This window comes from Propithecus coquereli, unplaced genomic scaffold, assembly GCF_000956105.1.
Source record: "Propithecus coquereli isolate 6110/MARCELLA unplaced genomic scaffold, Pcoq_1.0 Scaffold241, whole genome shotgun sequence".
Classification (NCBI taxonomy): domain Eukaryota; kingdom Metazoa; phylum Chordata; class Mammalia; order Primates; family Indriidae; genus Propithecus; species Propithecus coquereli.
Window position 1 is genome coordinate 907,123 of NW_012147964.1, and position 69,028 is coordinate 976,150.

Genomic DNA, 69,028 nt, shown 5'->3' on the forward strand with positions numbered 1-69,028 from the left:
GGCCCTCCCCGGTCCCAGCCTCCCTGCCCCCGCCCTGCGCCCGTCTGCCCCGCTTTGTGCGCGCCCGCAGCTCCCCGGGCCTTTATGTGGGGCGGGGGCGCCCCTCCCCCATCCGCGACCCCCAGCCCGGCCGGGGCGCCTCGGACCTCCTTGAAGACCTTAGCCTGGCCCAGAGTCCCCAGGGACGGCCTCGGGGACCCCAGCCTGGCCCCAACCCCCCTGGGACGCCCCTGGGGAGCCCAGGCTGGCCGAAAGCACCTTGGGGGATCCTTCTCGGAACCCCGGTCCCACCCAGAATCTCCTGAGACACCCCTGGGAACCCCGGCCTGACCTAGAGTCCGCACATCCAGTTCTCGGGATCCCTTCACACTCCCCGGATCTGTCCTGCACCCTTTTCCCCCCTTTGGGTCCAGGGCCAGCCTGTGTGTCCTGTCCTCTCTGGACCCTTCTTTCTGCGTCGCCTCAAACTCCCTGACCCCCTAACCTGCCACCTGTCCTCCCCTAAACCTTAGCTCAGGTGTGAGTCCCCGCAGGACCCCTGGGACCCTGGTCTGCAGCCTTCCCCTTCGTTGAGCCCAGGCCCAGCCTAAACGTCCCTCATGCCCTACCTGGCCTGCCCCTGCCTCAGTTGGAGCGTCCCTTTCCCCTCAAAGCCTGGCCCCGGCTTGAGCTCCCTCTGACTTCCTGGGACCCAGCCTTTCCTCCGTAGCTACAAGGACTCAGTCCAGTTTAGTGTCCCCTTCCTTTGGACTTGGGTTCACTTCTTCAGACTCCTTAGAGGCATCCTCCTGCCTCAGCCCCCTTCTGGTTCCAGGCCCTGCTCACCCTCCCTCGCACCCCAGTGCCTGAGGACTGTCTCTTTCACGTCTTCTCTTAGACCAGGACCAGGGGCAGTTTCTTCTCTGACCTGGAGCCCCTAAACCCTTCAGACCCCAACTGCCTGCCGTTCCTGTCAGCTTGGGCCCTCTTTGCAGCTGGGATCCTGGTTTGTGCTTCCCCACGTTTAACCCCAATCCAGATCTCTCTCCTCCATCTGGTCCCTGGCTTCACAGTCCTGCAGTCTCTGCGGAGCCACACGCCTCTCCTTACGTTCAGGGTCTCCCATTCATCCCAGCACCTCTGCCTGACGCGTGTTTCAGCTACTACCCTCTCCCTCCCTCCGCCTCGTTTCTTGCTCCTTCCCCGAGATCCTAGAGCCTCAGTCTAAACCCAGGGTGGGTTCCCCTCCCTGTACCTCCTGACAGCTCCTTCCCTTCCATCTGTGTAGGTTCCCTTAAACCCGAGGCCTTTCTGGCCTCCGGCACCCCCTGCACCCAACTCTGTTGCCTCTTCTTCGATACCCAGGTCCCTTCCCCTCTCCCTCAAGCGCAGAACTACTGCTGCCCCCAACACAGGATCATTTCTTCCCCCCGTCCCTGCTGCCCCAGCTTTCAGGGGCGCCAGGCCAGGAAAGGTGCTGTGGGGGTGGTGGCTGCAATCTCCGCCGTTAGCGAGGGCAGGTTGGGGCGTCCCTGGCTCTGGCGCCACTGAGGCGGCTCTGTCTGGTGAGGCGCTGTGTGGTTTCAGGGTGGGGGGCAAGGGCGCTCCCTCCTGCCCATCCCGCTGCCTGTGGCACAGGGTCATTGAGGCGGGTGGCATGTGCTTCTGACACCCACTCACCATGGTTTCCCTTTTGTCTTTGGTGTTGCCACCTTTCTCTTAAGAGGTAAGGAAGAGTTTCCAGCAGTTGACTGGTGGATTTCCCCAGCGTGGTGTGAGTTGATTTTCCTTGAAGGGACGGAGCATCTTGCTTCCAATGTGTATTGAGTTAGAAACCCAAGCACAGTGTACCTTCAGTGTCTGCTTTCAATGAAGCCCACCTCTGGGGAAGTCTTGTTAGGTACACAAAGGCGTAGAGTGTGGCCACGACTCTCACCCCTGAGTCCCCAGGGGTGATGTCTTCATTTGAAGTGTGTCCTTTCTCCTTGTGATGTGCTAGGCTGTGGAAGTCTGCGCGGCCGTCACTCAGAAATAGGTGGCATTCTTGGTCTGTGACAGAGGGAAATAAAGGTCTTGGTTCAGGCTGACAACAGGGAGAGCTAGACTTGCACTGCCCAGTGGGACAGCCACGAGCACCTGTGGCTACTTTAAACTACAATGAAAAATTTAGTTCCTCAGTCACACCAGCCGCATTTTAAGTGCTCAGTAACCACCACTACTGAGCTGCCGGCCACTTTGCTGGGCAGCATGGACCCGGCATTTCCATCATTGCAGAAAGTTCCACTGGACAGTGCTGGTCCACATCTTTGCAGAAGTATTTGCAAGGGAAGCTGGTCCCAGAGGGAAGTGTGCGTGGACCCACAGTCTCATTCTCCTTCCCCAGCTGTGTTTGCATGCAAATTTGGGAGAGGCCCAAGAACTCTGTCCCTTCTGAACAGAGCCAGAGGCCCCTGGGGAAACAGCAGAAAATGGTGTCTTTTACCCAAGTAGGTGAGTTGGCGGAGAGCGTCCCAGCGTGACTTTTGGCTCCGGGAAAAAATGCTGGTCTCCTTCCCGCCCCCCCAGATGCCACAAACCTGTAAATGCTTTATAGTGGGAGCAGCGTGACTAGGTGGAAAGTGGCTGGCTTCTGGAAGCTTCGATTCTCTCCTGCGTGTTTTACTTTCCTCTGGGACTTTCAGATTCAGCTAAGAAGTGGGATTTCCCAGTTTGCTCTGGGCTCCCACCTTCTCGGCATTGACATTCCACGGCTGGGAAACAATCTTTCTGGGTCTCTTTGCTCCAACCCTAACCCACATGTTTCATTCCCTGCCCATCCCCCAAACCTGTGCTGGTTTTGTGTTATTTTTTTGGCAGGGGCATGAATGAGTTCTTCGCTCACTTAAGGGTCGTCTCTGGGAGGAGTGTGGTTTATCTCCAAGGTTGGGGCCGGGAGGAACTGGGATGTGACATGATGTGACATGGATAAGGCCAAGCAGATGCTGAAAAGATTGGGGAAGGATCCGGGAGCTGGTCACTGGGACCAGGGTTGCCCGGGGAGCTGGGAGGTGGTGTCTGCGTCTGGGCGGCCGTGTTCTCCAAAGGGACCAGAGAGTGCCCGCGTCACAGAGGACTGGGGTGGGGCAGCCCAGGCAGATCAGATGGTCAGATTGCTGCTTGCCAACTCTTCAGTGTCTCCTGAGTTTGGATTTGAGAGCACCACCTTGTCATGGTCCTCTTTGGAGGGGAAGATTAGTTTCTGATAGTGGTGGCCTCAAGCAGCCGCCAGCCGCCCATTCTACAGACGTGGAAATGCAGGCCCAGGAAGTCTCGAGAGACAAGTCAAGGCCTGGTAGGATTCTTTCTCCAAACCTATCGTAGGAAAGCTCGGAACTACCCAGAGCACTGACTTGGGGGTGACAGATTTCCTCCCCTGCTCCCAGCACTAAAACTGCCTGGAAAGTCAACCTGCCAATTTCCTGTCCTTAAGTTAGTGTAGCGTAAAGTACTCGAGAGCAGGGACCAGAGTCCTGTTTCCCTGCGTGTCCGCTGTAGTGTCTAATGCAAGGTTTTGCGCTCAGCTTTGCCAACTGCTGGTTAAATAAGAGTCCCTTTGCAACCAGGCGCGCCTGGTCTGATGACAGATGACTTTATTGGGGTTGTGTAGATTCAAAAAATCCTCCAAGACTGCCTCCCCCCCGCCCCTGGAGAACTTGGGAGACACTCGGCACACTGTACGTCTGTGGGTACCTTGTGTGGAAGTCCTCTGTCCCAGCCTCTCCTGACAGTTTGGTGTGTTTGCATATCCACACGGTCTGCACCCCCATCCTTAGAGAGTTTCCAGAGAGAAATTCATCAAACCCCTCCTCGTCCCTTTGTCATTAACCTTGTGCCCTGGGTCAGAGGGACAAGGAAGGGGGCTGTGCTGGCCACCAGCCCCCCAAGTGCCAGTGGTTGGAGGACCAGGGCCTCAGGCAGCTGTCAGTGAGAGGTCCCTGCCCTCCGCTTTAGAGGACTGTTGCAGAGGAGATCCATGATTCCCCGTCTTTCTTACATCCTCATTCCGTGGCTACTCCCAAGAATCCCCCCCCCCGGGCCCTGGAGGGAGAAAGTTCCGCAAAGAGTATTTTGTCTGGTCCTGTTTTTCCGTCGCTCCACGGGATGTTTCAGGCCCCGTCACCTTTTCCCGTTTGCGCACGTGTGGGTCCTGTTGCCAGCAACCGCGCTAGGTCCAGGAGGACCTCGAAATTAATTCGGGCTGAAGAGGGAAAAGACTTCAGTGCGCCCTCCTCCTGGGAGGGGAGGGGATTGCTGCATCAGAGGGAATTAGAGGCAGTAGCCAAACTCCAGGCATAATTATACCACTTGGTAAATGCGAGTTCCCAGAGGAAAGGGCATCTGTTGAAAAGTATTCCCACCAGAAAATCAGGGGAAATCTTAACAGATAAACTAGTTGTTAAAGACCTGCCTTCTGGGGCCCAGGCTTAGGGCAGGGCTTGCAGGGAGTGGGGTGGTTGAGTGGGGAAAGGGCCTGGACTCGAAGGAGCTGTTGGAACCAGGCAGGCGCTTTTCTCTTTGCCAGGTGAGGCCGGCCATTGCATCCACACCTGGGAATATCTGTACTCAGTAGTGCAGAAGTGCCTCAGAAGCCGCCCGCCAGGATCCGTTTGCCTGGCTCGCCTGATTTAGGATTTGGGCCCTTTGGTTCCAAGTGCCCACTGCCAGCTGGCCTGGAGAGAGGATAGTGTCCCATTGAGGCCCTCTGCCCACACCTAACTGTCCCCAGATGGCCCTCGCAGGCCTTGTGCTGCCTCCCCTGTGCACTGTCTTTCTGATGATTTCCGAACGTTTAAAACGGCTGATGCTTTCTGGGGCAGTCACAGAATGTTCCCCTGTGTTCTGCGCTTCTGTTGGGGAGCGGACGACAGGGTGATCCCAAAAGTGTAAGGAAGGGGCAGCCGCTGAGGCCAAGCCCCCGGGGTCATTTCCAGCCACCCATTCGGAGGTTCCTCGAAGTGGCCTCCATGCAGCCGCGGTCCTGGTGCCTTAAAGGAACTTGCTGGGGTTGAGGCTGCTGTGTGGAAAGTTGGGGGACAGCTAATGACGAGCCAGGTTCGTTCATTCCCAGATATCCTCGAGAGCTCAGCCTGACTGTCGGTTGACCTCGGCGGCCAGGCACCCTTCCTGGAGAAACAGCTAATTGATTTGCTTCAATTCTTTGGTCCTAATGGCCAGGGAAGACGTCCAGGTGGAGTGGAGGAAGGAGGGGCGTAACCCTTGGCCATGGAATTGGCTTCGCCTTGCTAATACATTCTCATGACTTGACAAGTCCGAGGACTTGGCCGGGACTTAGGTGCCTGCCTCCAGTGAATGTAGCTCGAGTGTCTCACTGAATCAGAGACTGCTTTTTATTTTTACTACAATGGCACAGAATCTGTGTTTCCCCACCATCTTCATTTCCGAGAAGATTCCAGCATTCGGGGAGAAGGCCCCAGAGTGCAGAGGCTGGGTGCTGGGACCTTGAATCTGTTGGCTGAGTCTGCGGTGTGCCCTTAACCGGGGGTGTTGAGGCTGAAACTGGCGCCAGCCCCGGGCCATAGATGTCACCCGGGCAGTGCTTTGGGCACGGCCTGCCGGCTGCAAAGATCACCCGTTGCTGCCTTGGAACCTTCCTGTTTACTTTGGCCGCCGTGGCCGAGTGCTGGTGCTTACATTTCTGCCCATCTCCAGTGGAACTGTGGTCTTTCGTGCTTTCACAACAACTGCCCTGCCGCCTGTGGGCCCTGGGTAGGAACTCCGTGTCATCAAAAATGCCGAGAAGTCAGCCAAGGTCTGAGCAGCCAGATCGAATAAGTCAACCCGAGGAGACGGTATCATCGTGTAGGAGTTACCTCTCAGAAGCCGAAGCCGCTTTCCAGCGTAGTGGCGGTGGTGTCCTGATGATATGTGTTTAGTTTTCACCTGTAACTCTGCCAGCAATTCAGGGTTTGTCTTCCTGTCTCTCAGCATGAGCACAGGTCAGGGAGGAAGGCAGAGGCCCACGTCTGCAAGCGTACGTGGTGATTACAGCCTATTAGGGGTAATATAAATATTGTTTTGGGTTTGTTTGTGTTGAATGTTCTCCATATGCAGCGCTACTCAAATAGAGGCTTGCGGTTGATTTGAGTATCAGTTGTTTATCCAGACGTTCAGCCCTCGTATCTAGCTTTCGGCTGGGTATTTTCACCTGAATTCCACAAATCCTCAGTGCCTGGGCTTTACGAGGGCACCGAGCTCCCGTCCCTGCCCCTCCTACCGTCGCTGGCGTCCCCGCTGCCTGGATCTTGGAGTTGTTTGAATCTCTTCCACTGTGGGGTTCTGCCAGTTTCCCCTATACCAGGCTCTATTTAATCTCCGTCTCTCTCTCTTTTTTTTCCCCCTTCAAGACGGAGTCTTGCTCTGTCGCCCAGGCTGGAGTGCAGTGGTGTCATGATAGCTCACTGCAGCCTCAAACTGCTGACCTCAAGCCATCCTCCTGCCTTGGCCTCCCAGAGTGCTGGGATTGCAGGCGTGAGCCACGGTGCATGGCTTATTTATCTCTTTTCCCAGCCACTCCCCCTGCGTCCTCTGGGTGGCTGGCTGGGCTGCTCGCCTGTCTGCCCTGGTCTGCCTCTCCGGGCCTGTACACAGATTGCCCGAGGACTTTGACTCAAACTGCGTTTCCTCGTCTCTGTCACCCTCTTCTCATTGGTCCTCGTTTCTGTTGTGTCCGATCTGCACATTCCGCCCAGGTCCCTGCCCCTCCCTGCGGTGTGCCTGGTCCCTGGTGAGTCCCTGCTCCCTCTCCCTGCGGAGCCCCAAGTGGACAATTGTCCTGAGCCAGGGGAGCTCCTTCTGCCGTATTGTTTTTCAATTAACTGATTTTTTAATTGACAAGTAAAATTGTATATAGTTATTGTGTACAGCATTTTTAATTAATTTTTTTAAATTGCATCCCTCCTATGCCTCATTTCTTTTTTTTTTTTTCCAGAAACAGAATATTTATTTTAATTGCAAGTACCCACAGAAGGTTTACAAAAGTCAACCCTACATTAGGCCAGAGAGCGTATTCCAAAAAGTAGAAATAATGCAAACTGCATTCTCTGAAAGTGATATTTAATTATGTCTGTTATTTTTCAAGTTGGAAATGAGATGAGAAAGACCTAGAGGCATTGATCCGTCAAGCCCTCGAAAGTTTACTAACATCGTATCAAGCACTACTCCATGCCAGGCCTACGCCTTATTTCTTACGCCTGGCTTGCTGCACACTCAGAGCCCAAAACCTCTCTTGCCAGCTCTTCGGTGGCTGGAACCTCTTTGTCCTTATCTGCCTCTTTGGCCCTTCCTCCTGGGAAGCACCACCGAGAACGCCCTGACCTGGAAGGCTCTCTGGTTTAATTAATCCAGTGTTTTGGGGCCTCGGGTATGGTGGTTCCAAGGTAGAAGTTAAGAGGATGAACGAGATGTGGTTCCTGCTGCCAAAGTGTTCGCAGGGGCCTCAGGGGACAGCAGTAGATAGCCCAGGAGTGAGGGACAGGACGAAGTGGGTGCTGTGGAGACCGTGAGGGCATAGTTGGTCTCTAGTGTGGGCCAGAAAGGGCCCTGGGGAACGTAGCACACAAGCTGGAACCGAGGGATGAGTAGAGTTTCAGGATGGGTTTAGGCAGCCCCGGCTGCAGGGTTAGAAGAAACGAAGGCAGATAGGAGTGGACATTCCCGGAGTGTTTCGGGCTGGCCAGCATCAGATTGAGCTGGAACACAGGGCGTGTGCGTTTCCTGTGTTTTCTCAGTTCTGGGACTCGAAGACATGCCATCAGCTTAGGAACGACTTCTGTGTGCGTGTGTGTAATGTGCATGCACGCGGGGGCTCAAAACACAAACCTCGCACGGACCGTCAGTGCATTCTGACTTCAGAGGGTCAAACCGCGAAAGGAAGATGAGTGTTTCAGACTGGAGGAGACACACGCGTGGAAGATGGGAGGTGTGCCGAGGGGCTTGGGCTTCATTCTGAGGGAGCCGCAAGCCATCGGAGCATTAAAACGGAGGCGGGGGGTTTGGAGGGCAGGCAGTAGGATCCATCCGTGCTGCTTTCATCGAGTGACAACTGAGGGCAGAGAGGGAGGGAAGCCAGTCGGGCGCTGGAGCACTCAGCCAGGGGCAGGGGGCCTTGGAACGCCAGACAAGAGACAGGTACGGGAGCGATCGCAGCCACGGGGACGCACGTGGGCAGCTGGCGAGCAAGAGGGTTGGAAGGCGCAGTCGGGAGCTGTCTGGTGCGGGCCCCAGCGGGCGGCTCCGTGGGAGTTTCACTGGGAAGTGTGGGACTCGCCGCGGCCCGCCTGGCTCCTGGTTATCTCAGCGCTTAGAAACAAGTGCGCAAGTGTCCACTTGGCCTCCGCTTCGTTTTGTAACTTTCTTGTATTTGATACGAAGTGTCCGTGCTGTATCTTTTAGAAGCCTGGGAAGGATGTCACAGACCAGGGTGGATGTTTGCTGTAGGTTCCCTGTCCGTGGTTTCGGCCGACCCAGGTATTCAGAGTGCTTCGAAGGCTTGTGGCTTTGTGCTCGGTGGAGTGGAACGGGCCTGGGCTGCCTACGTTTCAGGGCAGAGCCTCAGACTCGTGCATGGCGAAGGGAGCTTGACTGCCGAGGCTGCACCTCCACTGGGACCTGTCACCAGGTGGCCACGGGGTCGCCTCTCTGTTCTCACTGGGAACCGCCCGTTCTGCCAGGGTTTGAGCTGGCAACTTAGGGATCTCAAGGGTCCCCCAGGAGGCGTCTAGGATGGGTGGGGATGAAAGTGCTCGGCTCAAGGCGCTCAGGAGGCTTGGCCAGAAAGGAGACAGAGTGGGCAAGTGGGCCGGCCCTCGGGTTACACAGGCCTAGGCTCAGGTCTGGTCCCTGCTCCTCACTGGCTGAGCGACCTCGTGCGTCCTGCTTAGCAGCTCGTTCTCGGAGCCTCGGTTTCCCCATCCGTGACATGAAGTGACTGCCCTGCAGCTGCACGGTTGTATCCAGGGAGACCTTGGTGGGGGGTTCCAGCTCCGGGTGGGCAGACGGTCAACCATGAGAGCTGAGCCAGCGCAGCCGTTAGCAAGGTGGTTTCTGATGGTGAGGAACGCTGAGAAGGAGGGACGTCGCCGTGATGAGATGATGTGGGTGGTGGTGGGTGCTTTCGGATTGGGTGGTCAGGGAGGTGACGCTCAAACAGAGCTCAGGGACGAGAGAAGCACCAGTGTGGGAAGTCCAGACAGAGGGAACCACAGTGCTGTGGCCCAGAGGCAGGCGTGAGCTGGGTGGATTTGAGCACCAGCCAGGAGGCTGTGCAGGTGGGACAGAGGGGCGGGGGGCCTTCAGGGCCTGCGTGGGCTTGCCAAGGGGAGAGGGCGCAGGGTGCACTAGGCACAGTGTGGTACACTCCCAGTTCCCGGAAGCTATGCCCATTCTCTGTGCTGGTTTGGAAGTGTATCGCCTCTCGAAGAGTCTTTCTCTTGAGTGTAGCCAGCATCGAAAGTGCCCGGTAGGTGAAGCGGCAGGACAGCCGGCAGCCCCCTGCCTTGGGCCTCGTGCTGACCCCATTCTCGCCTCTCTTTCCCTCCAGTGCACCGTCCAGGTCAGATTAGAGCTGGGGCACCGCGCCCAACTTCGCAAGAAGCCCACCACGGAGGGCTTCACCCACGACTGGATGGTGTTTGTCCGCGGCCCTGAGCAATGTGAGATCCAGCACTTCGTGGAAAAGGTGGTCTTCTGGCTGCACGACAGCTTCCCCAAGCCCAGACGCGGTGAGTGGCTCCCAGCCTTGAGTCCCCGTGGCACTGACCTGTGTGACTTCACTCCTGCAGAGCCCTGTTCCCACCCTGCCCCCCGGGAGCAGCAGGACCTCCATGCGGGGAGACTCCGGCTAGTCCCACAGTGTGAGGGCATCCAAGCCCCTTCTCGTCCTCCTCCAGCTGTTGACTCGGTCATAGGAAAAACTGAGGGGAGGTGGTGGCTGTCGTGTCATCAGTTAGACCCGGGCTCTGAGAAGGAGCTGGAGAGCGTAGCCGGGTGCTAGTGCATGGGAAGGTGACCTAACCCAGCTGTGAGTAATCAGGAAACTGCTTACTGGGCCTGAGTTTGGTCAGGGTGCCATTTTAAGAATTCATAATATTTGGGGCAGAAAGAATCAAAGCAGCTCATGTCACTGCTGTCTTGTCTCTTATATGTCCCCTGCTCCACTTCAGGCCTCAGGCTGCCATTGGTTAAGCACAGATGCTGCAGTCACACATTCTGCCAGCATCTCCAGCTGTGGTGTGGTGGCCCGGGCCTCCCTAGAGGGCACAGTCTGATGGGGCAGCGAGTCGGGAACTCACCCAGTTTATGGTCAGAGGGACTTCCTGGGGAAGTGACCCCGGGGAAAGATGGGAGGGGAATTTGAGGTTGGTGGTCTTGGGAGCTCCGTAGGGGCCGGGGCCACGTCTGGTTTTCAAATGATTGAGTCCCCAGTGCGATGCCCAGGGCCTGGCATGTCACAGAGGCTCAGTAGGTGCTTTTTAAATGGATGTATTGAGAAGGGAACGAAGGACTTCCCCTAGCAAAGCGCTTCACAGTGAGGAGAGCCGCCGCGGGCTCCCGACCCCTCCGCCTGGCAGCACGAGGGTCTAGGTAGTTCCGGGGGGTCGTGGGGGCTGAGCTGGGCACAAGTGTGATGTCCTTGGGCTGAAGCCCTGAGGACCCCGGTCCTGTGCCTGCAAGTGGCTTACAGTCTAGCGGAGAAGTGCCAGATGTTACAGAGGTAGAAACTTGCGGTTCCAAAGGGACGTCCACCCAAGATTCCTAGTGACGCAGGAGCCATTTCTTTTTCTTCCGGGTCCTTCCATCAGCCTTCGGCTATTCCTTTCCCTCCTCGTTTCCCCTTTCCTGAGTCTTCACCTTCTCCTCTTTTCCTTCCTTCCTTCCTAAGCTTCGGAGAGGATGGCAGCTATGGCTCCTGAGGACGCAGATATCTATAAAGCACCTCAGTAATGGGAACATGTGCCATCTCCGGAGCACTTCCTGCTAAGCTCTTTTCATAGGCAGGATCGTGTTTCATTCTCGCCACAGCCCTCTGCTGCAGAGGAGAAACAGGCTCAGGGGGCAGGCCGCCTGCCTGTACTTCGAAGGGGTCGGCAGGCTGGCCTGTGGGCGGGTCCGAGGCTGCCTGTTTTTATTGGCCACAGCCACAGCCATTCGAGGAGGTGTCGCCTGTGTTGCTTTCACAGACCAGCAACCAGAGCCGCCCTCCTCCCCTGGGCGGGGCCCTGGCTGTCTCCTGCAGCACCCACTCCAGCTCTTCCTCACTGTATCCCTCTGTGCCCTCCCCTTCCCTCTGTCCCCAGAGCACAGCGATTGGCCAGGGACGACGATTTCTGTCCACTTTGAAACTGTTTATTTCAGCTTCATTCCCCGCCTTGTCGGTAACCAAACAGCTCCTCTCGGTAACGTTGATGGCGGTCTGTGTCCCACACACTTTTCTCTCTGCTCCAAGTTTTGTGTTTCTGGTGACCACCCTGCCATGTGGGGCCTCTCAGAATCCCTGGGAGGTGGATGTGGAAGCAGAGGTCACAGAGCAGCCCAGTCACCTGCTTGAGGTCATGGAGAAGCAGTGTGTTCTCTGAGCCCCAGATCCCTGGAAATGGGGTGATGGCCGAGGTTCACTCTCCCCAAGTGTCAGTGCGTGGGCAGCTCTTAGATGAGTAGCTGGGCCCTGCTGGTTGCAAAGTCTGTCCCTGTGGCCAGTGTGCAGAGGGCACTTGCATTGGATGCATCAGAGTAAACACCCAGTTTGCTGTTTGTTGCATTGAGTGAAACTCTGCTGGACTCGGCCAGAGAACTGACTGCAGGGCTGCAGCTTCTGCAGTGATACTTGATGTACTGAAAAAGTATCTTTTATATCAAATGCTCCACATTATCGCAAATCAAACAGAAACACACAAGGTACAAAATTGCCATTCCCCATGCTCCCTGGTCCTACCACCCAGGGGCAATCTTTCTAGCCCTTTCTGGACTGTGTTTTTATATTATTTTATGTTATTTTATTTTTTTGAGACAGATTCTTGCTCTGTGCCCAGGCTGGAGTACAGTGATGTGATCATAGCTCACTGAAACATGTAATTCTTGGGCTCAAGCCATCCTCCTGCCTCAGCCTCCTCAGTAGTTGGGACTACAGGTGCACGCCACCACACCCAGCTAATTTTTCCATTTTTTGTGGAGGCGAGGGTCTTGCTATGTTGCCCAGGCTGGTCTTGAACTCCTGGCCTCAAGCAATCCTCCCACCTGGGCCTCCCAGGAGCTGGGACTACAGGTGTGAGCCACCACACCTGGCCTGGATCGTGTTTTTAACATTAGCTAATTTGCTGCTTATTTCTTGATTTTTCAAATGTAAACAACGTTTATTGACTTGCTGGCTTGAAAGGTTGGAATTTATCTCAAACTGCCCCTTTTCCCACCGTCTCTAAGTTTTTTATAGTGCAGTGACTCGCTCTTGCGTTGTGTGTGTCTGTGACTTTGAATGATGACGTGAGCCTGTTTACCTTTGAGGTCCCTCACAGTCCCACGGCACCCTTTTTAGGGAGTCCTCTGGGTGCCGGGGCTAAATCGCGATTTCTTCGTCCGATAGGCCTACACAGCCGCATGCCTCTTAGCCTTTTTTTCTCGTTTTGGTTTATTTTTCTCCTTAGCACCATCTTAGCATATTATGTGTATTACTTATTTATCTTGCCCGTCCCCCTCCAAGGAAGACAGTTGTGTCTGTTTTGTTTGCTGCTACCTTTTTGATGCCTGTAGGGATGCAGTAGGTGCTTACTAAGTGTCTACTGAATGAATTAATGGATTCTTCTGCTCTGTCAGCTTCTGTCAATGTCTTCTGACTCTCCACTGAGGAAGATTAGGATACAAGTACCTCTATGTGTCCTTGGCCCTGCTATGCTTACCCACAACCCCCCCTTTTTTTAAGAGACGGGGTCTCCCTCTGTTGCCCGGGCTGGAATGCAGTGGCATGATCACAGCTCACTGCAGCCTCCAACTCCTGGGCTCAAGCGATCCTCCTGCCTCAGCCTCCCAAAGTGCTGGGATTACAGGCGTGAACCACCGTGCCCGGCTTTTTTTTTTTTTTTTTTTAGCCCCCTGAATGTTTCACTCTGGTTGCCTTTGACTTCTCTAATCACAACGGACCCTTCTCGAGGCAACGGTCTAGCCAGCGCCCTGGGCCTTTTCTCTGCTGTTCTCCTGAGGGGATTTATTTATTGCCCTATGTTTTGGTTTATTTTCTTATTTTGCTAGAGCAATTTCTCCAGTAATATCCCAAGAGATTAATTACTTAGGAAATTTCCTAAGAAAGCTGTGTGGGCAGTAAACTGTCTGAATCCTAGCGTGTTTGAAAATGCCATTATTCCTCACAACTCAGTAATTGTTCGGTCGGGTGTGATTTTCCGGTTTGAGAATTACAGGTTGAGTATCCCTAATCCGAAAATCTGAAATCGGAAATGCTCCGAAGTCCACAGCTTCTTGAGGTGCTGACACGGTGCTCAGAAACTGCTCACTGGGGCATTTTGGATTTAGGATTGCTCGTGTTAGGGATGTTGAACCAGCTGAATGCAAATATTCACAAGTCTGAAAAAATCCGAAATCCAGAACACTTCTGGTCTCAAGAGTTTGAGATGAGAAATAGCCCACCTGTGCTGTCACTCAGGGCTCTGCAAACGTCGCCTCCTTCTCTCTGAAGAGTCTGGTGCCGCTGGGTTCTCGTTCCGTTACACAGGACCTGTTTGTTTCTCTAGAAGCATTTAGGGTGTTTGTTAGGGCATTGCTTTATGACAGGATGGGATTTTTATTGTCGTTGTTCGTTGTGTTTTGTGACATTTGGTTCTTTCATTTTAGCTCTGGAAAACTGTTCTTCTGTTTCTTTGACAGTTTCCTCCCATCTATTTATTTCCTCTGTTTTCTCTTTCTGGGATGCTTGTCACTGAACTTCTCTGTGCCTGAGTCTTTCCATCTGTAAAACTTGAGGGATCGTCTCTGCTGTGTAAGATCGTAAAGATTCGGTGAACCAAGGTGAGACCCACGCTTGACGCTCAGTGGGTGCTTAGACATGGTAGCCATTGTCTGTCGTCTAATCTGCCAAACTGTTTCTTATTGTCTCACCTTTTTTAAAAAAAAGTATCTTTTTGCTCTACTATTGGGGAGATTTCCTTTACTTTCTAGTCTTGTTGTTGAATTGAAAAATTGTAAGTAAAAAATCTGTAATATCTAAGAGCCCTGTCTTAGTTTTATTTGTTGGGTATATCTCCTCGAATCCGAGGACATTGACTCCTAGGTTATTTATTTATTTTTTTCTTTTTTCTTTTTCTTAAGTTCCCTTGTGGTCTGCAACTTGTTTCCATGTCCTTGGCCTCTTTCTCCCAAGTGGGGATTCCTTCTGAGCACTCTTTTATGGGAGGGTGGGTTCCATTACCCAACAGGCTTGACGGTCTGTGGGCTTCCCAGTTTCCTAAAAGAGGAGGGCTTCACTCGGGGGTCCAGTTTCCATGCTCCCCCCGATAGCCGGCTCTCCTCTGGAGACGAAACCGCCTGGGTTTCCCCAGGGGGAATCCACCCTGCCTGCGCTCTGGGTAGGGGGAGGCTGGAGGGAAGAATCCCCGTGCCTGTTGTTCCAAACACAGCCTTGCAGTTTGCCTCTTTTTGTTTCTTTAAATAACTGCTTTACTGAGACATAGTTCACATCCCATAGAATTCACCTTTTTAATGTGTACAATTAGAGTTTTTAGTGTGTGCACACAGTTGTGCAGCCATCACTGCCGGTTCCATCAGCTCTAATTGCAGAGCATCTCCCCCACCCCAGAGGGAACCTGGACCCCAGCAGTCACCCCCTGCCCCCCCCAGCTCTCATCCTCACTCCTGCCGTCCCCCCAACCGGCCCAGGCCGTCCCTGCCCTGCAGCACCCTACGGCAGACTCTGGGACACAGATTCCTGTCCCCTTGCCCAGCCTGCCCTTGTCCGCTTTCTGCTGTCCAGAACCGTGCTGACTGCTGGCATCTCCTCCCTCCCCTCTTCACCCTCAGGGCTTTGTTGTGTGCTGTGCTGGTTCCCGTGGGCGCCCAGGCCGGAGGGTAGGCCAGTGCGTCTGCCTGGTCTCCAGCCTTGTGCTGGAAGCTCATACCCTTATCTCTGGAGGGACAGATGCTTTTCCAGCCTGGAAGTGCCCATCACATGAGAGGCCTTTGCAGAGAGAAACGCAGGGCAAGGGCCCTTCCCTGAAGAGGTGGGGACAGAGAGTAAATTTGGACAGATAACGCAGTCCTTATGGTGGGCCTTTGTGGTTGGATGGGGTTGAGATGGGAGTGGGGGTGCGGGCAGGAGACAGGGCGTAGGGTGGGGTCTGCGAACAAACCCCAGGCTCTGCCCTTGCCTAGGCCTCCCTTGCTGGGGGGTCACGGGTGGGAGCAGCCCACCCTTCCTCTCTGTCCTGCCTCCGCTTTCCTTCCTGGGTTCAGGTTGAGTATCGGGGTGCCCATCGGGTGCCTGACCTGGTGCGAGACTTCAGGGATGGAGGGAGGCTGCAGAGCGCTCCCGGCCAGTGGGGTTGGGCGAAGCACCAAGCAGGCAGCTCTCTGCAGCTGCAGGGATGCCACAGCCTCTCTCCACCTGCTCAGACAGGATCGAGGGACCCCATGGAGGCTACAGCGTGACCTGGCCTCCCTGTTCAGCAGTATTTGAGTACTTTCTGTCCCTGTACCACCTGAGGGAGGTGTGGCAGGTGGCGTGCTGGGCAGTGTTTGATAGTAGGTACTGAGTGCTTCCAAGAGGAAGTGTCACGTCCCAGCTGCAATCCCTGGGGACCTGAGTGATCAGCTTACAGCCTGGAGGTGTGGATCAGGAATGATGCAAGAAGTCCTGCAGCAGGCTGGGCGCAGTGGCGCCTGTAATCCCCACACTTTGGGTTTGGGAAGCTCAGGCAGGAGGATCGCTTGAGCCCAGGAGTTGGAGGCTACAGTGAGCTATGATCGCACCACTGCTCTCCAGCTGGGTAACAGAGCAAGATTCCATCTCTTTAAAAAAAAAAAAAAATAAGTCCTTCAGTGCTGGGGATCCTGTGGGAGAGAATTGTGACCTGGTGGGGTGAGGGGCTCAAAACAGGGGTCCCAGAGGAAGTGATCTGTGATCCGAGAGGCTCACCATGGCTGGCTGGCTGGCTGGATCCGAGGCTGGGTTGCCGAGGGCTGGGGCAGAAGGCGGTGAAGCTCCTTGCAGGTTGCTGAGGGCAGTGGGGGGCCACGTTGCAGTTAGCCCAGCAGCAGATGCCTGGGGGGTGCCCGAGGCAGGACGTGAGAGGCGTAGCTCCAGGACAGTGGGCTGCGTTCCAGAGGGGTTTGGAGGTGGACTTGGCCCTTGGCGACGGGTGAGCCGCAGGAGAGGGAGTCGGATGGCCTCGTCCTTGGGTGAGTGATGGGCCCTGAGCTGGGGGATGCTGGGGGTGGTGCAGGTTAAAGGGGCAGGAGGAGTTGGTTTGGGGAGGGCCTCATCGGAGGTCCCTGTCCAGCATCCCCGGTAGGACCAGGACATTGGAGGAGGAGGAGTCAGCACCAAGGGGCCAGAGGTGTCCTTTGGGCCTGTGTTGTCATCCTAGCCCGTGACTCTCTCAGACACAGATAGTGGTGTCTGACACAGTGGTGGCTGCTGCTGGCCTCTGGGGAGGCTGTGCCACGTGGTCCTGTGGCTGTTTGGGGAATGCCCCTTGCCCCCAGCAGGGAATTCAGGCCACCAGCTGTGGGCAAGGCCTCGCCCTCCAGAAATTTAGCTGGCAGTGGGGCAGGCAGCAGTGGGGCAGGCAGCCGGTGGGGGGAGCAGGGCTTGAGCCGGACTTTCAGGGAAAGTGGGGCTTGGGGAGGGGAGGGGAGGTGGGGTGGAGGGACCCCTGGGAGCAGGACCTGGGGCCCTGGGCCAGCTTACAGCCTGGCATCCGTCCCTGCAGCTCCAGTCTCTGGGGCCAGGTGGGTAGGGGTGAGCGAGGGAAGGCGGGCTCTGGGAGCCCCTTCCCTGCTCTCCTGCTCTCCTGCAGTTTGCAGACTGGGGCCCCTTGCAAAGCTGTCTAGCCAGCCCTGCCTTCGAGAGTCCCTACTCCAGACCTAGCTGCTTGCCAGTTTTGTTTGGATAGATACATGACATACACAAGGTTAGATATTTGAGTCTCTTTTTTATTTAAATGAAAAATCTTATGGTTTGAATTTTAAAAAAAGCATGTTTCATTATGTTCCATTGACTGTTTTCCAGCCATTTCTGGCCCACTTAAGAATGACCTTACTAGTACAGGCGTATGTGTGTAAAGGTTTTTAACAATTGGCACCACGTTAGGTGAAGTAAGCCAGACACGGAAAACAGACACTACGCGGTCTCACGTGGAGAATGTAAAACAGTCGGACACAGAGAAGCGGAGAGCAGGGTGGGGGTTACCGGCATGGGCCAAGGGGGGCATTGGGGAGATGATAGTCGGAGTGTGGCCTTCGGTTCCGTGAGATGAGTGGATGTGCTGTACGGTGTAGCGCCTGCAGCCAGCAGTACCACAGTGCACGCTCGAAGTTGCTATGAGCTTGGCTCTTATGTCAGATGTTCTTCGAAAACAAAAACAGCAGTAAAGGGGTGAGAGGAGACTTCAGGAGGTGATGGACTTGTTCTCGGCCTTGGTGGTGGTGATGGTTTCGTGGGTGTCTGTGTATCCCCAAACTCACGGAGACGTAGATATTAAGTATGTGCAGCTTCCAAAGTGTCAGTCACGCTTCAGTAAAGCAGGTAAAGACACCCACAGACCATGGGCAGGATGTCTTCCCACCTCCCAGTCGCAGTTGCTTCTGCAGAGGGAGGGGTGGGGGTCAAGGGATTTGATCTCTGCTGCTCTCATTGTTTTCTTAAAAGCGGGAGAACAGTGTTTCCACGGCTCTCGTATGCGAGAGCGTGTGTGTCAAAACTTCCAGTGGTTTATTCTGGAGGATGAAATTACAGATTATCTTGTGTGCACTTTGTTGTTCTTTGTTTCAATTTGGTTTTTTTTGTTTTTTAAATCTCTGGGGTTAACAAGGTTCTGTTCGCATCACTTGGGAGTGTTCTCAGTATGTGCAAAAGCAGAACCCAGGTGGACGATCCTCCTCCATCTCGCAGCGTGCGCGTCCCTGGCACAGAGCGGGGCTCAGCTCCCGTGTTGGAGGCTGTTACGGTGGGGCACGCGGCCCTGCCTGGGAGACGGAGCCCCAGTGGGTCTCACACCTCACTCAGGTCATGCCTACTGACCCCCTGCGTGGCCTTCTCTGGCCTTGGCTTCCTCGCCCGCTGCAGGAGCAGGCGCCCTGGGTGCAGAGGGTAACTGGCACCCCCTCCTGCTCTCCCTCTGCTGACCGCTCCAGGGGCCAGGTCACCTTTCCCCTCCTCTGCCCCTTTATTCCCCAGGACCCCTTCAGTGACTCTCCCTGGGGAGCTCAGCCTCCGGAAAAGCCGCCCTCCTGAGAGCCCCAGGGAGGAGGTGGCGGGGTGGGGATGGGGGCGCAAGTGCTGCTGCTGCTGGGGCTGGGCCTTGAACGGGACAGGAAGCTGATGGATGCGTTTTTTCCTTTTTAGTGTGCAAGGAGCCCCCCTACAAAGTGGAGGAGTCGGGATACGCTGGCTTCATCATGCCCATCGAGGTGCACTTCAAGAACAAGGTAGGATCCTTGAGCAGCAGCGGGCAGGGCGCATGCCCCAGAGGAAACCCTGGGCCAGGGACGCCAAGGGCGGCTTGCAAAGGTGGGGGTAGAACTGGCCGTCTCCGTGTGAGGAAGTGCTCTGGTCCCCACTGCGCACAGACGCACCCGTGAGCGCCGAGGGGAGTATGTTGGTTGCCATCCGATTGCTCTTGACGGCAGGTGGCCGTGCCCCAGGGTGCCACTTCTCCAGGGGAGCAGCCGGCCACAGCCCATCTCGTCACCTAGAGAACACACCCGCAGCGGCATAGGTTCCTCCGTGGTCCTAGAGGTTAGTCACTGGGCCGTACGAAGTGACAGATCTGGAAATAAATGTCCAGCAAGGGGCAGCTGGTTAGATAAACTTACAGCGCATCTTCCAAGCAGAATCTTTGATGACCTGTGAGGAGAGAGAGTTCTTTTTTCTTCTGAGACAGAGTCTGCTCTGTCTCCCAGGCTGGAGTGCAGTGGTGTTTTTACAGCTCACTGCAGCCTCAGACTCCTGGGTTCAAGTGATCCTCCTGCCTCAGCCTCCCGAGTAGCTGGGACTACAGGCACATGCACCACCGCGCCCGGCTAATTTTTCTATTTTTTGTAGAGACGAAGTCTCACTATGTTGCCCAGGCTGGTATTGAACTCCTGACCTCAAGTGACCCTCCCACCAGGGCCTCCCAGAGTGCTGGGATTACAGGCATGAGCCACCGCGCCTGGCCAAGTTCTTAATATTGTTCAGTGAAAGAAGCAAGTTATATGAATGATATTTATAGGAAAAAGGAATTACATACATCAAAAATGTTAACAAGGATAATCTGAGTGGTAGGATGGCAGCAGATTTTTATTTTCTTCTGTCTGCATTTTCTACACTTTTTCTTTTGGTCCAGTAATTAAAATAACTAAAGGGCCTGCCCCACTCCTCTTCTCGTCACCAAGGGGCTGACAGTGGCATTTCCTGGCTCCGGGTGACTTGCCCACGGCTGGCTGCTTTCCCACAAACGCAGCAAGACTGGCATGGCAGCCGCGTTGCCGTCTTTGGGGAAGAAGGGCTCCCCGGGAGGCCTGCAGAGCGCCCCGCTTGCTTACGCAGTGCCTGGTTTACACCGGCCATACCAGACGGGTGGCAGGAATCGCACTGTTCCGCAAACCACCTGGCGGTGAGGGCCTCTAGGAGTAGCGCTCGGATGTGCTGTCCCGCAGGGAGCCCAGTGACCTTTCAGCACATGGGACCAGATTTTAGGTGCTAGGCCTCCCAGGGCCTGTTCGCAGAAACCCGGGTCATTCTGAGGCCTTTTGGGAGCTGAGGCCCCATTGGGAAAAGAGCCAAGCCTGTCTGCGGGGGGTGGCGGGGCCTCCCAGGGCCAGCCGAGGGGCAGGTGAGCGGCTGGGTTTTCCAAGCTCCCTTTGGTGAGTGTGTGGAAGGGGAGTGACTATAGCAGCTGAGGTACCAGTCCTTGTGGCCAGTCTGAACTCACCCAGGGTGACTTGGATCACATTCCTTGGAGTTCAGAAGCAGTTTTGGGACCCACAGGCCAGTTAGGCCTTTTGTGTCCCATGACGCGGCCTGCAGCCACACAGGCACTGGTGGTGGCCGCTCCACTTCCTGGTGCCCTCAGGGGTCTGCCAAGAGGTTCCGGCCAGAGCCTGGCTCAGCAGCAGGGAGTTGCCTGCTCGTGGATTTTTGGGGCCTCCGTCCTGAGGCTGGCGGGGCCTGGGCAGTGCTGTTTGTCTCCTGCTTCTTGTACACCCTCAGCGGGGTAACCTCAGGCCGGCTGCCCCCAGGTGTCGCAGAACACATTCTGGGCATGTGCTACGTCCTGCAGCGCTCACCTGAGCCTGAAGTCCAGACTTCAGGGCTGTTTCTGTGCCGAGTTCCCTGAGGTTCTGCCGTGTTCGTCTGCTTCTGGTAGGGAAAGGAAGTGATTGTCACTCCTGGGCTCAGCACCCCACTGTGCTGGGCGGTGAGAGGCAGTGCGCCCTTTCTGAGGGTGTTCTCTGTATCCTTGCCTGCTCTTTGGGGTTCTTGGGGCTTTCCCTGCGCCGTACAGACCCCGTGGTCCTCCAGAGAGCCTGTCTGTTGCCTTTTTCCTTTGGAAGGTGCTACGCGCTCACCCAAGCACGTTTCCACTTCTCCAGGCACCCCTTTAGGGGGAGCATGTGCGTAGGCTCCCCGCGTCCTGCTACTCACGGCAACATCTGGTTTCAGGTCAAGATGTTTTGTTTAAGTCTAGTTTGTCGAGAGGTAATTTACATACAGTAAAATTCTCCCATTTTTAGTTGTAGCAGGTTTTTCGGATCTCAGCATGTGTTTTCATTTGAACTCTGTTGGAGAAAGGCCAGGTTTTCTGTTGGGGGGAAAAAAAGGGCACGTTGCTCGGTGTTTATTTCTCTGAACAATTTCTGCAGAGGCCGCGTGGCTGGGGCTGGAGCTCCGCTGTGAGTCTGTTCTGAGAATTACAGTGTTGCCTTTCCCAGGACAAAGGCTGGCTGCCTCCTCGTGCTCTGCGCCCAGTTCACTGGACTCCTCTCTCCCTGATGGCGGCTGTGCCACAGAGCGTAGAGGGCCCTGCACTCAGAGAACCCGGGAGGTGCGGCCACCACAGGCAAGGCCTGGGGAGACAGTGCTCATCACAACTGCGGGCGTGTGTGTGCTACACGTCCTTACTTAGTCTCCAAACAAGCCCCGGAGGAAGGTAACTGCCGCAGTCTGTGGATGGAGGAGCCCCTGGGTACTGAGTCACTTGGTCAGGGCCACATAGTAGTTGGTGGAGCCGGGATTGGAACCAGCTGTGCCCAAACACACACCCGTTGCTTAAATACCTGAGACATGGTTTGCAAAAGCTGGTTAAAACAAACAAACAAACAAAAAAACCTCCCAGAAACCCGGACGACCTGCAATGATAGTTCTTAATGAATTCCAGCATTTACTTACACCTAGTGCCAGGGACAGTTTTTTTTATGTATTGTGTTCTGCAAAGATTGTTTACATATGTGTCCCTACTTTAGATTTTTTGTAAAGCTTAGACAATTGTAGAAAAATTGGTTAGTTATAAAAGCAGCTGGTACAGATCAGAGAATACGGCATGCTATTTGGAACAGGGTCGTAGTGAGTGGATTTACGATGATTTTTCTACCCTGACGTGGGCTAGGTTGCATTCGGTTGTTTGCCACAACGTGTTTGTTGGCGGTAGGTAAGGCGAGCAGAACTTTAAGGTAGTGAGGCGAGAGGGCAGTGACAGGTCGGGCTGGGTCAGGGAGTTGGTGGTATCTAGACTGGGAGAGAGAGAGCAGTGAGGAGCACGCTGGGTGCAAATCCCAGGCTCTGGCCGTGTGGCTATGGGCAGGTTACTCCTCGGGGTGTCAGTTTCTCCATCCATAAAATGGGTTCGTGATCGTATCTGCTTCTCATGGCTGCTGGGAAGATGCAGACAGAGACGCCAGGAGAAAAGCACTTGGCCCTGGACCCGGCACATGTTAAGCATTTCCCTAGTGTTTGTGGTTGTTACTGTTGAGCTGGTGTCGGCTTCTTTCTCGTTTCCTGGGCAGGAAAGCAGGGTGGAAGGGGGAGCCCTGGAGATTTCAGACGGCTTTCAGGGCGCTGAGGGTCCAGCCAGGAGAGAGATGTTGTCCAGCTTCTTAGTGAGTGGGCTGAGTCTATAACCAGAGCAGCAAAGGTGCTTTCTCAAACACAGCACCTTTTCTCGTATAGGCCTGTAGCGTGCTTGACCTTGAATGTGGCGTTGTCTGCAAAACGAAGGAACTGTGTTTCATGTGATGTTCATGCACCAGAACTTAACTGCAGCCGAGTTTTGTTTGACCTGTTGGTGGGATGCTCTCTTACAGACAAATCGCTCCTTTCTCTCAAGGAAAAAAAAAACCAGAGGGCTTCCTCTGATTACAGAAGTAATGTATGTGTGTTGTAAAGAAAATTTTCTGAAACAAGAAGATAGCATTGCCTTGTCCGCATCCAGGGATGCGTGCATTGGGCAGGTTGGATTTTTTGCTGTTGTGTGCATGTCTGCAAATGTGACTGAAAGCTGAGAGTATTGCTATGTGGTTTACAAACAAACTTCAGCGAGTAGGTGAATTTGAAAATGTGGAATCCATAGGTGATGAGGTTCTGTTGAACCACACTTTGTGCATCCGTTCGCCTGTTGGTAGACGTTTGGGCTGTTTCTGCCTGTTTGCTGTTGTGAGTAGTGCTGCACTGAACATTCGTGTACTTGGACTTGTTTGAATATCAGTTTTCCGTTCCTTTGGGTAGATACCTAGGGATGGACTTGCAGGGTTATACAGCGATTTCGTGTCTAACTTTTTGAGGAACTGCCAAACGGTTTTCCACGGGGGCTGCACCATTTTATGTTTCCACCGGGAATGTGTGAGGGTTCCCATTGCTCCACGTCCTCAGCAATGCTTGCTTTCTGCTTTTCAAAGTCACAGCCATCCTAGTGGGTGCGAAGCGGTCACACATTGAGATTTTCATTTGCATTTCCTTAGTGGCCAGAGATATTCCACATCTTTTCACAGGCTTGTTGCCTATTTGTACATCTTCTTTGGAGAAGTGTCTTCATACCTCCATTGCCCACTTTTGAGTTGGGTTGTCTGTCTCCTTGTTGTTGGTTATAGAAGTTCTTTGTATGTTTTGGATATTGAACCCTTACCAGATGTGTGATTTGCAGATATTTTATCTCCTTCCCTCAGTTTATTCACATTCTTGATGATGTCCTTTGATGCACAAAAGCGTTAAATTTTTATGAAGTTTGGCTTATTTTTTCTTTGCTCAGACTTTTGGTGTCACACTTGTGACTCTGTTGCCAAATACGTTTACTTATACTACTTTAATAGTTTTAGTTCTAATGGTTAGACAGTTGGTCCGTTCTGAGTTGTTTGTGTATGGAGTGAGGGCGAGGGCCCAACTTTATTTTTTTGCATGTGGTTTTCCGGGTGTCCCAGCACCATTTGTTGAAGAGACTCTTCTTTTCCCATTGAGTGGTCTTTGTGCTCTTGTTGAAAATCAGTCGGCCATAGATTCTGGGTTTAAAACTGGACCCTTAATTGTTTTCCGTTGGTCTATATGTCTGTCCTTATGCTAGTACCATACTGTTTTGATTATTGTAGCTTTGTAGGAAGTTTTGAAATCAGGAAGTTTTGAATCTTCCAACTTCTCATTTTGTTTTTTTCCCCCCTTCAGTATGAGTTGGGTTATTCTGGGCTCCTTGTGATTTTATGTGAGTTTAAGGTTTGGCTTTTCCCTTTTTTCAAAAAATCCCATTGGAATTTTGATAAGGATTGCATTGACACTGTGTATCACTTTTGAGATGTCTCAGCAATATTAAGTCCTCCCATCCGTGAACATAGGATGTCTTTCCATTTAATTAGGCCCTTTTTAATTTTTTTCAGCAGTGTTTTATAGTTTTTAGTGCATATTTCACCTGCTTGGTTAAATTTATTCCCAGATATTTTACTCTTTTGGATGGTGTTGTAAAACGGAATTGCTTTAATTGCCAACTGACTTTTGTGTGTTGATCTTCTACCTTGCATCTTTACTGAATTTGTTTATTAGCTTTAGTAGTTTTTCTGTGGATCCTTTGGGATTTTCTGCACGTAGAATCGTGTCATCTGCAAGTAGAGATAGTTTTACGTCTTACTTTCCAATCTGGATGTCTTTGGTTTCTTCTTGTTGCTTCATTGCTTCGGTTAGGACTTAAGGTGCAATGTTAGATAGCAGCGGTGACAGTGGGCATCCTGTGTTGTTTCTGATCTTCGGTGGGGGGAAAAGCTTTCAGTTGTTTGCCGTTAGTGTGACGTCAGCTGTGAGTGTTTCATAAATGCCCTTTATCAGGTTAAGGAATTCCCCTTCTAAAAGGGGTAGGGAGAGACCAACTCTGTTTTCTCCACTCATAACACTTCTGACACCAAATGTGTGGATTTTCCTCACATTGCGATTCTCCAGTTCTCTGGACACCACCTGGGTGTCCTACAATTTAATTCGATTGTGGAACTGACTACCTGGAGTTAGCGCAGACCCCCCCAGGTTAAGGCTCATTCTCACAAGACGGCCCCCTCTTCAGATGCCAGTTGCAAGTCCCAGGTTGCCGCCTGTGCCTAACTGGCCATAAATTGGGGGTTCCCCCTCTGTATGTTTGTTAATTTTCTATAATGGTTCACAGAACTCAGGGAGACATTTGACTTCCGTTACTGGTTTATTGTGAAGGATACAACTCAGTAACGGCCACACGGAAACAATGCACAGAGCAGGGTGCCAGGGAAGGGGCACAGAGCTTCCCTTCCCCATGGAAGGGGACCAGCACCTCGCTGCACTCACTGACGTGGGAGCTCTCTGAACCCCTTTGTTTGAAGTTTTCGTGGAGCCCCATTATGTGGGCATGATTGATGACATCACTGGCCATGGCCGATTGGGCCCAGGAGGCCGGGGGTGGGGCCGAAAATTCCAACCCTCTAGTCACGTGGTTGGTTCCTCCGGCAACCAGCCCCCACCCTGAAGCTATCAGGGGCTTTCGGCCACCAGCCATACAAAAAGATGCTCTAATCACTTCAGAGATCTCAAGGGTCTTAGAAGCTCTCATGTCAGGAACCCAGGACTAAGACCAAATATTAAAATAAAAGATGCTCCTATCACCCCTGTCCCTTAGAAAGTTACGAGGATTTTAGAAGCTCTGTGTTGGGGCCAGGGGAGACCAAATATATATTTCTTATTATGCCACACCTTTTATTTCTGATTTGCTGAGTGTGTGTGTTTTTTAAATCATGAACAGGTGTTGAATTTTGTCAGATGGTTTTATCTACCTCTCTTGAGAAAATTGTGTAGGTTTTTTCCTTCCTTTTATTAATGTGATGTATTGTATTGATTGATTTTATGTAAAACCACCCTGGCATTCCTGGGATAAGTTCCTTTTGGTTATTGTGTATAATCTTTTTAATGTGCTGTTGGATTGGGAGTGCTGGTATTTTGTTGAGGATATTTGGATCTGCATTCATAAGGATTATTGGTCTGTAGTTTTCTTGTGGTTTCTTTGTCTGGCTTGTGGGGTAATGCCTCATAGGATGTGTTGGGAAGTATTCCCTCCTCTTCTGAATTTTAGTAGAGTTTGAGTAGGATTGGTGTCCATTCTTCTTTGAATGTTGAATGTTGGTGGAGTCCATCATTGAAGCCAGCTGGTCCTGAACTTCTCTGTGGGAAGTTTTTGATTATTGATTCAATCTCTTGTTATAGATCTGTTGAGATTTTCTACCTCTTCTTGAGTCAGTTTTAGTAATTCGTTTCTAGGACTGTGTCCATTTTATCTAGATTAGTTTGTTGGTGTGTTACTGTTTATAGTATTCTATCATAATTCCTTTAATTTCTGTAAAGTTGGTAGTGTACACTTTTATTTCTGATTGTGGTTATTTGTATGTTCTCTCTTTTAATCTAGTTCAAGGTTTGTCAATTTAGTTGGTCTCTTCAAAGAACAAACTTTGGATTTTATTGAATCACTCTCGTCTTCTATTCTCTGTTTCATTTATCTCTGTTCGTGTGTTTCCTTTTGCTGCCTTTGGGTTTTGTTTGTTCTTTTTCTAGTTCTTTACGGTGTGAAGTTGTTGATTTGACATCATTTTTACTTTTTCTTGTTGTAGGGTTTTACGCCTCTAAATTTCCCTCTGAGCACTGCATGCGTTGCAGTCCATACGTTTTGGTATGTTGGATTTTGTTTTCATGTTCTCAAGCTGTTTTCTAATTTTCCTAGTGATTTCTTCCTTGACGCATTGGTGGTTTTATTAGAGGTCTCCAGAGAGACAGAACCAGCAGGAGATACGTGTGTGTGTGTGTGTGTGTGTGTGTGTGTGTGTGTGTGTGTGTCTGTGCATAGGGGGAATCAGCTCATGTGACCATGGAGGCTGAGAAGTCCCACACCAGGCCATCTGCAAGCTGGAGACCCTGGCATGTCAGTAGTGTGGCTCATTCCATGTCTGAAAGCCCCAAACTGGGGGTGCCAATGGTATAATTTTCAGTCTAAGGCCAAAGGCATGAGGACCCAGGGGGCCTGGAGTTCTGATGTGCAAGGGCAAGACGAGAGAGAGAGAAAATCACCCTTTTCTCTGCCTTTTTTATTCTCTCTGGGTCCCCAGCCAGACGGGTGGTGCCCGCCTACACTGAGGCAGATCGTCCCCGCTCGATCCACTAACTCGCATGCCATCTCCTCTGGGAACACCTCTGCAGACAACGCCCGGAAGTGTTGTGTTACCAGTTCTCTGGGTATCCCTTAATCCAGTCTGGTTGACACCTAAAATTAACCATCAGAGTGGCACTTGGTGGACATTTGTTGAACGAGTGTCCAAATGGATGAACCAGATTCATTCCAGAGGCGGCTGTCATAGGTCCACATGTCAAAAACCTTGTGGCACCCCCCCTTTTAAAAAATTGGGGTGAAATTCATATAACATGAAATCGACCATTTTAAAGTAAACAATTCAGTGGCATTTAGTACATGCGCAGTGTTGTGCAACCACCTTCTCTCTCCAGTTCCAAAACATTGTCATCACCCCACAGAGGAAGCCCCGTGCCCAGTAAGCAGTTGTTTCCTATCTCCCCCTGACCCCAGCCCCTGGCAGCCACCCATCTGTGTTCTGTTTCGGTGGATGTGCCGATTCTGGAAGTTTCATGTAAACACAGTATGTGACCTTCGAGTCCGGTTTCTTTCCTGAGTACTGTATTTATGAGTTCTTCCACGTCGTGGCACGGATAAGAACCTCATTCCTTTTCATGGCCAAATGCTATTCCACTGTGTGCATAAGCCACAGTTTGTCCATTGATGAACATCTGGGCTGTTCCCACCTTCTGGCTGTCGGGACTAGTGCCACTGTGGACGTGGTGTACATGGATTTGTTTGAGTACCGGTTTTCACTTCTTTGGGGTGTGTACAGTCAGCCCTCCATTTCCATGGTTTCCGCATCTGTGAATTCAACCAACCGCAGATAAAAAATATTCGGAAAAAAAGTTCCACAAAAATCCCAAAAACCAAAACTTGAGTTTGCCACACACAGAGTACTGCGTTGATTCCATGTGAATGAATGACACGTGGGCGTTATATTAGGTATTATAGGTAATCTAGAGGTGATTTAAAGTACACCGGAGAACGTTCTTAGAGTTTATGCAAATGCTGTGCCCTTTTATGTGAGAGACTTGAGCCCCTGCAGATTTCGATATCCGAGGGGCATCCGGGATCCGATCCCCCACGGACACCGGGGGCTGACTACGTCCCTGAGTGAAATTGCTGGGCCCTGTGGTAATTGTGTGTTTAATTTTCTGAGAGCCCGCCAAACTGTTGTCCGCAGCAGCCAAACCGTTCTGCGTTGCCACCAGCAGTGCAAGGCATTCGATTTATCCACGTCCTCGCCAGCATCGGTTCTCTTCTGTTTTCTGTTTGTTTTTAATCATAGCCGTCCTAGTGGGTGTGAAGTGCTATCTCACGGTGGTTTAGTTTGCATTTCCCTCATGACTCACCATGTGGAGCCTCTTTCTGTGTGCTTCTTGGCAATTTGTACATTTTCTTTTCTTTGAAGACACGTCCATTCAAGCCCTTTGCCCATTTTTGAATTGGGTTGTTTTTCTTTTTGTTGTTGAGTTGTAAGAGTTCTTTATCTGTTCTGGATAAGTGCCCACTTCTCAACGTTGCCAGCAAAGCACGTTGCTGGGCAGACCAAACGTGTGACATGAGCGTCCCCCAGTTGGGAGCGCCAACTCTCTTAGGGGCGTCCAAGTCGTCTCCCTGCCGTCACGTGTGGACCAGAGGCCTCTGTGTGCTGCGGCTGAATTGTTCCTTTGGAAAGTGGGCCGGGGCCTAGACGGGGGCTTGCGAGAGCCCGTTGGTGCTGCCTGGGACGTGGCAGAGGTACCCAGGATGGATAAATTGGTTCCTACGTGTACTAGGGCCAGTCAGGTGCAGGGGTCTTGCTGAAATACCTCCCTTTATATCTGGTGGTTGTCCCAGAAGTGGTCCCAGATATTTTATGCCCTTCCTGTTCCAATGAGTGAGTTACATCTCGGACCTTGGGCTATCAATGCATATAACTTAATTTTTCTTTTTTTAAATAGCCACGTTGAAAAAGGTCAAAAGAAACAGGTGAAATTAATCTTAATAATATAATTTATTTAACCCAGTATATCTAAAATATTACCATTTCAGCATATAACCAGTATTCTAAAATTATTAATGTATTTTACATTCCTTTTTTTCATACTAAGTCTTACAGATCTGGTGTGTATTGCACTTACTGTACATGTCAATTTGCACATAAAAGTTTCATCGGAAAGACTCGGTCTGTATTTAGATTCCATAAAATTCACAGTTAAAGTAGAATCACACACCCAAGTCGCTCCAAACATACATAAAAATCTTCCAGTAACTAAGCCAAGTCTGGTTCCTGACAAGGAATGTCTCATAGTTTTGATTTTTTTAAATTTTAAAATTTTGAAATAATTTTAGACACAGAAGAATTGCAAAGATAGTACGGAGAGTTCCCACAGTCGCACACCCTGCCTCCCTTAACGGTGATCGGCACTGAGAAGTTAACATTGGTGCGATACCATCAACTGCAGACTGTTGGGATTTTTCCACTAACATCCTTTCCCTGTTTTAGAATCTACTCCAAGTTGCTAGATTGTATTGAGTTATCACGTCTCTCTTCTCAGTCTTTCCTTGTCTTTCATGGCCTTGATAATTTTGAAATTTATCAGGAAGGTATTTTATAGAATCTCCCTGAGCTTGCATTTGTCTCGTATTTTCTCACGACTAGTCTGCGGTTATGGATTTTGGGGAGAAGACCACAGAGGAGAAGTGCCATTCTCTGCATGTCATAGGAGGAGGTGGCAGATTTTCACGTGGCTTACAGTTAACAGGTGATGCTGACCCTGATCTGCCGGTTAAGGCGGTGCCTGCCAGGTCTCTCCACTGTCTAGGTGCTGTCTGTGCCTTTCCACTCTGTGGGAGTTAGAAGCGTCACTAAGTCCAGCCCACACTCAGGGGAGGAGGAATTAAGGGCTCTATCCCGTGCCCAGGAGCACAGGTTAAAACCACCAGGTAACTAATACTTATTTTGGGGGGAAGATACTTAGAAGCTATGCAGATGACTGCATAGCTTTTCATACAGGCTGCATATCCCTAATCCGAAAGTCTGAAATGCTCCAAAATTCGAAACTTTTGGAGTGCCAACGTGACGCTCAAAGGAAACGCTCATTAGAATATCTGAATTTCCACTTTTCGGATTAAGGATGCTGAGCGTAGAAGTATAATGCAAATATTCCAAAATGTGAAAACTCTGAAATCGGGAACATTTCTGGTCCCGAGCGTTTCAGACAAGGGATACTGAACCTGTAGTTCCATCTGTAGAGCCCTCCTCGGTGTTCCGATGGTGACATTTAGTTCCTCATTCCAAAAAATTGGAATTTTTTTGGTAGGGAAGAGTTCTCCCTTCTCCCCCATTTATGTATTTATTCAGTCATTTATCTATATCAATGTGGATTCATGGATATCTGTTTTTTCTTTGGATTATAATCCAGTGCCACTGTTACGTTGTTCAAATTGTTCTCGAGTTGGCCAGGGAGTGGGAGCTCCTCCCAGCCTCAGTCCCTTGTAGCCATCTCATCTGTTTTCTATTCCCGTAGCTTTGCTTTTTCCAGATTGTCACATAAACAGAATCGGACGGGATGTGGCCCCTTGTGTCTGGCGTCTTTCGCTTCTCAGAGTGCACTGAGGGTTCATTCGTGCTGCTGCACGAGTGAATAGTTGGGTCCTTTCTCTGCCGCGGAGCGTTCCGTCGTAGGGATGCATCGCAGTTTGTCCATTCATCTACCGAAGGACATCTGGGTGGTTTCCAGATTTTGGTGATTACGAATAAAGTTGCTGTAAATATTTGCGTACAGGATTTTGTGTGCACATAAGTTTTCAGTTTGTTTGGGTAAATACCCAGAAATGGGGATTGCTGGGTCATATGATACATATTTGTTTAACTTTATAAGTAATGGCCCAACAGTTTCCGAAGGGCCTGTGCCGTTTTGCAGTGAGAGTTCCTGTTGCTCCACAGCCCCGCCAGCACTCGATGGGATCAGGTGGTTTCCTTTCTCTTTCCTTCTGTCTCTCCTTCCTTCCTCCCTCCCTTCCTCCCCGCCCCCCCATCTAATGGGCATGTTGTGTCTCTCTCTCAAACAGCTTTATTGTGATGTAGTTCCCATAACCTACGATTCATCCATCTCAAGCGTGCAGTCCAGTGGTTTTTGCGTATTCCGAGGTGTGTGACCATCACACCTTCACCACTGTCGAACTCCAGTGGAATTGCTGGGTCTTTGGTCATTCTGTGTTTAACTTTTCGGGTAACTGCCTGACTGTTTCCCACAATGGCTGCACCTTTTCACATCCCCACCAGCAGCCCACGTGGGCTCCGGTGTCCCCACGTCCTCACTGACACTTAATTTCTGTCTCTTTGATCACGGCCGCCCTGGTGGTGTGGAGCAGTACCCGGTTAGGCTTTGCCTCACATCTTGTCTCCCTGACGGCTGCCGACGATTATCCTTTCATGCGCTTATGTGCAGCTCGTATATTTTCGTTGGTCAAGTATTTCTTCAGAATTTTACTCCCTTTTTAAAAAATTGTGTTCGTTTTCTTATTATTGAGTGTCAGGAGTTCTTTATATACTGTGGATGCAAGTCCTTTAGCTGGTGTGCGATTCGCATATATTTTCTCCGAGTCTGTGGCTTGTCTTTCTGTTCTCTCAACAGTATCTTTTGCCTGGCGTAAGTGTTAGATTTTGCTAGTTTATTGTTTTCTCTTTTGTGGATTGTGCTTTGGGTATTGTATCTAACACCCACCCTCTGCCAGAACCGAGGCCCACGCTGCTCCTCGTGCTGCCCAGTGGCGGCGTGTGCAAGACTGCTGCTTAGAGAGGCTGAGGGGACCTCCGTTGGGAAGTTGGCACCTAGTGGGGGAGGCTGTTGTGTCATTAATTCTTTGCAGTTGAGGATTTTAAAATGTTTATTTACGGCGAGAAGGAAGAATTGCTTTTCTTCTCTTACTCGCTGGAGTTTCATTGGTTTATCCATGCAACAAATACGCACTAGACCTAGGGCCCAGCGAGAACCAGCGGACATGGCCCGGTTTCCCATGGAGCTCTCAGGCTCGCGGGGCGGGGGAGAGCAGACATGCAGCAGAGGAAGTGACAGCCGCAGAGCAAGTCGTGAGCTCGTGGAAGCTGCAGCGCCGGGTGCCGAGTGCAGTTAGCAAGGGTTGCAGGAGTTTCTCTTAGGAAGCAAGATCGACTAGAGACCATGAGAGGACCGGGAGGCCCCTTCCAGGTGGAAGGACAGCTGTGCGATGGCAGAGTCCGGATGCCAAGGAGCGGGCTGGGGCAGGTGTGGGGAGGTGAGCGCAGGTGGGCAGGGCTGCTCAGCACCAGCACGGTGGGGGGCTGCAGGGGGCGCTCTCTGAGCCCTCTGGGTTCATCTGCCTCTTTGAGCTCTCGTGGCCCTGGCTTCAGAATCCCCAGCCAGGTGCCTGCCCCGTGCCTGTCCCCACTGTTGTGGAGTAGATCAGTCACATTATAAAGCAGACTGGCTCAGTCTTTCCCACAACTAGTCCAGTGACTGCCAAACAGGAACTGCTCGTCTGTGCCCTGGGGTCGGTTAGGAGCAGGGTCCGGGCCTCAGGAGGGTCCAGGGCTGACCCGGAGAGCGTACAGGTACGGGGCTCGGTCTCGGGCGGGGCGGGGGCCTGGCGGCTATGCATGGTGGCCCACACCCACGTTCGCTTCGCTGCTGGGCATCGCGGCTCAGTCGCGAGGTCCTGGCTGGGACCAGACAAAGCCGAGAGGAGCTGAGGACTCAGTCACCAGATGGGGAAGAGAGGTTGTCTGAGTTCAGAGTGAACTACTCCGTCACTTCTGTGTCTGGCGTCAGGCCTTTATCCCCGGCTGGCATCCTGTGGGTGTTCGTGACGTCAGCGATCGCCCACTGGGCTCTCGCGCATGTGGAACCCAACGCTCACAGCGACAGCGGAGGAGAGCGCGGTGGTTCAGGGCGTGAAGACCTGCCCTGCTGTGGCTCCACCTCCTCTGCCCTGCACTTCCCTTCAGCATCGATTTAATGGCACATTTTCGAAGGAGGAAAAGAAGCATGTTAATGCTCCACACTGATGTTAAGAGACAGTCCAGTGCTCAGAAATGGCAAAATGTGAAAAAGAAGTGTATTTTGGTTATTTGCCACTAATATTAAACATCCTCCCCCACCCCCACACCAAGCTACTATTGGACAGGAGCTGTCACCAGTGTTCCGGCGTGGCTCTGCTCACAGCAGTTATCTGGAGGCACAGGGAGGGCGTCTTGGTACGTTTGGTACGTTTTATTGGGAAGTTTGCACCGTTTTGTGCACGAAGGTTCTTAGAACTAAGTGAAACAGTGCTGGCTTCGGAGCCTTAAAACCCTGTAAGGCATCTTCTTGGACACATCCTGGGTTCCTGGTGTTGGGGGGCCATGGGCAGCTGCACAGGCAGTTTGGCAGGGCTGGGGACGTGCTGGGGGAGGTGCCAGGGCCACCAGATCCTGATCTCCCCACCCCCTTTATGGTGGAAATGGCACTTGCTGCCGGGCTTCCCCTGCCCGCCCTGCGTTTAAACGGAGAGTGAGGGAGCTGATCCCAGCAGCGTGGGCGGGAGCCCTCTGGGCCCCGCTGTGCTCTCTGCTCCCCATGCCCCCGCTGCCTGGCTCCCAGGCTCTCTGGGGCTTTGCAGAGTTCAGGAGGCGGAGGCCCCTCCACCGGCCCACAGAGCTCCCCTAGGCCTGGGACAATTGGCCGGGTGCCACAGCCGAGGGGGAAGGCCCTCGCCGGTGGACTGTGAGGAGCCAGAACAGAAGGGACATTGTGTGAGGACGCACAGGGAAGGTCAGGGGGCTGCCGAGTTGTGACAAGCCGCGTGAATGCGTACCGGCCGTGCAGCTCGATTTGTCTCCCTGTGGCATCTTTCTGTTCCTCCATGTGGGACCCCAGACGCTGCTGGATTTCCTAGAGGGCGGGGTCTGTAGCCGGGTGGCGAAGCACCTGGAGAGACCCCACCCACAGCTCATCACAGTCACCCAAGGCCCCCCGGTGACAGGGATAGGCGATTTCCCCTGCAACGCCAACTCCTGGGCCCTGGAAAAGGGGCTGGAAGAATTGGCCCGGGGTTGGAAGCACGTGTTATGTTCCCCAAATGTCATGGGCTCGTCCTGGGGATGCTGCCTCCTGTCTTCCGTTTCATTTCTTCTGGTCCATTTCTTCTTCTTCTGGTCTTTCTTTTCTTTTTCCTTTTTTTTTTTTGAGGTGGGATCTTGCTCTGTTGCCCAGGCTGGAGTGCAGTGCTGCCATCACAACTCACTGCAGCCTCCAACTCCTGGTCCTGGGTGATCCTCCCGCCTCAGTGCCCCCAAAGTGCTGGGTCTGTGGGCGTGTGCCACCACGCCCGGCCTGGGTTTCTTTTTCAAATTGCTTTTTCAAGCTGCTTTCTCCCCCTTTTTGGTGTTAGCTTGGGGAGAAATCATTCAGTTAGGTTTCCAGATGATAGAAGCCACCTTAAAGCCTAAAGTTGTTTGGCTGTTTCCATAGAAAGCTCCTTACAATGTAGCGCTTGGCTGTCTGCCTTCTGGTCTGGGTGTCTCATTGCTTATGGATGCAGGAATGTATTCGGGTTATCAAAATCGCAGGTCACGCTGGAGCGTGCAGAGTAAAAACTGGAACTCTGTCCCATCCATCTCTCTGCCCCGAGAATTCTGCATTCGTATCCAAAGCCTGCCTTCGAGGTGGAGCAGCAGGCCCGGTGCACTCACTGCTCTGTAGTTTGCTCTCTCCTGGCAGCGAGTTCTAGGGAGTCGAAGTCCGTGGGTGAAGATACGCGGTATGTCTGGGCACCTGTGTGTGGCTGGGTTCTCGTATTCCCCCTGTGCAGGTGAGGAAGCCGAGGCACAAACAGGTGACGTGACCTGCCGGGGCTGCACAGGAAGTGGGCGAGCCAGCTCGGCTTGAGAGCCTGCCCTCGGAGCCACCTGCTGTGCCTGTCGAGTTTCTCCCAGGGGCAGCAGAGGACTCCATGGCGCAGTTCATAGTTAAGAGGGACAGAAAGAGAACATCCCGTCCTTCCCTGACCAGGGCCAGCCCCTTCCTGACAGGCACGTGAGTGGCCTGCTGCTTCTGTCTCACACAGGGCTGCGGTGACCGTCCGCCCTGTACCTGTCCTGGGCAGGCCCGAGTGCACCTGCAGGAGTGTCTGCCGCCTCCGCAGCACAGGAAGGCAGACGTGGTAGGGGCCCTGCTGTCTGGAGCCACCATTGTGCTTTTTCCCTCCTTCTGGTTTGATTCCTTCCTCTCACTGAGGCTCGGAGAGGTACCCCAGCGCGGCCAGGGACACACAGCAAGTCGGTGACGGGCTGCTTCAGCACCCAGGAGGTCTCTGACCCCAAATGAAGCCCACAGTTTTCAGCCCATTTTGTGGTATTTTTCTTAAGCCTTTTTTTTTCCCCTGAAGTTTTTCTTCTCCCAATTACAAAGGCGGTCTATGCAGATTGCAAGGAATTGAAATCCTCTCTCCAGCCCACTTCCTTGAAGTAACCACGGTACGCAATTCGTTGTCTGTCCTTCGAAAACCTTGTCTGTATTAGCGTGCGTATGTGAGTGAGTGGGTGTGTGTGTGATGGGTAACTTTAAACTTGCTGTCCGTGGCCGTCCCCGTGTCGGCACAGGTAGCTCTCCCTTGCCCTCCGCGCCGTCTGTGGAGTGCACCCCGCCACGTGGCTCAGCTGCGGTTTGCCTGCCTGTTCCTGCTGAGGGTATGGGGACACCTCGGGCATCTCCCCGCAGCAGGAGGGCCTTGGTGGCTTCACACACGCGCTTGCGCTCTCGCGTGGCGTCCCAGCCAGGCCGCGCACTGGGGGTGGGATTTCAGTACAGGGCCATGTGTTTCTCGGACTGCGCTTTTCCACGTTTCTTCCCATGCTTTCTACTGAGCTCGCCCCCGCCCCCAGTGTGCCATGGGCTGGGGAACCCCGAGATGAGCGCGTCAGAGCTTTATTTAGAGGAAGGGTGCGTGGCTTCTGATGCGTAGACTGGCGTGTTTAGCTTTTATTGCTTCTGTGTGGCTTTGGCAAATGATCAAACCCCACAAAACCTCGGTTTCTTCTCCTGACGGCTGGTGAGAACAGTGACTCACCCTCAGAGTGATTGTATGGGTTGAGTACAGCGCTGCATAGCTCAGTGCCTGCTGGCGGGCCACCACCTGAAGCAGAGCGAGGCCCAGTGGCCCAGGAGGACTCGAGGGGGGCCAGGAGCAGAGGGTTCCTTGGGAGACATGTTCACCCTCTTCCCAGGCAGGCTCGGGGGGGACACAGGTAGTGTTGAACCAAGATTCAGAGCTGTAAGGCAGGTGGGGCGGAGCCTAGCATATGTATTTAATTCTCTTCTTTAACATGGAAAACTGGAAAAAATATATGTATGTATATAGAAGTAGGGAGAATGGCAGAGCAACCCCCCATCCCCAATCCAGCTTCAGTAGTTGCCGACTTGTGTGCCATGTTTTCTCATCTCTGCCCCCGGGAGTGTTTCAAATCAAGTCCTGGATGTCGTATCTTATCATCTGTAAATATATCAGCGTGTGCCTGTAAGGGAGAGGACTCTTTAAACAAAACCCTACCGGCAGTATCATCATGCCTAGAAACTGGTCAGTTAATAGTTCCTTAATATCGTCACATCCAGTAATGTCAGTTTCCTCCGTCGTCGCAGACACACACACACAGAGTCAGCTCTCCGTGTCCAGGAGCCGTCCGCTGCCGGTACTGGGGGATGACTCTGTGTGTGTGTGTGTGTTTGTATACATGTATTTTTAAAAATAATCTATTCAAATCAGGATTCCAGTGAGGTCAGTGCATCGCTCTTGATTGCTGTCTCTTAAGCCCCTTAAAATCTTTTTTCTCTCCCTCTCTTTCCTCCCTCCCTTGCAATTTTGAGAAGAAGCTGCACTGTTTGTCCCACAGGGATGTTGCTGGCAGCCCGCGGGGATGTTGCTGGCAGCCCGCGGCGATGTTTCAGTGTTTCCTGGCATTTCCTGTAAACTGGCACTTGGATCTAGAGCCATGATCACATTCAGGTTTAACTTTATTAGTTTTTAAAGCCCAGCCTATGTGTGTGAACCCCAGGGCCTCACAAGGGCACGTCAGACGGCCCGGGGACAAGCCCCAGCAGGGCAGAGATGGCTGGGTGACAGCCTGGGCTTGGCAGGAGCTGGGAGACCCCACAGCAGGGCTGGTTCCTCTGCTCTCACAGCCAGGCAGGGAGGTAGCTCTGGGTGTGGGGAGGAGGGAGCGTTGGCCTCTCCCGACAGGAACTCCGAGTGTGGTCAGTGGCCACGGGGCTGTGGTCTTGGCCTTGGTGTGCCCTACACCAGGGCCAGCCTGGCCCCTCGGGCCCCACGCCCCTTGCCTTGAGGAGTGCAGGCAGGCATGCCGGGTGCACGGCCTGGACTCCCCGCCCTTTGGCGCTGTGGATGGGTGTGCACGCCGCGGCTTTTGGCGCTGGCACCAGTTTGGCCAGTTCCTCTGCATCTTAGTTTGCCGAGGCTGGAGAGATGCTGGCTCGTGCCCAGTGGCCTAGGAGTGGGTGGCTCCTCCTGGCCTGGCCTGAGAATGCTTGAGTCTAGCAGGCGGCTGCCAGTGCTTAGAGTGGGGCCACTCTGGAGTCCAGCTGGAATAGCCATGGCTGTTACCCCGGGGCTGCCGGCCGACCGCCTGTGACTCTGCCAGTCCTCACGGAGCTACTGCTGGGCCTTGGAGGGAGGTGCTGCCACGTCCCAGCCTCTCGGGAAGCAGGTTTTCCAAAGGGGAGTCCAGGAAGAGACCAGGAGCCAGCCCTCTTGGGAGTTCCTAAGCATCACAGGTCCCAGGTCTCACCCAGAGGGAGCACCAGTTAGCAGCCATCCTCAGCGTGCTGTGACTCACACGGCAGCGTTGCTGGCGGCAGGGCGCACGTGGGGTGCTTCAGGGCTGCAGGTGCCCTTCCCTCCGGGAGCCGTAAGGAGCACGGCCTGGTCTCCTCCTGCTGTGCTCGCCCTCCCTCTTCCATGTGTGTGGGCGCGAGGAGCCTCTCCAAGATCCAGGGCGTCCGGAGGGCACCTGCCTGGGGCGAGTCCTGGCTCTGCTGCTGACCAGATCTCAGCCCTCTGTTTCGGTTTCTTCATCTGTGACATGGGGACACTAGGAGCTTTGTGTTGGGGACTGTGAAGCATTCACATGTGTGAAGTGCTTAGAATCCCGCCTGGCTGTGGTCGAGGCTCCGCAAATGCTGCGTGACACGGTACGGTCAGTCACGTCTCACACTGTTGCTGCTGCCATGGCTGTTTCACCTTTGTGCCCTGACTGTAACGTTAGAGACCCCTCCTCAGTCTTGGTCACTGCTGTGAACACATGGTAGGCACCAAAAATGCACCCTTTTAAAGTGTGCCAATCTGGTGGTTTTTAGTATATTCACGCCATAATTTTCTAATTCCAGAATATTTTTATCACCCCAAAGGAAACCCCATAACCCGTGAGCAATCACTCCTTATGTCCCCCTGACCCAGCCCCTGGCATCCACTAATCCACATCCTGTCACTGTGGATTTGCCTGTTCTGGACATTTCACGTGAACGCAGACATATAATTTGTGGCCTTTTGTGTCTGTCGTCTTTCTTTAGTGCTGTGTTTTTGAGGTTCATCCACGTTGTAGCCTGTGTCAGAGCCTCCTTCCCTTTCAGGGCAGAGTAATATTCCACTGTGCGGCCGGTCCACACTTGGTTTCTCCATTCATGTGTCCATGGACATTTGTGTCGTTTCCTCTTCTTGACTGTTGTAACACTGCACTCACCATCAGATTGGTATTAACTGACTGACACTTAAGTGCTCGTATAGTAGAACCTTCATCGGGTGTCGGGCAGGTGGAAGGGGGAGGAGGGGATGGTATATGCATATTTAATGGGTGCGGTGCGCACTGTCTGGGGGATGGACATGCTTGAAGCTCTGACTTGAGTGGGGCAAGGGCAATATACGTAACCTAAACATTTGTACCCCCGTAATATGCTGAAATAAAAAAAATTAAAAAAAAATAATGCCTGGAACAACAACAACAAAAAAAAAACCACTGCACGTGAACATAGGTGTCAAGTTTTGTGTGAACACATCTTCGTTTCTCTTGGGGATATGTCTGGGAGCTGGTGTGTGGTTCATATGCTTGGTCTGTATTTGACGTGCTGGCTGCCAGACAGTTTTCCAAAGTGGCCGTGCTAGTTCACATTCCCTCTAGAGCGCACAAGGGCTCTATTTTCTCCACATCGACAACACTCATTTTCTGGTTTTTTGTTGTTTTTTTTTTTACCGTAGCCATCCTAGTGGGTGTGCAGTGGTGTCTCATTGTCGTTTTGATTTGCATTTCCCTAGTGACTGGTGACGTCGAGCAGTTTTTCATGCACTTTTTGGCCATTTGTATGTCTTTAGAGAAATGTCTATTCATATCCGTTGCCCATTTTTAAATCATGTAATTTTTCTTTTTATTATTGTAAAATTTATTTTGTATGTTCTGGATACTAAACCTTATCGGAGTAATGACTTGCAAATGTGTTCCCTCCTTTCTGCAGCTTGTCTTTTCACTGTCTTGATGGTGTCCTGTTTTACAGCACAAACTTTTAAAATTTTGATGAAGTTTGATTTGTCTAATTTTCTTTAGTTACCTGTGGCTTTGGTGTCATACCTAAGAAACAAAAATATTTAAAGAAAAAAATTAGCCAGGCATGGTGGCAAACACTTTGTAGTCCCAGCTACTTGCAAGGCAGAGGCAGGAGGAGGAGGATCGCTTGAGCCCAGGAGTTGGAGGCTGCAGTGGAGGCTATGATTGTGCCGCTGCGCTCCAGCCTGGGCGACAGAGCCAGACCCTGTCTAAGAAAGATTTGCCCAATCCAGCGTCACAATGTATACCTCTGTTTTCTTCTGCGAGTGTTATAGTCTTGGCTCTTACGTCTAGTCTTTGATCCTAGATGAGTTGTTTTTGTGCGAGGTCGGGTCCACCTTCATTCTTTGGCGTGTGGATGTCCAGTCGTCCCAGCACCATTTGTTGAAGAGACGATTCGGTCCCCATCGGATGGCCTTGGCGCCCTCGTTGAACCCCAGTTGCCCGTAAACGTGAGCGCCCATTGTTCAAACTCCAGTTCCTCAGTGTGACACTTGGGCTTGTCGCAGTGGGGTTCTCGCATTCCCCCCACCCCATTTTCCTTACTAGCCTGGCGTTGCTGCCCCAGGAGCACATCTCCGTTTTGTGGGGCCTGAGGCTTATCTGATGTGGGGTGAAGCGGACTCTTTACGGGAAAGTATCTTGCTTTGTCAAGGTTCACAGAAACTTGACCCTGTGCACTCCCTCCGGGGCCCCAGAAGGGACTGGTGCAGGCAGCCCCTTCCCAGCAGGCCGGCCTGTGCCCTGAGCGCCGCAGCCTTTTCCGTGGACGCCACGTCGCTCGGTCAGAGCCTTGCTCACTCACGGCCACTCCTCACTCACTTGTCCCAAAGGTCCATCGAGCGCCTGCCCCACGCCAGGTGCTGTCTGCGCTGCAGGGCAGGAACCGGAATGAAGGTCCCTCTCTTGTAGGGTGGCGAGGGTGCAGGATGGCTCCTCGTATGGGCAGAGCCTGTTGGAAACTGGGTCGTGATCTTGCGTCTGTGTTCTCTGCGACCTTGCATTCTGGTCCCTGTCATTTGCGTCTGTGTCTTAGGCTCCCTGTTGAGCGTGGCCCTTGCTGGGAAGGAAACGGGGGTTGAGGTGGTGAGATCAGAGGCTGGGGTGAGGTCTCAGCACTGCCACTTGTTAGTTTTGTGTCTTTGAACCTCAGTTTCCCCATTTGTCAGTGGGTCCCTTGAGGGGTGAAAGGGACGTGACCGTCACTGTCTCTGCCAGCGGCAGGAATGTTCCTGCTAAGTGTCTGAGCACACTGTTGTTAATGATCTTCACTTCTGTAGGTTGAGTTGTTTTGAGGAAGAGGAGGCACCAAGAGCGGCACAGAGGAGGGTCTGGGGGGAGGAGGAACGGAGGCAGGTGAAGGAGGGAGGAGGGAGCTCCGTCCCTGTCCCCTCCCTCGCTGCGACCTCCTGCCCGCCCCTCTGACATGGACTTCCTTGTTTTTTTTGTTCCAGGAGGAGCCGCGGAAGGTTTGCTTCACCTATGACCTGTTCCTGAACCTGGAGGGCAACCCGCCCGTGAACCACCTGCGCTGCGAGAAGCTCACCTTCAACAACCCCACCACTGAGTTCCGGTACAAGCTCCTGAGGGCTGGCGGGGTGAGTGTGCCCCAAGCGGGCGGGCCCCCGCCCTGCCCGGCCCAGTGGCCGCTGTGCTGGCCGAGGCTGCCCTGGCCTGGCTCCCGTGCTGGAGGCATTGCTGCTGGGGGCGCCTTGGGATCTCCTGGCGCAGGTGCAGGTCGCACAGGTAGTGCCTGGCGGAGCTGGAAGGGGCCAGGTGCTCGGAGTCCGTGTGGGGCGTGGGCGGCTGTGGATGAGTTGCGGTTGTCCCGCGGCTTCCCGGGCGGCTGTGGTTAATTAGCATCTTCCTGCAGGAAGTGGCCGGGAAGGAATGGGCGCGAGGCCGGTCTGTCCGCGTGGCCAGGCCCGGAGCCGGCTCGTAACCAGCCTGGCAGGGCCACCTGGGGAGGCGGCAGAGGCTCCTCTGCGGAGGGCCCTGCCCTGACGTGTGCGTTGCCCGTCCCCCTTGTCCCGGGAGGCCAGACGGCAGCGTCAGCTGAGCACTGGGGCTCTCCAGTGAGTCGTGTGGTGGGATTCCTGCGTGGCGGCCTGAGAGGAGCCGCTGGGCCCAGCAGGCTGGGCGCGGTGCGGGCGCCAGGTGGCTTGTGGAGGACGGGATGCCTGGCTGCAGGGGGACGTCGTGTGGAGGCATGTGCAGGCCTGGTCACGGCACAGCCACCTTCAGTGACCCAGGGTCACAGAGCGTTTGCCTGGATGTCAGCCTGTGTCTCTGATGGAGTGGGCCGGGTTGTGTGCATGCGTATGGGGTATGTGGGAGAGGTGTGTGTGTTATGTGTGTGTGGCATGTGTCACCTGTGTCGTGTGTATGTGCTGTGTGACATGTGGGTTGTGTGAAGTGTGTGGCATGTGCCACATGTATCGTGTGTGTTGCCTGAGGGGTGTGTGTCATGTGTCACGTGTTACATGTCACGTGTGATATGTGTTGTGCGTGGCATGTTTATGCGTGGTGTGTGGCATGCCACGGGTGGTGTGTGTGGTGTTCATGTGTGGTGTGTGATGTGTGTGTGGCGGGGACAGGCCCACGTCCCGAGGGAGGGGGCTGCAGTGGGTGTCTCGGGGCAGCCCTTTGCTCCCCGCTGAGTACGGATGGGTCTGCGATGAACTTTGCCCTTTTTCAGTGAAGGGAATAGTGTGTCCGTGGTGGGAGGTTTGAGCACGTCCTGCCGTGTTCCTAATAAAGATGCCTCGTGATCCTAATCGGCAGGTGAGGGAGGTGCCGGGCGGGTCTGCGTGGACAGCGCAGGTCCAGCGCCCTCCCGCCTCTGCCTCTCCGCCTGCTTCTTGCGCCCTGGACTTCCCACCTCGTTCGCCCAAGTGTCTCTGGGCCTCCTGAAGCCTCCGTAGTTGCATTTCTTTGGGAAGCAGCTCCTGGGCCACTTGGGCTGCAGCCAGGTCTTCGCGCCCGTGGGCGGCGGTTCCCTTGCTCACAGGAGAGGAAGGCTCTGAGGGCGAAGCAGCCACCGAGGGGTGAGGAGGAGGAGGAGGAGGAGGAGGAGGAGGAGGCTGGGAGGAAGGTCTGGCTCAGCCTGTGCAGAGCTGGGAGGGAGGGAGCGGCCTTGGCCCTGGCTGGCAGAGCGAGGTGTGCAGGCACTGTGGGTGGTCTCTGCCCCGGGCACCGTTCACCCACAGAGGGCTGCCCAGGGCTGATGGTCAAGGCGTTCTCCAGCCTCGGGAGCAGCCTGAGGCCTCCGTGGGATGGTGGCTCCTGTGAAGTGCTTCCCAGGACCAGGTGACCGTGCTTCTGTGTTCGCCGTCCTGAAGCCCAGAGTGTCTGTCCGGCAGTGAGTGGCCGCAGCCCCTGCCCGCAAGGCTGTCGGTGCTGGCAGAGCTGGGGGAGGTGCCTTCCTCATGCCCCTTGCCATGGAGTCACTCGCAGCTGTTGAAATTCCTCACTCACAGCTCCAGACGCTCCCTCCAGAGTGACCAGGGTGGGACTTCCTGCTGTTCCAGCCCTGCCCCTCAGGACTATCTCTTGTCCCTGCCCTGTCGGTCCAGGGTCTGTGTTTCCATCCGGGGAGATGGGTCCACGCAGCAGCACCCTGTCGCAGGTAGGAGCGGATCGTTGGTTCACTGTACCTGTTCTTTTTGCTGAGGGGATCTGTTGCAGAGGAGCGAGGCCGGGCGTTATCCTGATGTCGGTGTCAGTCTCGGACGTTGATCACAAGCGCCTGAGGGTGGGTTAACTCGAGGGCGCGCCCGCGCCTCCTGGAGAGCAGCCCGCCAGCTGCTGGGCCCCGGCTCTCCCCAGAGCACGGAGGCTCTGCGGTGCCGTGTGTTCAGGGAACTGGTACTGTCCAGGCACAGCTGGGGGCAGATGTGCTGCAGGTCCTGCGCTCCGTGGTGTTGTGGTCAGACAGGATCTGAAGAGTGGCCTGGACTTGATAGCCTGGGGGCATTTGTGTCCCTGTGACTGTGTTACGTCAGCATCCTCATAGGAAGGGATTGGTTTCCGAGGAATCATAGGTGCTCGCGGGTATTCGTGGCGCTGCTTTGGCTGAATTCAGTACTTTTTGTTAAGTGCGTTTTCTGCTTTTGTCCCATCCGGAGGCCACATGGAAGGATTGTCTGCGTGATTGGCCCCAGTGGTCACGTTAATCTGCAGTGTTGGGATTTCGCGACCTTGCCCCGGGCTTCCTCTCCCTGCAGCCGGTGTCCCAAGAGCCTCGTTGGACCCGGGCAGGTGTTTCCTGGGAGCACCTCCTGGAGGGACTGTGGCCTTCTGACATGGCCGGACCGAGCGCCTCCCCCTCCAGGCTGGCCACTTTGCTTGTGCACCGCCGCTTCTGCAGAAAACTGCAGCTCCCTACCCCGTGGAGGCCGCCTCCTGCCGTGGTCTCGCCACTTGCGCTCTGGGTCAGCTTCAGTCACCTGCAAGAGCTGGAGGGCTCGTCCCGCCGGGCATGTGGGACCCGCCAAAGTTGCAACCGTGCAGACCCTTTGGAGATTGCTCTCTGCCCCATAGCTGCCTGCCTCGGGTGCCCGCTGGCTTCTGGCCCTTCCAGACCGTGCCTGTGGTCTCTCTGAGCCTCCACACGTAGATCGGACTTTGGCCGCAGCTGCCTCCTCATGCTTCTTGGCGCACTCCGCCAGTCTTCTCGACCGGCCCTCTGGTCCGCTGCGCCCTGGGGGCCGTGCAGCCCAGCCATCCTGGGACCCTGGGCTTCTCTTTGCTCTCCGCCACTGAGCCCGCTTAGCCCGAGTGCTCAGCATGCAGCCCCCACAGGGGAAGCACCTGCAATTCTTCCGGGAAGCGGAGCTCAGGCGCTCCCTTCTCCCCTCGCCCCAAGAGGGAAGCCCCTGCCTCGGCCCACGTGGCCTCCTTCCTCCTGTCCGGGTGGCCCCTGCCCGTCGATAACGCCTATCTCTTCTCTGTCACTAGGTGATGGTAATGCCCGAAGGAGCAGACACGGTGTCCAGGCCCAGCCCCGACTACCCCATGTTACCCACAATTCCACTCTCTGCCTTCTCTGACCCCAAGAAGACCAAACCGTCCCACGGCTCCAAGGTTAGTGAGGTGGAAGGCCCAGTCGCGTGGGGGCTCCGGGCGCCCTCCCCACGCCGAGCTGGGCCTTCCGCACCTGCACTCGCTCCCTTGGTGTCTTCCTCTTCGAGCTCTCTGTGCTCTCCCTTGCTGCTCACTGCCACTTCCTCACGATTTCAGGAATAAGCCAGGTGATCGCAGGCTCTTTGCCCTGTCCGTCTTGAGGCCAGAGACCCTGCCCTGTCCCCTCCCCTCCCCTTGAGCTCGGGCTGGGCCTCAGGACTGCTGGGCCCGAAGCCCCAAGAGCGCGTCTTCCATCCTCAGCCGCGGCTGCCGCCTTCGCGGCTTTCCCACGCGCCACTGGGCTGCCCCTGCTCTCGGCCGTGCCGGGCTTTCCTGGGGGCAGGGCGGAGGTGTGTGGGGGCCAGCCAGCAGGATTCTGAGGAGGAAGAAGCAATTTATCGTCTCATCTCGACCCAGTCGGGCAGCTGGCACTCAGCCTTCCTGAGGCCTCTCTCTCTCTCTGAACCGTCCCAGAGTGGCTGCTCCAAGGACGAGCTAGAAAGCCCCTCGGATGGTATCACCTTGTCCCTATAAACGCGAGAGCGCACCTTCCATTCCTCTGCAGCTGCCCACTTAGCGCCGCCATCCCTGTGGGGCCCTCGGGCAGCTCCTGGGCGTCACGTCCCCGACCCCACGCGTCTCTCCACTTCTCTGTGTTCTTCTTGCTTCACTTGCTTAGGGCTGGGGGTGTTGCAGGCCTGGGACGCCCCGGGCCGGACAGGCAGGGCTCTCGGCTGTCTTACCGCCTCCTGCGTGGGCCCAGGCAGGGGCTTTTGGCCCTTTCCACAAGACCAGCAGGTCTCGGAAATCCTCAGATCCATCAGAGTCTTGGGTAGGGGACATGGCCCTGGGGTCTCCCCAGGCCAGTTTTCCCTGCGCCTCACGGAGGTGAAATGAAAGGAAAGTTCTTGCTAGGGGTCTCGGCTGCTTCCTTCTCAGCCACACACGGTTCTTTGGAAGTCCATGCAAAACAGGAAGAGAAAGCATTGCTATTTCTTCTGTCCTGGTCATTCGAAAGTCACCATTCGAAAGAAACGCTGTGGAGAGATGTCCTCCCTGTAGCCTGCAGAGCTTCATCAGCCAGGGCTGCTCATGGCGTCTCTAGGAGTGTCTCTGAGACCCCCGGGAGCCCTGAGCCAGGGCTGTGTGTCTGCCAGGCTCAGGAGGCTGTGGGCAGAGTCGCTGGCTCTGCCCTCTCTACATTTGGGAGCCTTCTCCAGCCACCTGGCACGGACACTTAGGAGGCATCTGTGTAGGTTTCTCAGGCAGCACGAGGTCCTGCCGAGCGGCTTCTGTCTAAGAAAGCCCCTCGGCCTTGTTATCACAGTCGTGGCGTCGGAGCCGTCACCCTTGCTGTGTGAGCCCGCGAGCCACCTCTTCCCCAGCTGAGACCTTCCTTTGGGCGCTGGCCTTTTGCCTGGACAGTCGCAGAGAGGCCTCAGCCCGGCTCACTGAGGCCGGGAGGGAGGGGACGGGGTGGGCCTTTCGGGGCCTTTGCTTGCCGGAATCCCTCGGGCCGGGGGACTGCTGGTCAGTCTGGCTGCTGTACTGGTAGGTGACTTGGTCCCTGGCATTTGTCCCCACCTCACAGCCCCTACCCAGGGTGGCATGGTGTGACCGTCTGACCTCCTTGCCTAGGCTCATGCTGTGAGGACAGTTGCTCCCGTTGGTTCCCCACCCACAGCACGCCCAGACCTGCACGCGTGCGGCTGCTGTGGTGCCTGCGTCACCCTGTTTGATGTCAGGTGCTTGTCCTGGTTGCTCTTTCTCTAAATCTCGGTTCTTAACCACTTGGGGGTCACGGACAACTTTAATAAGAACATAACTTTGATGGATCCTTACCCCTAGGAGCGTCCACATTGTACTCAAAATTCAGCACATAATTCCCATGAGCCCGTGGCCTTGGGGGCCTATGCGTGCCCCTGGGAAGTCAGGCCCTGGTGGCAGTGGTGGCTTGGCTGACCCTAGGGCCAGGAGCCCATGGTGGGGACTGCGTCAGAGGCCGAAGGCATGCCCTGTGCATTTGCTCTCATTCCGCCCCTGGTGGCTGTGACATCAGCCGGGCTCTTTCGACCTAGACAGGCACGTATCCATTGCGAGAAGGGGACAGGATGGCACATGGCACCCCCTGCTTCATGCCCCCCCCCCCCGGGGAGCAGCCTGCTGGGGAGTGGAGCCACATTCCACATGCCAGCCCCAAGGGGGACACCCGTTGAGAGTGCTGCTGGGACCAGGCTGGCTGCGGAGGCTTGTGGTGTGAGCAGCCCTGCTCACTGCCCAGGGCGTAAGAGCCAGGCCAGGCCAGGGCAAGGGGGTGGCAGAGGCCCCACGGCCACTGGGACTGTCCCTGAGCCTTTAACGCGGTTGTGTTTTGTGGATTTGCAACAAGAAGACACAAACCGAGTCGACCAGACGTGCGGCAGCTGCTCCATCTGCCCCTGTGGTTCTTCGCTGGGAGTAGTCTGTCCCTGGACACTCAGGTGGCTTTGGGAGCAGGTAGCAGAGGCCCCCTGGCCAGCCTGCCCCTCACGCATGTCTGGGGCTGAGCTGATGAAGTGTGGCCGCCTCTGCCTTCCCTGGTGCTCTCGCTGGTTCCTGGGAGCCCCAGCCCAGGGCCATGTGGGCCGCCCTTGAGGTCTGGCTACCGCTGGTTTCCCTGCCGGGGAGGCCAGGCGAGCATTTACCCAGAGAGCCTCTGGGGCCCGCTGTGCACCTGGCCGGCCGCTGTTCCACACCCCTGGATGTGTGTGGTGACGCAGGGTGTCTGTAGGGAAGACGTGGCCCCCGCTGCAGGGAGCGCTGATGTGGTATGGAGGGAGGACAAGATGGACACGTACGAATAGCAAAGCTCAGGCTGGCGTGTGGGCTGTGCCACCGTCGGTCGCCAGTACTGGCTGCAGCCCCTTCCGTTGAGCACTCACAGCCAGGCCTGCACCATCGCTGGGGAGGTAGGTGCTCCTGCCCTCGTTCGGAGGAGATGCCTGCCTAGGGTCCCACGATGTCACTCCCTGGGCCTGTGTTCCAGCTGCTGTCTGTCTTTGCACCACTTCTGTCCCCAGTGGGAAGCCCTAGAGTCCAGGCTGCACTCTAAACCCTCCTGAGACGGAGACCAGGTGTGTCCTTCCTGCTTTAGGAAGGTTAGCCAGGCAGTTTTGATTCCGACGAGTCTAGGAGTTGTTTCTGTGCAGTGCCTGGGAACCCAGTAGGCACTCAATAAATGCTGACAGCGGAGCTGACTGCAGAGCTGGGGTGTGGAAACGCGGGGAGAAGGGCCAGGCCGGAGTGACGGAGCAGGGGCAGCTAGCGTGTGTGCTGGGGCCAGAGGAGGGTGCGACGAGGGGCGGGGCCTGCCGCCAGGGTCCCCCTGCCCGGTGGGCAGCTGCAAGCATTGGCGGGAGCGGGGTGATGTGGCTGCCGTGCTCTGTCTGACTCACGTGTGCTCTTCTTGAATCCCTCAGGGAATGTCAGTTCAATTCAGAGGGGACTCTTAGCCTGCAGTCGCCTGGGACCTGCTGACACTTCTTAGTAGTTTAAAGGGACAGCTCCATTTAAAACTCTCACCTGCTGCCTTACTTTTTCGCTTTATGGAAGAGTTTCTCTAGCTGAGGCTGAACCAGGTGGATTATACTTTGTAGGGGTCGGGGGTGGCGGCACAGAGTGGCCCCGAGATGCCGTGTGACCGTGTCTCTCCCCTTGCCCCCCACCCTTGGCCTTACAGGACGCCAACAAAGAGAGCAGCAAGGCCTCCAAGCCACACAAGGTGACCAAGGAGCACCGCGAGCGGCCCCGCAAGGACTCGGAGAGCAAGAGCTCCTCCAAGGAGCTGGAGCGTGAGCAGGCCAAGGGCTCCAAGGACGCCGCGCGGAAGCTGGGCGAGGGCCGGCTGCCCAAAGAGGAGAAGGCACCACCGCCCAAGGCTGCCTTCAAGGAGCCCAAGATGGCCCTGAAGGAGACCAAGCTGGAGAGCCTGTCCCCCAAGGGGGGGCCGCCAGCCCCGCCCCCACCCAAGGCTTCCAGCAAGCGGCCGGCTGCTGCGGACTCTCCAAAGCCCAGCGCCAAGAAGCAGAAGAAGAGCAGCTCCAAGGGGTCCCGGAGTGCCCCGGGCACCTCGCCCCGCACCTCCTCGTCCTTCTCAGATAAGAAGCCGACCAAGGACAAGAGCAGTGCCCGGGGGGAGAAGGGGAAGGCCGAGAGCGAGCCCAGGGAGGCCAGGAAGGCCCTGGAGGTGGAGGAGTCCAACTCGGAGGACGAGGCCTCCTTCAAGTCAGAGGTGAGAGCGGGTGGGGGGGCCAGGGAAGGGGCTGCTGGCTGGCGGGCAGTGTGGCAGGAGGGGTTCTGGAGCCCAGGGCTCAAGTCCTCACCAGGCAATGCGCCCACTTGCTCTCCGTAGCTCTGGGTGAGCCCCTGCGCCTTGTTGTGCCTCAGTTTCCCCTCCGCCAGGGTGGTGGCGCCTGCCCTGGGAGAGCTCTGCTGACAGCCCTGTGAAGCACCGCCTTCGGGTGCGCAGGGTCGGCGCTGCCTCCTCGTGCAGCCTCCGCGTGGGCAGGGGCTCAGTGGCTGCCGTGGGGTGAGCGTGTCTCACAGTTCTGCCTTGCCCAGCCACGGCAGGGTCAGCCTGGCGCGAGTCCCTCCCCCTGCTGACTGGGCGTCAGCAGCTCATCCTGCCCTCCCTGTCTGGAGGTTTCCTGATGGCCCCTGAGCTGTGCTCAGCTCCTGCCCAGGTGGCTGGTGGGGTCAGGCAGCGTCAGCCCTTCCCTCCCACTCGTGGGTGCCACACACAGCTGAGGCCTGGGGTGACGTTCTTGGTCGGCCCCACTGGTTTTCTAAGCATGGGGCCAGGACCCCTCTCAGAGGGCAGCCTGTCCAGAGGTGACTTGAGCCACAAGAGCCAGTGGCCAGAGTCGGCCTTGGAGCCAGCCTTCGTGTGGGCCTCAGATAGCGGCAGTGTCTTCCAGCGCTATGTCTGGCGTCTGGTGCTCAGCGCATGCATGAACGAATGAGGGATCGAGCCCCTCGCCTTTACTGCCAGTCCCACCCCCGATGGCCTTCTGTGGCTTCCACATCCTTACTTGCCCTCGAGGGGGGACGCTTTGCTTCCAGGGCTGCTGTTTGGGGCTCTGCTGGGACTTTGAAAGTGGTTCCCAGAGACGAAGCCAGTGGTGGTTTATGTCGTCAGCACTGATTCGTGGGCACCTTGTTGGAGGTGACGGTGCTGGCTGGGGGGTGACTGGCTCACCGACGTCCACGGGGCTGGTGAGGCTGAGTGCCCAGTGCTTCTTATACCGGGGTTGCCTGAAGACACAGTGTCACGTGCCCATGACCCTGAGGCCTGGTGCTGCCGCCCAGAAATCCCGGGCCTCACGCCCCTCCCAGCTGCAGGAGGGTCTGTGGGTGCCTTGTTGGTGCCTGAGTCTGCTCTGTCCTCCGTGTGTGCAGCAGCCACAGCTCTGGGCAGGTGCTAGAGGACATCCTGTCCTATGACCAGGCATGGCGTCTCTGGGGCACCACAGGCCCTGCCCTGCAGACTGGCCCCAGCAGTGTTGCTGCTCTGTCATGGGACACCTGGGATGTTCTTGGGGAACTTTCCACCACCTCGGGGCTGCCACTCCGGGTGGGGGCTGGATGTGTGGCATCTGTGCTCGGGACTGGAGGTGCTGGGGGGCGCGTGGGGGTTTCCTCTTGGCTGAAGAGGCCCATCCCACCCGCTGAGGGACTTCCGAGAGGTCCCTGACATTTCCTAGCCCAGGGGGCCCCGGAGGCTGGCTGGGTCAACCCCTCCCTGGAGGGGAGGCGCAAGGGAGGCGCAAGGCTGCGCTGCTGGGGAGCTGTGGCCGCCACACACAGTCAGAGTCACCTCCTCCCCGCCCTGCTGTGCCCGGCCCAGCCCCCCACTTCCTCCAGCTGCGGCTTTGGGGTCTCCTTGGCCCTTGGGCTTCCTGAGCCAGTCAGTACTGTGCGCGCATGGGCCAGCCGCGGGCCCTGGGTGCTCTGGGTGGCCGAGCACCCGCATGTGCTCTGGCAGCTCTTCTGACCACGCTGCCTCCAGGCCCTTGACTGAGACCGTTTCTGGATTCTTCTGCTCCCTGCCCCCTTGGGTTCACATGGAAGGAAAAGGCACAGGCGGCTGAGAAGCTCGTCTGGGGCCCTCCCCGCCCCTGTCCTGCTGACCCTGGGTGGTGGGAGTGAGAGTGTGCACGGAGTGGGGGGCCTAGGACCCTCCCCCAGCCCACCTCCCCACAGGGGAGTCCCCGCCCCAAGTTTCCAGAGGGCGGAGGGAGGACTGTGCAGGCAGCTGGCAGTTCCTTTATAGATGGGGAAACTGAGGCTTAACATGGGAGCACGCTGGCCCAAGTAGAGAGGCCAGGTGGTGAGGCTGGGGTGGGTAAGGACAGGGCCGCTGAGGCCATCACCTCTTACCTTATTCTGCCCCTCTCCCAGGACAAGCACTCAGCTCTGCGCGCGTGGGGTGGGGGGGGCGCCTGGCTGTCTCGGCATGTGTTCGGGGGGTCAGGTCTGTGTGGTGCCCCTTCTGGGGCTGGGAACCCTGCATGGGATTTCCCAGGGAGGGTTCCCCAGGGAACACCATTTGCCAGTGGGGGGTTGTTGGAAGGGGCTGGTGTGGGTGGGGTCAAGTGCGGTAAACCCTCGAGAAGACCCCTCTCACGCGCCAGGCACCTGCTGAGCCCTCTGAGTCTGCGCCTGCAGGGTGGGGGCTGCCTGGGGAGGGGCTCCTTTGCCAGGGTCTTCCCTCAGGTGGCACCTGCCAGGCCCCAGCAGGCCCGCCGGCTCCCTCCTCCGGCCCCTCCCTCCCTCCTGACAAGGGTGCTGAAGCCACTGAGTTCCCCCAGATGGGTTCCCCGAGGTGAGGGGGCTGCACATCCCCCATCCCACGGACAGGCCTGCTGGGTCTGAGACAGCCTTTGTGGGGCCTGGGAGGCCCTGAGCAAGGGCAGCTCTCTGAGCTGCGGACCCTTCTGCCCTCCAGAGCCCGTCCAGCCCCTGGGCCTGCTGTGTCCCCTGGCGCACACTCCTGTGGGGCAGCCCCATTCTGGCCCAGCCTCAGCACTCAGTGACCGATTCCTGTCCACCTGGGAGACGCAGCCCCAGGCTCCCCAAGTACAAACACGCACGCATGCATGCGTGCGCACCTGCTCTATCTCCCTCACCCGCGCATGTTGCCCCCTTGTGTCCTTGTCACGATTGTTTTTGCCTTTACTGCCCCCTGGTGGCTGAGCCCAGATGGACGGCTGCAGGAGGAGGAAGGACAGGCCAGGCTGGTCCACGGCATCTGTCACACGAGTGTGCACGCGCTTGTCAGCGCCTTGGGCAGTCGAGGGTGGTTGCGGCACCTGGGCAGGGAGATGGAGCCATCGGTCATCCCTGAGCCCCAGGACGGCATCTGGGTCTGGAAGAGAGGCTTTCGCACCCAGTTCTCCCGTTCCAAACCTTTCTGGGACACCTTCCTGGGTGGGAGCAGGACCCACACACCTTTGAGACCTCAGACCTTGCCCCAGCCTCCCTCCCTGAGAGCTGTGTAGTCCCCTGTGCTCGTGCCCACGCAGGTGGGAAAGCCCAGAGGTACTCTGAGCTGTCGCCTGGCACTACTGGAAACCTAGAAGTGCCTCAGCGTGGAAGTCCGGGGGTGTCCTGGGGCTGGGGTGGTGGCCGCAGGCTGCGCCTGGCCCCGGGTGCCGGCTCCCTGCAGGTTCTCAGCAGCGGCACAGGTGGGTGCCTTCAGGACCCTGGGGGTGTCTGGGGCAGACCTGCTGGGTGTCAGCACTACCACAGGGTGTTTGCTGTGCCCCTTTCTCAGCTGTAAGGTGATGGCTCTTCCCTTTCTCCCCTCCCCGCCCGCCCCTCCGTGGGGTGAAGTCCGCCCAGTCAAGCCCGTCCAACTCCAGCTCCAGCTCAGACTCCAGCTCAGATTCGGACTTTGAGCCGTCTCAGAACCACAGTCAAGGTGTGTAACGAGAGCTGCCGCAAGGGGGACCCACGGGAGCAGCCCCGCCCAACTGGAGGCCGGCGGGTGCAGATCCGGTGGGAGTTGCAGGCTCCCCACTCCTCTGCACGTGGTTGACTGGCAGCGGGGCCTGCTCCACACCAAGTTTTGGCCGGCAGCGCACCCCGAGTCTGGAAGCTGCTGCTGCCACCAGAAAGACTTATTGACGACTTGCTGGAGGGTGGGAAGGGCAGGCCGCAGGCCAAGCTGGGCTCTGCTGTATCCCCACAGATCCCCGCCTGTAGGATTTTTAATGGCTTGATGGGGTCTGTATTTAAAAGCAAAACAGGCTGGCGCAGTGGCTCATGCCTGTAATCCCAGCACTTTGGGAGGCCGAGGGCTGGGAGTTTGAGACCAGCCTGGGCAACATAGCAAGACCCCATCTGTACAAAAAAATAGAAAAATTAGCTGGGTGTGGTGGTGCGCACCTATAGTCCCAGCTACCCGGGAGGCTGAGACAGGAGGATCGCCTGAGCCCAGGAGGCTGCAGTGAGCTGTGATTGCACCACTGCACTCCAGCCTGGGTGACAGAACGAGACCCCATCTGGGAAAGATAAACAAATAAATAAAATAAAAGCAAAACAGGACCAGGTCGCTGAGCCCTGGTCCCTGGGCCCATCCCTGTGCTGATGAGGGGCCAGTGCCCTTCTGATGGGGACCTTGCCAACTGCCAGAGACCCTGGGCTCCGGCCCCTCCCTGCTCCGTGGGGCGTCCCCTCTTCTGCCCATCCCACCCCATCCCCAGGACCCTTGAGGTGCTGGGTGGCTGTGGTTAGGGCAGAGCATGTTCTGTGGCCGAGGCAAGCTGTCTGCATCTCTGCCCTCTCCCTGCAGGCTGGCCGGAGGCGGGTTGGGGAGGGTGCTTTCTGGGGAGAGGGCGTAAGGCCTGGTTGGCTGTGCCAGCCTGCTTGGAATTGGGAGGGCCCTGGGGGAGCCATCTGGAGCCCACGGGCCCTGGCCCAGACCCCAGCACCCACCATCGGCCAGCGGCAAGCTTCCCTCCTAGTGGGATGGACTGAGAGTCTTCTTCCCACACGGCTGCAATCCTGGGGGACGGGGGATAGGCGCGTGGGGGGGTCTGGCCTGGAATTCAGCCGAGCAATCGCGAGGGGGCTGGGGGATGGGACCCTGGAGCCGCACTCCCTCCAAGTGCTCTTATCTGCGGGGAAGGGGGGGAACCTGCGGGAGCAGGATCACATGACCAAGGTAATTGAGGGCTTTGTGTCCCTCTGTTGCCTTGGTAACAGGAATATAAACCAAGATGCCGTCTGTAGGGGACTGGAACCCTGGGCCTCTGGAGAAAGGGGCGGACGGGGGGCCGGGTGCAGCAGAGGGTACTGCCGAGGGGTTGGGCTGGCCCAAGTCGGGGTGCAGGCTGGACAGGGGGATCCCGTGCCCCCCGGGCAAAGCGTCTGTGCCCCTGGCTCCAGCTCCCGAGCCCTCCCCGGCGAGGGCTGGCTCGTCCTGGGCTCTCGGCAGAGCCGGCGATCTCTGCGCCTGGGAGCAGAAGAGAGGGTCTCCCCTGGCTGTGGCAATGGAGGGGCCCCGCGGCCCTGCTGCAGGACAGGGACCTGAGGCCTGCGAGCAGGGCCAGGAAGGTAGGGAGGGGAGGGGAGCCAGGGGGTGCTTCAGGAAGGGGTGGCCGTGGGCACGGGGCAGTTCCTGGAGGGGGCGGGCAGGCCCCGGCAGAGCCACCTCTCAGGCGGCTGCTGTGTGCACTGGGGTTGTCAGTGTCAGGAACCTTGGTGTGGCCCTGCGGGGGAGGGGCCGCAGGCTCAGCCGGGCCTTCCCTTCTCTACCCCTCCCCTGCCCTCCCGCCCTAGGACCCCTGCGCTCCATGGTGGAGGACCTGCAGTCGGAGGAGTCCGACGAGGACGACTCTTCGTCAGGCGAGGAGGCTGCCGTCAAGACAAACCCGGGGAGGGACTCCAGGTGACTGGGCCCAGCGGGGAGCTAGCAGGCACGGGCGGGGGCCCAGGGTGACCCTCTGGGTCTGCTGTGGTGGGGGGGCCTGGTGCCAGTCATGGAATCAGCAGGCTGGGGGCGAGGCCAGGGCTGGAGAGTCCCCTGGGAGGATTGGGGGGTCCCCAGGCAGCCTCAGGGTGGGCCAGAGCCGTGTGTTCTCTCCTGGTCACCCGATAGGGCACCTCAGGCAGTGTGCTAACTGGTGGCTGCCAGCAGGGGTGGGCTGCCCGGCAGCAAGGGTGGGGTGTTCTGAGAGAGGAGCCCAGTCGCTGTCGGAGAAGGAGGCTGGGAGAGGAGGCCATGCCAGAAGCCCGAAGCAGCCCTGTGTGGAGGGCAGGGGCGGGGAGCAAGCGGTTCTTCTGCTCTCGGGCCAGGGGACCCCCCCAGTTTCCCATGTGTGTTCCACGCACTAAGGACCCACCGAGAACCCTGGCCTGGGGCTTGCAGACGGCCAGTGTGGGGAGCAGCTTTTGCTGCCTGCGGTTCTTTCCCCTGCACGGTGCAGGGTGGGCTGGGGCACGTCCTTTGGATACCCCCAGCCCCTTGGCGTGATCCCACCGGGGTGGGGGAGCCTTGGCCCCAGACACATGGGCCTCAGGAGAGGTTTGGGGGTGTCCAGGGCAGTGGCCCAGTCTGCGTGCAGCTCTCCTCCTTGCCAGGCCGAGGCCTCCAGGCCTCCGTGGCTCCTCTTCAAGACGGGGTTGGTCATCGACCTGCACCCAGCAAGGCGCGTAGGAGCCTTCCAATTGTCCGTGCTGGTTAAACCGCCTTCCCGAGAGCCGCAGCTGTGATGCCCTGAACAGGCCTCCCTGTGGGCAGCGCTCCCCACGCCGGCCCACACGTGGGGGCTCTTGGCCTTCAGAAGGCCCAGGCCCAAGGCCCCAAAGGGGTCTTAGTCTCTGGACACAAGGAGGACAGGGACTTCCCTGGGACGGGTGGTGGCTGTTGGCTCCTGCCTCCTTTGGTGACGTTCAGTGCACATTCTGCTTGCACCGAGAGCCGTGAGTGGGGACAGGCCGACGGTCCCATTCTTGAGGGGCTCACAGCAGGGCATAGGGGCCTAGGCAAGGAAGCGCCTCTTGACGTCCTCCAGGGGCAGCTGCGAGGTCCCGGGCAGGGCAGGGGCTGCCGTTGTCAGGGAAGGGGCTACACAGGCCACGACATTGGAGCTGGTGCCGGCAGAGCCCCCACTCACCCTGCTCTGCCCCCGAGAGGCCCTGAGTCTCCGCCGGTGCCACCTGTGGGACACAGGGCAGAGGCGGGTGGGAGCAGTGGGCAGGGAGTGTCGCCTGGGCAACTAGAGCCACAGCTGGGGCGAGACCTGCAGCCGCCACAGCCAGAGTCCCCGAGTCCGGGAGGCAGCCGCACTCCCGACGCTCTTTGCGGGAGAGGTTCAGGGAGGCGCGGGAGAAACAGGCCGGAGCATCGTGGCCTCTGGTGCATTCTGGCGCTTCGTTCAGCAGCGAGGCCTGGGATGTACCGTGTTTTACATGTGTCATGGAGTGACAGATGTCAGGGCTGCTTCTCGCTGGATCCAGCCCGGAACATCCCTGACGAGCTGGGTCCCAGGCGGCCAGCGAGAGAAGCGGCTTCTGAGGAAAGCTTTGTGGGTTCAGGCCGGGGGGTTTCTGGATGTGGAGTGACCAAGCGCCTCCCCCTCGGTGGTCGTGGATGTTTGTCCCATGCAGTCCCCCTGGCAGCCTCTCTCAGATGAGGAAATCGAGGCAGGGGTGCAGGAGCTGCCCACCAGGAGGTGGGAGGCTGAGAGCCGGGACTTGTCGCCATCACCCCCACCCCCACCATGGAACCCAGGAGGCCCTCGTTCCCGAGTGCGCGGGGTTGGCTGGCGGCAGGGTCAGAGCAGGGCGGAAGGGGAGGGCGGTTGTCCTCAGGCAGTTAGAGGAGCACACCCAGCCAGCCTTGCTGGGGGCCAGTGGCTTCGTGCCTGGCGGGTTCTGGGTCTCTCTGGGCTGGGCTTGAGGCGGCCCCAGAGCCACTCAGAGCGAGCCTCGGTGCTGCTGGGCTGCTTTCCCCTCGGCGTGTTCCATTCCTTTCCTTTTCGTCAGCAGTAGCTGCGCAGAGTCGAGAGGGGTTGTCTGGGGGACCCATCTTGGCACACGGGAGGGGGCTGGGTGGGGTGGCAGGGACCTGACAAACCGTGTCGGTGTTCAGGTTGAGCTTCAGTGACAGCGAGAGTGACAACAGCGCTGACTCCTGCCTGCCCGGCCGTGAGCCCCCACCCCCCCAGAAGCCACCCCCACCCAACAGCAAGGTGAGCCCGGGAGGCCCTGGGTGTGCCCCACCATCAGGGCTGCTCAGGCGGCCCTGTCCCCATCCCAGAGGCTGAGGGTGGTGGGCGCAGGGAGGCTTGGTTCACGCCCAGGCCCCAGGATGGGCAGGCCCTGACTAAGCGGGGCTAGCCGCAGTGTCCCCGGACGGGATTTCGACAGGGCCTTGGTACTGTCCTGGGAGTGCTTGGGGGAGCGTCCCTGCAGCAGGGCCAGGCGTGGGCCAGAGCTCAGCGGGCATCTGTGGTTCCCCTGCAGGCATCAGGCCGGAGGAGCCCCGAGTCCTGCAGCAAGCCCGAGAAGACCCTCAAGAAGGGCGCGTATGACAAGGTGGGGGCACAGCCAGTGGGGGTCCCCAAACCACCCTGAGCCCCTAGAGTCAGACCGTCCTGGGCGAGGGTGGCCCTCACTCCTCTTCCTGGCACTGCCAGGGCAGGCTCCTGCAGCCCCAAGCTGACATACACTCTGGTGGCATCAGCCCTCCTGGGGCAGAACTGGCCACCTCTGCCCAGGGTGGTGCAGGGCCTGGGAGTGGGGGGGCTGGGACAAGCTCCTCCCCGGCCCCTACTGAGCCCTCCCCGCCCCCCACAGGCCTACACAGACGAGCTGGTGGAGCTGCACCGCAGGCTGATGGCCCTGCGGGAGCGCAACGTGCTGCAGCAGGTACCGACCCTCCCTGAGCACCGGGCGGCTGAGTCCTGAGGGTGGGGGGCCCGGCGGGGCACGGGCAGACCTGTCCTTGGCGCCCCGGTCCCTGAAGCCGCCCTGCCACCGCTTTGCAGATCGTGAACCTGATCGAGGAGACCGGCCACTTCAACGTCACCAACACCACCTTCGACTTCGACCTCTTCTCCCTGGACGAGACCACCGTGCGCAAGCTGCAGAGCTACCTGGAGGCCGTGGCCACATGACCCTGGGCCGGGTGCCGGCCCCCCGCCGCCAGGGTCCTGGGAGGCCGCGGCTGGGCCCCTCTCTGCCGACTGGCGCGCCCGCAGCACTGCCTTAGCGACCGCCCTGTCCTCGGCCCTCACAGCCAGCTGCACTTTCCTCGGCGGCCCCCCACCCGCCTCCCCAGCTCCCGGGCCAGGCGGGACTGGGCCGGCACTGCTGCTCCCAGCCACGCAGAGCCGCCCCCCGGGCTCCCCTGGGAGAGCGGCTGCTGCCGAGGGCGGCTGTGGGCCTTGCTCCCCAAAGGGGAAGAGACGGTCGCGGCTGGGGGCCCCTCGCCCGGCCTCGGGACCAGCCCTTGCCCCACAGCGGGCTGTGTGGCACGATTTCACTGCCAGGGCGTCTCTGAGCAGCCGGACCGACTGCTAGGGGCCGTCCCCAGGCTCCCCAAATGGTTCAGAACATGCCCCCCACCCGCCTGGACCTCAGAAGGCCCCGCCTGTGCGTCCGAGTGTCGTCCGTGTGGACCGAGCGCAGGCCTCTCCGCCGGCTCCCGCGCTGGGACTCCGTGCTGTATAGTTCTCTTACATTATGTGTGTGTGTGCGCTGTCTGTGCAAGAGCCGCGTCGGGTGTGCGCGTCAGGGCAGCAGTGCACGTGGGGGGGTGCGTACGGTGGGGCTTGTAGGTTAAGATGTCTCCACGGGTCTTGTGGTCGAGGCGCACGGAGTCCTCCTCCTCTGCTGTTCCAAGGACGCCGCCTCCTGCCGGGGCTCCCGGGCCTGTGACACTACATGGGGGCGGCGAGTCCTCAGGGCGCCAGGGAGCCGCGCGCTCCGCTCCGGGTGTCTGCCCAGCACCACCAGTCTCCAGGGACGGAGTCAACGCCCCGGAGCTCATCCTCCTCCCATGGGACCCTCTTCCTCCCTTTTGTTGATCAAGTCTTCGAACTTTGAAAAAAAAAAAAATGAGCTTTTGCCAAATAAGACGGGATAGTTTGTGGAGTTTTCCGAGGCACATCGGACTCCGAATTGACCCCTTGAGCGTGGGCCTCGGCCGCGCAGGCCAGGTCGCTTGGCTGGACTGGCCCCCCAGGCTGCCTTTCTCTCCGTGGCCGGCCGGCCCCCCACCGCCGCGGCCCACGCTGGTGCCGAGCCTAAGACTCACTCCTTGTTCGTCCGAGATCCTCCCGGGGCCGGACCGGTCCTCCCTGGCTCTCCCTTCCAGGACCAGGGACTCTCGTGGGGCCCACCCACCTCGGGTGCGTTCCTGGGGGCTGGAGGCCTGTCGCCTCTGCTTCCCCAGACCTTGATCCGAGGCTCCTCTAGCCTCCACCCCCGACTTCGAGTCGGTTCAAGTCCTGGTGCCCTGACCAAGATGGGGGAAGAGAGCTGGGGCCCCGCGGGGGGCTGCCCTCTCTCAAGCCCGTGGTTAGATGGCTCCTCCCCCCAGCTGTGAGGGGGTGAGGGCTCCATCTTCCCCCCCTGAGGTCCCTAATCTTGTCCCTGCTCTGATTCTGTCTGTCAGGCAGATCCTGAACACTCCTTGGGGTGAACCCTGTCTCCAAGGCTTCCCCCAGCGCCAGCTATCTGGGGAACACCCCAGAACCCCTGGGGAAAGGCCTGAGATGTGTGGAGGAAACCTCCGGGGCTCCTGACCACCTCCTCTGCCTCTGTCCCGGCCCCACTGCCTTCAGGTATCAGGAAGAGCGAGGCAGGCCCCGTGCCCCTCTGCCCTTCCAGGCAGGCCGGTAATACTCAGAGTGGAAGCCTTCCTGCCTGCTCCCGAAACCCTCCAGACATTGGACGGGAGGAGCTGGCCTGGGGTGGGCAGGAGGCAGCAGCTGCTGCTCCACCCTCCATGTACAGAGGCCGCCAGGGGTCTCAGGCCCTGGGCTTTCTCCTTCACGAGGATCCCTTGGGATCCACACAGCGACGTGAATAGCCTTCCACTCAGCCGGAGGAGGACCGGGCTCTCCTGCCTGCCCTCAGCGGCCAAGCGTCTGGCCCTTCCTGCTGCTTCCAAGGCCCCCGGAAGCACCGACCCACGTCTCACTTACCTCCTCTGGCCGGAAGGTGTGCTCACCGCTGTCCTCCAGAGCTGCTCTGGGCCCAGGGCTGGCTCCGTGACCACCCGATGGACATGCCAGGCAGCCAGGGCCCCACCCCCGCCCCCACTGCCCGGCGGCTGGGCCCAAGAGGGCTTTGGGGACGCTTCCATAGGAAGGGGCCCGGCACTTTGTGATTGCCGCGTGTTTTGTGTTACGCCGCCCGCCCCCAGTGCAAACCCCTGTGTTTTGCTCTCTCCTGAACAAAGTGTAAACCGACGCCGGAAAGCGAATGGTATCGAATACCTTTCTTTGCCCATAAGGGTTTTTACAAAGAATGTGTCTCACTAGGAACTAGGACACTTCGGCCGAGACCAACTCCTGGATAAAAGGAATAAGGAGAATTGTGTTTGTAACGAGTTACAGGATTGTTTCTGTCCTGGATTTTAAACTTTTTGTTAAATTGTGAAATTATGGAGGAGTTTTATAGGAAAAAAGTGAAATAAAGTCAGATGGGAAAGCAAACTTGCACATCTGTGTGGTTCCTCCTGCTGAGTCGGGAGGTGGGGCATGCGGTAGCATGGGATGCCCTATCCTACTCTCTTCCAGTGCCTCCAGATCAGTGACCAGGGAGGGAGGGAGAGCCGGGGGCGGGGAGTGGGTTGGAAAGCAGTTCTGATTTCATAGGGGAGGTGGATGGATGGATGGATGGATGGATGTGGGTGGATGGAGTTGGATGGATGGATGGATGGATGTGGCTGGGCGGGTGGAGTTGGATGGATGAAGGTGGGTAGGTGGATGGTTAGACGGATGAGTTGATGGATGGACGGATGGACAGATAGAAAAACATGGACAAAGACATCCTTTGCCAGAAGCCCAGGTGCCTGTGTGTCAGTTTACCTATGGTGGGTTTTTCTCCAGCCTCGGTGTGGCAGAGCTGAGTGGACCTCTAGGAGACAGAGCTCTTGCTGCTGCAAGATCAGCTCTTGCTGAGCAGATCTGTCCACTTGGGGCTCCAGCTCCACCCAGAGGAGCAGCAGTTCATTCCTGAGTGGCCCACACCAGAAGCTGATGCCCTCTGGCCACCCCGCCTGCAGTGGCAGCCACTGATGGAGATCACAGACAGAGATCTGCAGGCTTTGGGGGACGGTTGCAGATCTGAGCTTCTAAAGTAGCATTATGGAGTGAGAGGGTCTAGAGTGGCCCCCAGGGTTCCTGGACCCCCATGACACAGTGGAAGGACTGTTTATGTGTAAAAATATTGTAGAGCTTTCACTAAGGGTTATCTCGAGGACCCTTCACAACCACTTGATGAGGCACTGCTGTTGCAATCCCCACTGACAGATGAGGAAACAGCCTCAAGGAGCTGACTTACCTAAGACGATACTAGCATGCGTATTTCCACAGCTCGGGCCAGGTGTGCGCGACATCGTAGCTGTCGTACTCATGTGCTCACTCACCAGTGGTCTGGACCGCTGACGGGCATCGTGGAGAGCTTTATAGAAAGATGCCAGAGCCCATCCTTGGAAGCTGTGGTTCTATAGCTCTAGAGCAAGACCCTCCAGAAGGATCCACAGGTGACTTTGAAGCCTACACATTTCACTGTAATAACTGCTTTGGCTGCATCCTGCGCGTTTCGAAATGTCATATTCTCATTCAGTTAAATTATTTCCTAATTCTCACTGTAACTTCTTTGACCCCTAGATTATTTTAAAAGCTTCTTGCTTAATTTCCGAACGATTGGTAATTTTCTAATTTTATTCTAGTTGGGATCTCCTGTGGTCAGAGATCATTTAGTGATTTATTTCAATTCTTTGGAATTTGTCAAGACTGACTTTACAGCCTAGCATATGGTCTGTTTTGGTAAATGTTTCTTACATTTCTGAAAAGAGTGTCTATTCTGTTGGATGTCGTATTTTATAAGGGTCAGGTTACTCTTCAAATATTCTATATTATCTATTTTTTCCTTTAATTCTGCCCCATTTTGAAGTTACGATAGTATGTATAAATTTATAATTGTTTTACTTTCCTGGTAGATCGTTCCTTTTTATTATAAATGTCCCGTTTTATCTCTGGCAGTACTTCTTGTCTTTAATCTACTTTGATATTACTATAGCAACTCTAATTTTCTATTTGTCCCATCTTTTATTTTTTTATGTTTTGAGACAGAGTCTCGCTCTGTCACCTGGGCTAGAGTGCAGTGGCCTCATCATAGCTCACTGCAACCTCGAACTCCTGGGCTCAAGTGATCCTCCTGCCTCAGCCTCCCGAATAGCTGGGACTATGGGTGCCACCTCATCTGGCTAATTTTTCTATTTTTAGTAGAGACGGGGTCTTGCTTGTGCTCAGGCTGGTCTTGAACTCCTGACCTCAAGCGATCCTCCCACCTTGGCCTCCCAGAGTGCTAGGATTACAGACGTGAGCCGCCACGCCTGGCCTCGGGCGCTATTGACACCTCCCTGCCGCACAGTTCTTCCTGGCATGTCCTGAACACTGCGGGGTGCTGCGTAGCACCCCGGCCTCCACCCCCTCCACGCCAGGAGCGTAGCTCCCCAGCGGCTCCCCAGACACGACAACCGCAGATGTCTCCAGACACCACCAAGGGAGCCCTGGTGTAGACTTGCCCCCAGGTGAGAGCCACTGCTTTGGTGAACTGATTTTATTATTCTTTTCCATTTAAAGCACCTCCCCAAGGAGAGGCATGCTGGTTAATAGCAGGTCCCTCACTGGCACTGGTTTCCCTCCCTCTAGGAATCGGCTCCTTGATAAGGAGGGACACAGAGAGGGGGATCGCGGCTCCTTTCACAGAGAATGGAGCCCACACACGGCGCCCTCTCCTGGCCTCTGCTAATTGTCCTCGTAAAACTTTTCGATCTCGGCTTGGTACATCTTGGCCACGATGCCCCGCTTCAGTTTCGTGGTCGCCCCTGTAACAGAAGCAAGTCCGAGGTGGGGCCTTCCCACCCACTGCTCCTGGGAGGTCCCCACGTGGCTGCTGGCAGCCCCCGCCACCCTACAGGACAAGGCGTTGAGGTGTCAGAGGGCCGAGTCCGTTGTAGGGACGCAGGCGACAGACGGGCATGGGGCAGCAGGACGCTTTGACTGGGCAGCCAGCAGAACAGGACTGGGTGCCGGAAGCCCATCCCAGAGCACCCTGAGAATTCCCACATGTGAGACTTAGTGGAAGCGCTGGTTCAAACCGCAGATGCCAGGCCAGGCACGGCAGCTCACGCCTGTAATCCTAGCACTCTGGGAGGCTGAGGCAGGACAGTCACTTGAGCCCAGGAGTTTGAGACCAGCCTGGGCAATATAGTGAGACCCCATCTCTATAAAAAATTTTTTAAAAATTAGCCAGTCATGGTGGTGCATGCCTGCAGTCCCAGCTACTCGGGAGGCTGAGGCAGGAGGATCGCTTGAGCCCAGGAGTTGGAGACTGCAGTGAGCTTATGATGACTCCACTGCACTCCAGCCTGGGTGACAGAGCGAGATCCTGTCTCAAAAAATGAAACAAACTGCAGAGGTCAGGGACCCAACCCCAGAGGTCTCAGGCATTTTAACAAGCACACTAGGGGAGTTGGGTGTGAATGGCCCTTGGCCCATGCTTTGGGAAACGGGGTCTGTAGATAAAGCCCAACTTCTCCAACACGGTCGTTTTGAGGGAGGCTCTCTCAGCACACCAAAAGCCAGGGATCAGGGCTGGTGTGCGATCCTAGGCTGCCGCTCACCTTCAGGTTTTGGAGCAGCCCCTGGGACAGGAGCAGAGGGATCTCAGCCACACACCCTGCACCCAATCAGGACTTAAACATGGGAAGCCAAGGCGGGAGGATCACTTGAACTCAGGAGTTCGAGACCAGCCTGAGCAAGAGCAAGACCTCATCTCTACTAAAAATATAAAATCAGCTGGGTGTGGTGGCTCGTGCCTGTGGTCCCAGCTACTCGGGAGGCTGAGGCAGGAGGATTGCTGGAGCCCAGGAGTTTGAGGTTGCTGTGAGCTAGGATGACGCCACGGCACTCTAGCCCGGGCGACACAGCAAGTCTCTGTCTCAAAAAAAAGAAAAAAAGGACTTAAACATGTTTCACCGAACGGTACAGGCAAGACCATGTGGCCACGGCCTGCCAACCCAAGCCAGCCACGCTCAGCCTCAGCGCATGGCTGGCAGGATGCCAGTGACCATTTGGGACCCCGCCCAGGTGGCTCACCAAGCTCCCCGGCACCGACGGAGAAGTCCGTGTCGAGGATGGCCCACTTGACGATCTTGGTGCTCTCCGATGTGGCTTCTCTGTTGACAGTGTCGATGGCCCGATCGATGAACTCCGTGATGAGGGGTCCTGGTTGTTGATGATGTCCGACACCCTGGTGGAACGGCTCTTGAGCTGCCGGCAGAAAGCCACGGCCTCGCTGGTCAGCGCGTCCCGAGGCTCTCCTGCTTCCGCGTTGACCTGGCACTGCCGGAGGGGACAGGGTCAGGTCGCCCCCAATCCACCTCCGCACGCGCCACTCACACATCCACCCCCGAACCCCAGCATCCTTATCTTACAACAGGACAGCAGCCCACCCAACCGGCTGACATGCCAGAGTGTCATGGGGCCCAAGGACAGCCTGAGGCACCTTCAGTGTGAGCAGGGCGCACAGGTACGGCGTATCCTGGCCCACCAGGACCGCGTAATGCACGATGGGAATGAGCATCTTCACCTGCTCCTCGATGGGACTCGGGTTGATCTTCTCCCCAGAACTGAGAGTGATAACATCTGTGTGCGGAAAGGGAGGAGGGTTTCGTCTCTGAGAAGCTACACCAAGTTGGCTGTCATGGAGGCCTGGGTGGGGGTTTGGGGTGGGGGAAACTGTCCCAAAGCAGCCCCAGCTTGCAAGGGGCCCTCTGCGTGCAGACGTCAAAGATGCATCCCAGGCATACAAAGGACACCCCCCTTCCTCCAAGCTGGATGACAGCCCTCGTTTCAGATTTGTGCTGTGTGCAACCTGCACCACTGTCCGTGGCAGCCCTCCCTTGCTCACCATGCACATTGCCCATGATGTACAGAAAGTTATTAGCATCCAAGAAGCCCAGGTCCCCCGTGTGCATCCAGCCTAGGGAGTCAATCTTATCCTTCGTCCCTGCCTTGTTGTTGAGATAACCCATGAAGATGTTTCGGCCCCAAATGCAGATGTCCCCGACGCCATCCTTATCTTCCTTATGCACCTTGGTGTGGGTGTCCAGAAGCGCCTTCCCGCAGCTGTGGGGAGTGGGCAGGAAGGGGGAGTGTTAGACATGGGCGGATACCATCCCTCACCATAGTAGGGACTCCCCTGTCCCCTGCTCACAACCCGTCTTCCTCTTATCCACAAAACCACTCAGATCCTAAGTCTTCTCTGTCTTCCTTTCGGCTCCTAGAGTCCCACGGATCCAAAGTGGGGGCAGATAGAGAAGGAAAATAGGGTGTAGACCTGTAGAGTGGAAGGAAAGCAACCTGGCCGAGCCTGGCTCTGAGCCAAGCCCGAGGGGCACATGGGGGCTTCACACTCAGCCCCTGTCCCCCAGGAGCCGAAAGAACAGCCCAAGGGACAAGGCAAGACATGGATAGGCCAGGGGTGGTGGCTCACACCTGTAATCCCAGCACTTTGGGAGGCTGAGGCAGGAGGATGACTTGAGCCCAAGAATTTGAGACCAGCCTGGGCAACATAGCAAGACCCCATCTTTACAAAAAAATTAAAAATTAGCCAGGCGTGGTGGTGTGCACCTGTAGTCCCAGGTACTCGGGAGGCTAAGTCAGGAGGATCACTTGAGCCCAGGAGTTCAAGGCTGCAGTGAGCTATGATGACACCACTGCTCTCCAGCCTGGGTGACAGAGTGAGACTTTATCTCAAAAAATAACTAAACTCAAGGCACCTTTTGGATAGAAATGGTTGCTGTTGAAGGTTTCCAGGCAGGGAAGAGAAAACAGTTAATACAGTCCAGGCAAGAACGAGGGCTTCCACCAACCTGTTTCTCTCTTTGGAAACCAGAAGGGCTGGTGCCTCAGCTTCTCCAAGTCTGAGGTTCCTACCAGGGTACCTGGACACCATCCTCTGTCCTCTTTCTCTCCAGGCTGTCTGGAGACTTAGGGCAGCCTTGCAGCTGGTCCCGGCCAACACTTGGGACACACACTGCTGTGGCATGAATTATATCCCATCCCCCAGGCTAGATTGAAGCCCTAACCACCACCCCCCACCCAAGGTGATGGTATTTGGAGGTGGGGCCTTTAGGAGGTTATTAAGGTTAGATAAGTTCATCAGGCTGGGGCCCCCGTGATGGGATTAGTGCCCTTATAAGAAGAAACCCCAGAGAGCTTGCTCTGTCCCCACTATGTGAGGACACAGCAAAAAGGCGGCCGTCTGCAAAGCCAGGAGGAGAGCCCTCACCAGGAACCGAACCATCTGGCACCTTGATCTTGGACTTCCAGCCTCCAGAACTGTGAGAAAATAAATCTGCTCCCATGAACTAATCACCTCCCAAAGGGCCCACCTCCTAATACCATCGCCTTCGGAGTTAAGATTTCACACTGAATTTTAGGGGGACATAAACATTCAGACCATAGCAGCCCCTGAACCCCCTCTTAAAGAAGTTATTAATTTTTTTAGAGACAGCGTCTCGCTCTGTCACCCAGGCTGGAGTGCAGTGGTGTGATCACAGCTCACTGCAACCTCCACCTCCCGGGCTCAAGCGATCCTCCCACCTCGGCCTCCCAGAGTGCTGGGATTACAGGCGTGAGCCACCCCACCTGGCCATAAATTGTTTTAAGTTGCTAGGTTTGAAGGTGACTTTCACAAAGCAATACACGCACTCATATACAGTGGTTCTCACCTGAGATAACGGGGTGTCGAAAATGATTCGCCGTTAGTAAGGATAACAGTTTGCAAATCAAAATACAGATCAGAAGGGGCTTGAGCTCATCCCCTGTAGGTCCACTCGCCCGTTTGTCTTTGGACCTGTGCTCCTCGGTGGGGGACAGCCAAGCGGGGTGACAGCATTCACTAGGGACCCAGGTGAGGAGAAGGGGCGGGCCGAGCTCGGCCCTCGCCCTGGCCCTCTCTCTGTGCCTGTCCCTCCGCCAGGACCCACCTCAGCAGCCGGAAGGCCTGTGGCTGGACATGGAGTGGATGCCGGTGCTCTCGGTCAGGCCGTAGAACTCGAAGATGGGTATGTTGAGGCTGAGGAAGAAGTCCAGGGTGGTCCTGGGGAGCCCCAGCCCCATGTTGAAGAACTGCCGGCAGCGTTCCAGGCCGAAGAACTTCCTGGTGCGGTCGAAGGTCAGTGTCTTGGCCAGGCCAAAGCACAGCGGAAGATTCCTCTGCCTTGAGAAGCAGACACGGGGCAGCAGAGCTCGGCCTCAGGACGCCCCGGCCCGGCCTCCGGCAGCCCCCCGGCGTCCCAGCCTCACCCAGACATCCGCTTCGTGTTGGCCTTGAGCCCCAGCGCCATGGCCCACTTGTCGATCTTCCTCCGCAGCAGGGTCGAGCCCAGGTGTCTGGCCTTGAGTCTGTCGGATATCTGGTCCCAGATCCCGGGGACATCGTAGAACGTGGTGGGCCTCACCTCCCGCAGCATGTCGATCAGAGAGCCCTGCGCGGGACGGGACGGGGGCGTCCGGGCCAGCTGAGGCGGGGTCCTCAGTCGTGTCCCCCCACCCATGGCCCCCGCCAGACTGGACACAGCTGCCCATGGCGGCCCCCACCCACTGCCCCCCAGTGTTTGAAATCCCAGGCCAGGAGCCAGGTCATGAGTGACGCAGGGAGGTGGTTACGGCGGCCACTGGAGCTCGGGCGGGGACCACCCTGCCTAGGCGGACATGGCAGAGTCCCTGGCACCATTTTACTTCCTGTCTCTGTGGATCTGACGACTCTAGGGACCTCCTGTGAGTGGAATCACACAGGACGTGTCCTTCTGGGTCTGGCTTCCCTCACTGAGCACGATGTCCTCAAGGCCCAACTACGTTGGAGCAGGTGTCAAAATCTCCTTCCTTTTCATGGCTGAGTGATGTTCCACCACATGCATGGACCCCGTGGTGTTTATCCGGTCACCCGTTGAAGGACACTCACACACTTTCAATGGCTCCACTTAGCTTCCTGTACTTGTAGTTTTTGTACCCGAGGAAGGGTGGCGAGGGTGCTTCCCATTCTCCGTAACCTTAGCTCTCATCTGTTTCCCACTTTTGCCTTCGCAGATGGGGAAACTGAGGCCCAGAGATGGGGTAGGGCCAGCTGAGGGGGTGGGCTGAGGATTCCCAACGTGAACTGAGCCCCCCACTCAGGGCAGCCCCTCATCCACCACCCTCCCCGCCACCACCTTGCCTGCGCCCACCCGGCAGGGGTCGGTGGGGGGGCAGGGCTCTGATCACCTTCAGAGCGTCCGGCTGGGCAAAGTAGAGCATCCCGGCCACCGAGATGGAGACCCGCATGTCGAAAATCTGAGACCCGATGTAGCTGAGCGGGAGGTAGCTCACCAAGATCTCCTGCCCCTCTGGCGGGCGCTTATAAGAAAGGCTCTGAACGGTGGCCGCCGTGGTCCAGGTGATCTGAAAGACACCTTACCTGTCAGTCACCTGGGGGCCGACTCGCTCTCAGTCCCCAGAAGCGGCCGCCCAAGCGGCTGGCTGGGGACAGAGCTGGGGCCCCAGCCCTCTCTGGCCGGGACACTCACGTTGTCGTGGCTCAACATGATGGCTTTGGGGGGGCCCATGGCCGCCAGGCTGAAGACCAGGGTGCAGCACTGGTTGGGCTTCTGGGAGTCAATGACCCGGTCCAGCCTCTCGTCCGAGACCTCATGTGAGAGGTCCAGGAACCGTTGCCACTGCAGAGAGGCCCCGGGAAAGCCCCCAAGGTCCCCCTCAACCCAGCGGCCTCGGCTCCAGGTGGGGGACTCTTGGAGCTCTTGGCCTCACCCAGCACAGAGCTTGCCCCTCGGTCCCCCGCCTGTCCTCTGCCTGGCTGGGACGTACCGAGTACAGGTTCGTCTGCTCTGACCGGATCACCTCCTTGTACTGCACGATGCCTTTGAGATGCTTCAGGCAGCCCCGGATCTGCAAGACACCAACGGGCTCGGCCTCAGGGTTTGTGGGCACAAAGGCAGGCGACACGCAAGCCTGCAACCATCACCACTATCCACTTCCAGAACATTCCATCCATCCCTCAAAAGGAAACCTTGAACCCATTAGCAGTCGTTGCCCTCCCCCAGCCCCTGGCAACCACGAATCTGCTCTCTTTTTTGTGGATTTACATACTCTGATGATTT

General features: G+C 56.3%; 1 protein-coding gene across 2 annotated transcripts; it reads left to right on the forward strand.

The window, feature by feature from the left end:
- Positions 1 to 9,035: 9,035 nt before the first annotated feature.
- On the forward strand, positions 9,036 to 58,489 carry MLLT1 (myeloid/lymphoid or mixed-lineage leukemia (trithorax homolog, Drosophila); translocated to, 1). 2 transcript variants are annotated; one of them, XM_012646302.1, is made up of 12 exons: positions 9,036 to 9,087; positions 9,578 to 9,758; positions 18,599 to 18,681; positions 40,908 to 41,051; positions 44,413 to 44,538; positions 48,296 to 48,847; positions 52,450 to 52,537; positions 54,400 to 54,508; positions 56,714 to 56,813; positions 57,088 to 57,159; positions 57,421 to 57,492; positions 57,612 to 58,489. In XM_012646302.1, the coding sequence occupies exons 1-12, from the start codon at positions 9,043 to 9,045 to the stop codon at positions 57,738 to 57,740; spliced, it is 1,701 nt and encodes a 566-aa protein (XP_012501756.1). In that variant the 5' UTR covers positions 9,036 to 9,042; the 3' UTR covers positions 57,741 to 58,489. The 2 variants fall into 2 exon arrangements, with proteins under 2 accessions (XP_012501756.1, XP_012501757.1); XM_012646303.1 differs by lacking the exon at positions 44,413 to 44,538.
- Positions 58,490 to 69,028: the final 10,539 nt, after the last annotated feature.

Coding starts and splice junctions, on each gene's coding strand:
- MLLT1 (XM_012646302.1), top strand. CDS start 9,043: ATGAGAGCTGAGCCAGCGCAGCCGTTAGCAAGGTGGTTTCTGATG. Junction 41,052..44,412: donor AGCTCCTGAGGGCTGGCGGG/GTGAGTGTGCCC, acceptor CTCTGTCACTAG/GTGATGGTAATGCCCGAAGG. Junction 57,493..57,611: donor AGCGCAACGTGCTGCAGCAG/GTACCGACCCTC, acceptor ACCGCTTTGCAG/ATCGTGAACCTGATCGAGGA.